This window comes from Petromyzon marinus, chromosome 79 (assembly GCF_048934315.1).
Source record: "Petromyzon marinus isolate PM22_M1 ecotype Great Lakes invasive population chromosome 79, UKy_Petmar_22M1.pri1.0, whole genome shotgun sequence".
NCBI classification, from domain to species: domain Eukaryota; kingdom Metazoa; phylum Chordata; class Hyperoartia; order Petromyzontiformes; family Petromyzontidae; genus Petromyzon; species Petromyzon marinus.
In genome coordinates, this window is record NC_133745.1 from 9,374,951 (window position 1) to 9,447,039 (window position 72,089).

General features: G+C 49.3%; 4 non-coding genes and 1 pseudogene across 4 annotated transcripts; all 5 read left to right on the forward strand.

Annotated features, from left to right (window-relative positions):
• Window positions 1–26,970: 26,970 nt before the first annotated feature.
• LOC142907559 (5S ribosomal RNA) lies at window positions 26,971–27,089 on the forward strand. Its single transcript, XR_012931085.1, has one exon. It is a non-coding gene; the product is annotated as a 5S ribosomal RNA (ribosomal RNA).
• Window positions 27,090–27,521: 432 nt separating this feature from the next.
• LOC142907547 (5S ribosomal RNA) lies at window positions 27,522–27,640 on the forward strand. Its single transcript, XR_012931073.1, has one exon. It is a non-coding gene; the product is annotated as a 5S ribosomal RNA (ribosomal RNA).
• Window positions 27,641–27,893: 253 nt separating this feature from the next.
• On the forward strand, window positions 27,894–28,012 carry LOC142907577 (5S ribosomal RNA). The gene has a single exon (XR_012931103.1). It is a non-coding gene; the product is annotated as a 5S ribosomal RNA (ribosomal RNA).
• A 186-nt stretch (window positions 28,013–28,198) lies between these two features.
• On the forward strand, window positions 28,199–28,317 carry LOC142907587 (5S ribosomal RNA; annotated as a pseudogene).
• Window positions 28,318–28,569: 252 nt separating this feature from the next.
• LOC142907534 (5S ribosomal RNA) lies at window positions 28,570–28,688 on the forward strand. The gene has a single exon (XR_012931065.1). It is a non-coding gene; the product is annotated as a 5S ribosomal RNA (ribosomal RNA).
• Window positions 28,689–72,089: the final 43,401 nt, after the last annotated feature.

Consider the following 72,089-nt stretch of genomic DNA (forward strand, 5'->3'; position numbering starts at 1 on the left):
TACACCATCCACGCTCACCCCTACAACATCCACGCTCACCCCTACACCATCCACGCTCACCACTACACCATCCACGCTTTCCCCTATACCATCCACACATCTACACCATCCATGCTCACTCATACAACATCCACTCTCACCCCTACACCATCCACGCTCACCTTTACAACATCCACTCTCACCCCTACACCATCCACGCTCACTCCTGCAATATCCACGCTCACCCCTACACCATCCACGCTCATCTCTCCAACATCCATACTCACCCCGACACCATCCACTCTCACCCCGACACTATCCACTCTCACCCTGACACCATCCACTCTCACCCCAACACCATCCACGCCACACCCAACCCCATCCACTCTCACCCCTGCAACATCCACGCTCACTCCTACACCATCCACGCTCACCTTTACAACCTCCACCCTCACCTTTACAACCTCCACGCTCACCCCCTACACCATCTACGCTCACTCCTGCAACATCCACGCTCACCCCTACAACATCCACGCTCACTCCTACACCATCCACGCTCACCCCTACACCATCCACGCTCACCCCTACACCATCCACGCTCACCCCTACAATAGCCACGCTCACCCCTACACCATGCACGCTCACCTCTACAACATCCACACTCACCCCTACACCATCCACCCTCACCCCGACAACATCCACGCTCACCCCTACAACATCCACCCTCACCCCAACACCATCCACGCTCACCGCTACAACATCCACCCTCACTCCTACACCATCTACGCTCACTTCTACAACATCCACGCTCACCCCTACACCATCCACCCTCACGCCTACAACATCCACGCTCACCCCTACAACATCCACGTTCACCCCTACAACGTCTACGCTCACGTCTACACTGTCCACGCTCACCTTTACAATGTCCACGCTCACTCCTACACCATCTACGCTCACTCCTACACCATCCATGCTCACCTTTACAACCTCCACGCTCACCCCCTACACCATCTACGCTCACTCCTACATCATCCACGCTCACTCCTCCAACATCCACGCTCACCCCTACACCATCCACGCTCACCCCTACAATAGCCACGCTCACCCCTACACCATGCACGCTCACTCCTGCAACATCCACGCTCACCCCTACAACATCCACGCTCACCCCTACACCATCCACGCTCACCCCTACACCATCCACGCTCACCCCTACACCATCCACGCTCACCCCTACAATAGCCACGCTCACCCCTACACCATGCACGCTCACCTCTACAACATCCACACTCACCCCTACACCATCCACCCTCACCCCGACAACATCCACGCTCACCCCTACAACATCCACCCTCACCCCAACACCATCCACGCTCACCGCTACAACATCCACCCTCACTCCTACACCATCTACGCTCACTTCTACAACATCCACGCTCACCCCTACACCATCCACCCTCACGCCTACAACATCCACGCTCACCCCTACAACATCCACGTTCACCCCTACAACGTCTACGCTCACGGCTACACTGTCCACGCTCACCTTTACAATGTCCACGCTCACTCCTACACCATCTACGCTCACTCCTACACCATCCATGCTCACCTTTACAACCTCCACGCTCACCCCCTACACCATCTACGCTCACTCCTACATCATCCACGCTCACTCCTCCAACATCCACGCTCACCCTTACACCATCCACACTCACCCCTTCAACATCCACGCTCTCATACAAAATCCACGCTCACTCCTGCAACATCCACGCTCACCCCTACCACATCCACGCTCACCCTCACCACATCCACTCTCACCCCTACACCATCCACGCTCACCCCTACAACATTCACGCTCACTCCTGCAACATCCACGCTCACCCCTGCAACATCAACGCTCACCCCGCCAACATCCACACTCACCCCAACACCATCCACGCCCACCCCAACCCCATTCACTCTCACCCCTACAACATCCACGCTCACTCCTACACCATCCATGCTCACCTTCACAACCTCCACGCTCACCCCTACACCATCCACGCTCACCCCTACAATAGCCACACTCACCCCTACACCATCCACGCTCACCTCTACAACATCCACACTCACCCCTACACCATACACCCTCACCCTGACAACATCCACGCTCACCCCTACAACATCCAGCATCACCCCAACACCATCCACGCTCACCGCTACAACATGCACCCTCACTCCTACACCATCTACGCTCACTTCTGCAACATCCACGCTCACCCCTACACCATCCACCCTCACCCCGACAACATCCACGCTCACCCCTACAACATCCACGTTCACCCCTACAACGTCCACGCTCACCGCTACACCGTCCACGCTCACCTTTATAATGTCCACGCTCACTCCTACACCATCCACGCTCACCCCTACAACATCCACGCTCACCCCTACACCATCCACGCTCACCACTACACCATCCACGCTTTCCCCTATACCATCCACACATCTACACCATCCATGCTCACTCATACAACATCCACTCTCACCCCTACACCATCCACGCTCACCTTTACAACATCCACTCTCACCCCTACACCATCCACGCTCACTCCTGCAATATCCACGCTCATCCCTACACCATCCACGCTCACCTCTCCAACATCCATACTCACCCCGACACCATCCACTCTCACCCCGACACTATCCACTCTCACCCTGACACCATCCACTCTCACCCCAACACCATCCACGCCACACCCAACCCCATCCACTCTCACCCCTGCAACATCCACGCTCACTCCTACACCATCCACGCTCACCTCTACAACATCCACACTCACCCCTACACCATACACCCTCACCCTGACAACATCCACGCTCACCCCTACAACATCCAGCATCACCCCAACACCATCCACGCTCACCGCTACAACATGCACCCTCACTCCTACACCATCTACGCTCACTTCTGCAACATCCACGCTCACCCCTACACCATCCACCCTCACCCCGACAACATCCACGCTCACCCCTACAACATCCACGTTCACCCCTACAACGTCCACGCTCACCGCTACACCGTCCACGCTCACCTTTATAATGTCCACGCTCACTCCTACACCATCCACGCTCACCCCTACAACATCCACGCTCACCCCTACACCATCCACGCTCACCACTACACCATCCACGCTTTCCCCTATACCATCCACACATCTACACCATCCATGCTCACTCATACAACATCCACTCTCACCCCTACACCATCCACGCTCACCTTTACAACATCCACTCTCACCCCTACACCATCCACGCTCACTCCTGCAATATCCACGCTCATCCCTACACCATCCACGCTCACCTCTCCAACATCCATACTCACCCCGACACCATCCACTCTCACCCCGACACTATCCACTCTCACCCTGACACCATCCACTCTCACCCCAACACCATCCACGCCACACCCAACCCCATCCACTCTCACCCCTGCAACATCCACGCTCACTCCTACACCATCCACGCTCACCTTTACAACCTCCACCCTCACCTTTACAACCTCCACGCTCACCCCCTACACCATCTACGCTCACTCCTGCAACATCCACGCTCACCCCTACAACATCCACGCTCACCCCTACACCATCCACGCTCACCCCTACACCATCCACGCTCACCCCTACACCATCCACGCTCACCCCTACAATAGCCACGCTCACCCCTACACCATGCACGCTCACCTCTACAACATCCACACTCACCCCTACACCATCCACCCTCACCCCGACAACATCCACGCTCACCCCTACAACATCCACCCTCACCCCAACACCATCCACGCTCACCGCTACAACATCCACCCTCACTCCTACACCATCTACGCTCACTTCTACAACATCCACGCTCACCCCTACACCATCCACCCTCACGCCTACAACATCCACGCTCACCCCTACAACATCCACGTTCACCCCTACAACGTCTACGCTCACGGCTACACTGTCCACGCTCACCTTTACAATGTCCACGCTCACTCCTACACCATCCACGCTCACACCTACATCATCCACGCTCACCCCTACACCATCCACGCTCACTCCTACACCATCCACGCTCACCCCTACACTGTCCACGCTCACCCCTACCACATCCACGCTCACCCCCACCACATCCACTCTCACCCCTACACCATCCACGCTCACCACTACACCATCCATGCTTTCACCTATACCATCCACACTCACCTCTACACCGTCCATGCTCACTCATACAACATCCACTCTCACCCCAACACCATCCACGCTCACCTTTACAACATCCACTCTCACCCCTACACCATCCACGCTTACCCCTACAACATTCACGCTCACTCCTGCAACATCCACGCGCACCCCTGCAACATCAACACTCAATACTCGCCAACATCTACACTCACCCCAACACCATCCACGCCCACCCCAACCCCATTCACTCTCACTCCTACAACATCCACGCTCACTCCTACACCATCCATGCTCACCTTTAGAACCTCCACGCTCACCCCCTACACCATCTACGCTCACTCCTACACCATCCATTCTCACCTTTACAACCTCCACGCTCACCCCCTACACCATCTACGCTCACTCCTACATCATCCACGCTCACTCCTCCAACATCCACGCTCACCCTTACACCATCCACACTCACCCCTTCAACATCCACGCTCTCATACAAAATCCACGCTCACTCCTGCAACATCCACGCTCACCCCTACCACATCCACGCTCACCCCCACCACATCCACTCTCACCGCTACACCATCCACGCTCACCTTTACAACATCCACTCTCACCCCTACACCATCCACGCTCACCCCTACATCATCCACGCTCACTCCTGCAACATCCACGCTCACCCCTGCAACATCAACGCTCACCTCGCCAACATCCACACTCACCCGAACACCATCCACGCCCACCCCAACACCATCCACGCCCACCCCAACCCCATTCACTCTCACCCCTACAACATCCACGCTCACTCCTACACAATCCATGCTCACCTTTACAACCTCCACGCTCACCCCCTACACCATCTACGCTCACTCCTACATCATCCATGCTCACCTTTACACCATCCACGCTCACCCCTACATTATCCACGCTCACCCCTACCACATCCACGCTCACCCCCACCACATCCACTTTCACCCCTACACCATCCACGCTCACCACTACACCATCCATGCTTTCCCCTATACCATCCACACTCAACTCTACACCGTGCATGCTCACTCATACAACATCCACTCTCACCGCTACACCATCCACGCTCGCCTTTACAACATCCACTCTCACCCCTACACCATCCACGCTCACCCCTACAACATTCACGCTCACTCCTGCAACATCCACGCTCACCCCTGCAACATCAACGCTCACCCCGCCAACATCCACACTCACCCCAACACCATCCACGCCCACCCCAACCCCATTCACTCTCACCCCTACAACATCCACGCTCACTCCTACACCATCCATGCTCACCTTTACAACCTCCACGCTCACCCCCTACACCATCTACGCTCACGCCTACATCATCCATGCTCACCTTTACAACGTCCATGCTCACCCCTACACCATCCACGCTCACCCCTACACCATCCACGTTTTCTCCTACAACACTCACGCTCACTCCTGCAACATCCACGCTCACCCCTACACCATCCACGCTCACCCCTACAATAGTCACGCTCACCCCTACAATAGTCACGCTCACCTCTACACCATCCACGCTCACCCCTACAACATCCACGCTCACTCCTGCAACATCCACGCTCACCCCTACACTATCCACGCTCACCTCTCCAACATCCATACTCACCCCGACACCATCCACTCTCACCCCGACACCATCCACCCTCACCCCGACAACATCCACGCTCACCCCTACAACATCCACCCTCACCCCAACACCATCCACGCTCACCGCTACAACATCCACCCTCACTCCTACACCATCTACGCTCACTTCTACAACATCCACGCTCACCCCTACACCATCCACCCTCACGCCTACAACATCCACGCTCACCCCTACAACATCCACGTTCACCCCTACAACGTCTACGCTCACGGCTACACTGTCCACGCTCACCTTTACAATGTCCACGCTCACTCCTACACCATCCACGCTCACACCTACATCATCCACGCTCACCCCTACACCATCCACGCTCACTCCTACACCATCCACGCTCACCCCTACACTGTCCACGCTCACCCCTACCACATCCACGCTCACCCCCACCACATCCACTCTCACCCCTACACCATCCACGCTCACCACTACACCATCCATGCTTTCACCTATACCATCCACACTCACCTCTACACCGTCCATGCTCACTCATACAACATCCACTCTCACCCCAACACCATCCACGCTCACCTTTACAACATCCACTCTCACCCCTACACCATCCACGCTTACCCCTACAACATTCACGCTCACTCCTGCAACATCCACGCGCACCCCTGCAACATCAACACTCAATACTCGCCAACATCTACACTCACCCCAACACCATCCACGCCCACCCCAACCCCATTCACTCTCACTCCTACAACATCCACGCTCACTCCTACACCATCCATGCTCACCTTTAGAACCTCCACGCTCACCCCCTACACCATCTACGCTCACTCCTACACCATCCATTCTCACCTTTACAACCTCCACGCTCACCCCCTACACCATCTACGCTCACTCCTACATCATCCACGCTCACTCCTCCAACATCCACGCTCACCCTTACACCATCCACACTCACCCCTTCAACATCCACGCTCTCATACAAAATCCACGCTCACTCCTGCAACATCCACGCTCACCCCTACCACATCCACGCTCACCCCCACCACATCCACTCTCACCGCTACACCATCCACGCTCACCTTTACAACATCCACTCTCACCCCTACACCATCCACGCTCACCCCTACATCATCCACGCTCACTCCTGCAACATCCACGCTCACCCCTGCAACATCAACGCTCACCTCGCCAACATCCACACTCACCCGAACACCATCCACGCCCACCCCAACACCATCCACGCCCACCCCAACCCCATTCACTCTCACCCCTACAACATCCACGCTCACTCCTACACAATCCATGCTCACCTTTACAACCTCCACGCTCACCCCCTACACCATCTACGCTCACTCCTACATCATCCATGCTCACCTTTACACCATCCACGCTCACCCCTACATCATCCACGCTCACCCCTACCACATCCACGCTCACCCCCACCACATCCACTTTCACCCCTACACCATCCACGCTCACCACTACACCATCCATGCTTTCCCCTATACCATCCACACTCAACTCTACACCGTGCATGCTCACTCATACAACATCCACTCTCACCGCTACACCATCCACGCTCGCCTTTACAACATCCACTCTCACCCCTACACCATCCACGCTCACCCCTACAACATTCACGCTCACTCCTGCAACATCCACGCTCACCCCTGCAACATCAACGCTCACCCCGCCAACATCCACACTCACCCCAACACCATCCACGCCCACCCCAACCCCATTCACTCTCACCCCTACAACATCCACGCTCACTCCTACACCATCCATGCTCACCTTTACAACCTCCACGCTCACCCCCTACACCATCTACGCTCACGCCTACATCATCCATGCTCACCTTTACAACGTCCATGCTCACCCCTACACCATCCACGCTCACCCCTACACCATCCACGTTTTCTCCTACAACACTCACGCTCACTCCTGCAACATCCACGCTCACCCCTACACCATCCACGCTCACCCCTACAATAGTCACGCTCACCCCTACAATAGTCACGCTCACCTCTACACCATCCACGCTCACCCCTACAACATCCACGCTCACTCCTGCAACATCCACGCTCACCCCTACACTATGCACGCTCACCTCTCCAACATCCATACTCACCCCGACACCATCCACTCTCACCCCGACACCATCCACTCTCACCCCAACACCATCCACTCTCACCCCTACAACATCCACGCTCACTCCTACACCATCCACGCTCACCTTTACAACCTCCACGCTCACCTTTACAACCTCCACGCTCACCCCCTACACCATCTACGCTCACTCCTGCAACATCCACTCTCACCCCTACAACATCCACGCTCACCCCTACACCATCCACGCTCACCCCTGCACCATCCACGCTCACTCCTACACCATCCACGCTCACACCTTCACCATCCAAGCTCACCCCTGCACCATCCACGCTCACCCCTACAATAGCCACACTCACCCCTACACCATCCACGCTCACCTCTACAACATCCACACTCACCCCTACACCATCCACCCTCACCCCGACAACATCAACGCTCACCCCTACACCATCCACGCTCACCTCTCCAACATCCATACTCACCCCGACACCATCCACTCTCACCGCTACACCATCCACTCTCACCCCCCACACCATCCACGCCCACCCCAACCCCATCCACTCTCACCCCTACAACATCCACGCTCACTCCTACACCATCCACGCTCACCTTTACAACCTCCACGCTCACCTTTACAACCTCCACGCTCACCCCCTACACCATCTACGCTCACTCCTGCAACATCCACTCTCACCCCTACAACATCCACGCTCACTCCTACACCAGCCACACTCACACCTTCACCAGCCACGCTCACACCTTCACCATCCAAGCTCACCCCTACACCATGCACGCTCACCTCTACAACATCCACACTCACCCCTACACCATCCACCCTCACCCCGACAACATCCACGCTCACCCCTACAACATCCACCCTCACCCCAACACCATCCACGCTCACCGCTACAACATCCACCCTCACTCCTACACCATCTACGCTCACTTCTACAACATCCACGCTCACCCCTACACCATCCACCCTCACGCCTACAACATCCATGCTCACCCCTACAACATCCACGTTCACCCCTACAACGTCCACGCTCACCTCTACACTGTCCACGCTCACCTTTACAATGTCCACGCTCACTCCTACACCATCCACGCTCACACCTACACCATCCACGCTCACCCCTACACCATCCATGCTCACTCCTACACCATCCACGCTCACCCCTACACTGTCCACGCTCACCCCTACCACATCCACGCTCACCCCCACCACATCCACTCTCACCCCTACACCATCCACGCTCACCCCTACAACATTCACGCTCACTCCTGCAACATCCACGCGCACCCCTGCAACATCAACGCTCACCTCGCCACCATCTACACTCACCCCAATACCATCTACGCCCACCCCAACCCCATTCACTCTCACCCCTACAACATCCACGCTCACTCCTACACCATCCATGCTCACCTTTACAACCTCCACGCTCACCCCCTACACCATCTACGCTCACTCCTACATCATCCACGGTCACTCCTCCAACATCCACGCTCACCCTTACACCATCCACACTCACCCCTTCAACATCCACGCTCTCTCATACAAAATCCACGCTCACTCCTGCAACATCCACGCTCACCCCTACCACATCCACGCTCACCCCCACCACATCCACTCTCACCCCTACACCATCCACGCTCACCACTACACCATCCATGCTTTCCCCTATACCATCCACACTCACCTCTACACCGTGCATGCTCACTCATACAACATCCACTCTCACCGCTACACCATCCACTCTCACCTTTACAACATCCACTCTCACCCCTACACCATCCATGCTCACCCCTACAACATCCACGCTCACTCCTGCAACATCCACGCTCACCCCTGCAACATCAACGCTCACCTCGCGAACATCCACACTCACCCCAACACCATCCACGCCCACCCCAACACCATCCACGCCCACCCCAACCCCATTCACTCTCACCCCTACAACATCCACGCTCACTCCTACACCATCCATGCTCACCTTTACAACCTCCACGCTCACCCCCTACACCATCTACGCTCACTCCTACATCATCCATGCTCACCTTTACAACGTTCATGCTCACCCCTACATCATCAACGCTCACCCCTACACCATCCACGTTTTCTCCTACACCACTCACGCTCACTCCTGCAACATCCACGCTCACCGCTACACCATCCACATTCACCCCTTCAACATCCACGCTCTCTCATACAAAATCCACGCTCACTCCTGCAACATCCACGCTCACCCCTACACCATCCACGCTCACCCCCATAATAGTCACGCTCACCCCTACACCATTCACGCTCACCTCTACAACATCCACGCTCACCCCTACACCATCCACGCTCACCACTACACCATCCACGCTTTCCCCTATACCATCCACACATCTACACCTCCATGCTCACTCATACAACATCCACTCTCACCCCCACACCATCCAGGCTCACCTTTACAACATCCACTCTCACCCCTACATCATCCACGCTCACCCCTACAACATCCACGCTCACTCCTGCAACATCCACGCTCACCCCTACACCATCCACGCTCACCTCTGCAACATCCAGTCTCACCCCGACACCATCCACTCTCACCCCAACACCATCCACTCTCACCCCAACACCATCCACTCTCACCCCAACACCATCCACGCCACACCCAACCCCATCCACTCTCACCCCTACAACATCCACGCTCACTCCTACACCATCCACGCTCACCTTTACAACCTCCACGCTCACCTTTACAACCTCCACGCTCACCCCTGCAACATCTACGCTCACCTCGCCAACATCCACACTCACTCCTACAACATCCACGCTCACCTCTACACCATCCACGCTCACCCCTACACCATTCACTCTCACCCCTACAACATCCACGCTCACTCCTACACCATCCATGCTCACCTTTACAACCTCCACGCTCACCCCCTACACCATCTATGCTCACTCCTACATCATCCATGCTCACCTTTACAACGTTCATGCTCACCCCTACATCATCCACGCTCACCCCTACACCATCCACGTTTTCTCCTACACCACTCACGCTCACTCCTGCAACATCCACGCTCACCCCTACACCATCCACATTCACCCCTTCAACATCCACGCTCTCTCATACAAAATCCACGCTCACTCCTGCAACATCCACGCTCACCCCTACACCATCCACGCTCACCCCCACAATAGTCACGCTCACCCCTACACCATTCACGCTCACCTCTACAACATGTACGCTCAACCCTACACCATCCACGCTCACCACTACACCATCCACGCTTTCCCCTATACCATCCACACATCTACACCGTCCATGCTCACTCATACAACATCCACTCTCACCCCCACACCATCCAGGCTCACCTTTACAACATCCACTCTCACCCCTACACCATCCACGCTCACCCCTACAACATCCACGCTCACTCCTGCAACATCCACGCTCACCCCTACACCATCCACGCTCACCTCTGCAACATCCAGTCTCACCCCGACACCATCCACTCTCACCCCAACACCATCCACTCTCACCCCAACACCATCCACTCTCACCCCAACACCATCCACGCCACACCCAACCCCATCCACTCTCACCCCTACAACATCCACGCTCACTCCTACACCATCCACGCTCACCTTTACAACCTCCACGCTCACCTTTACAACCTCCACGCTCACCCCCTACACCATCTACGCTCACTCCTGCAACATCCACTCTCACCCCTACAACATCCACGCTCACCTCTACACCATCCACGCTCACCCCTACACCATCCACGCTCACTCCTACACCATCCACGCTCACACCTTCACCATCCAAGCTCACCCCTACACCATCCACGCTCACCGCGACACCATCCACTCTCACCCCCCACACCATCCACGCCCACCCCAACCCCATCCACTCTCACCCCTACAACATCCACGCTCACCCCTACAACATCCACGCTCACTCCTGCAACATCCACGCTCACCCCTGCAACATCAACGCTCACCTCGCCAACATCCACACTCACCCCAACACCATCCACGCCCACCCCAACACCATCCACGCCCACCCCAACCCCATTCACTCTCACCCCTACAACATCCACGCTCACTCCTACACCATCCATGCTCACCTTTACAACCTCCACGCTCACCCCCTACACCATCTACGCTCACTCCTACATCATCCATGCTCACCTTTACAACGTTCATGCTCACCCCTACATCATCCACGCTCACCCCTACACCATCCACGTTTTCTCCTACACCACTCACGCTCACTCCTGTAACATCCACGCTCACCCCTACACCATCCACATTCACCCCTTCAACATCCACGCTCTCTCATACAAAATCCACGCTCACTCCTGCAACATCCACGCTCACCCCTACACCATCCACGCTCACTCCTGCAATATCCACGCTCATCCCTACACCATCCACGCTCATCTCTCCAACATCCATACTCACCCCGACACCATCCACTCTCACCCCGACACTATCCACTCTCACCCTGACACCATCCACTCTCACCCCAACACCATCCACGCCACACCCAACCCCATCCACTCTCACCCCTGCAACATCCACGCTCACTCCTACACCATCCACGCTCACCTTTACAACCTCCACCCTCACCTTTACAACCTCCACGCTCACCCCCTACACCATCTACGCTCACTCCTGCAACATCCACGCTCACCCCTACAACATCCACGCTCACCCCTACACCATCCACGCTCACCCCTACACCATCCACGCTCACCCCTACACCATCCACGCTCACCCCTACAATAGCCACGCTCACCCCTACACCATGCACGCTCACCTCTACAACATCCACACTCACCCCTACACCATCCACCCTCACCCCGACAACATCCACGCTCACCCCTACAACATCCACCCTCACCCCAACACCATCCACGCTCACCGCTACAACATCCACCCTCACTCCTACACCATCTACGCTCACTTCTACAACATCCACGCTCACCCCTACACCATCCACCCTCACGCCTACAACATCCACGCTCACCCCTACAACATCCACGTTCACCCCTACAACGTCTACGCTCACGTCTACACTGTCCACGCTCACCTTTACAATGTCCACGCTCACTCCTACACCATCTACGCTCACTCCTACACCATCCATGCTCACCTTTACAACCTCCACGCTCACCCCCTACACCATCTACGCTCACTCCTACATCATCCACGCTCACTCCTCCAACATCCACGCTCACCCCTACACCATCCACGCTCACCCCTACAATAGCCACGCTCACCCCTACACCATGCACGCTCACTCCTGCAACATCCACGCTCACCCCTACAACATCCACGCTCACCCCTACACCATCCACGCTCACCCCTACACCATCCACGCTCACCCCTACACCATCCACGCTCACCCCTACAATAGCCACGCTCACCCCTACACCATGCACGCTCACCTCTACAACATCCACACTCACCCCTACACCATCCACCCTCACCCCGACAACATCCACGCTCACCCCTACAACATCCACCCTCACCCCAACACCATCCACGCTCACCGCTACAACATCCACCCTCACTCCTACACCATCTACGCTCACTTCTACAACATCCACGCTCACCCCTACACCATCCACCCTCACGCCTACAACATCCACGCTCACCCCTACAACATCCACGTTCACCCCTACAACGTCTACGCTCACGGCTACACTGTCCACGCTCACCTTTACAATGTCCACGCTCACTCCTACACCATCTACGCTCACTCCTACACCATCCATGCTCACCTTTACAACCTCCACGCTCACCCCCTACACCATCTACGCTCACTCCTACATCATCCACGCTCACTCCTCCAACATCCACGCTCACCCTTACACCATCCACACTCACCCCTTCAACATCCACGCTCTCATACAAAATCCACGCTCACTCCTGCAACATCCACGCTCACCCCTACCACATCCACGCTCACCCTCACCACATCCACTCTCACCCCTACACCATCCACGCTCACCCCTACAACATTCACGCTCACTCCTGCAACATCCACGCTCACCCCTGCAACATCAACGCTCACCCCGCCAACATCCACACTCACCCCAACACCATCCACGCCCACCCCAACCCCATTCACTCTCACCCCTACAACATCCACGCTCACTCCTACACCATCCATGCTCACCTTTACAACCTCCACGCTCACCCCTACACCATCCACGCTCACCCCTACAATAGCCACACTCACCCCTACACCATCCACGCTCACCTCTACAACATACACACTCACCCCTACACCATACACCCTCACCCTGACAACATCCACGCTCACCCCTACAACATCCAGCATCACCCCAACACCATCCACGCTCACCGCTACAACATGCACCCTCACTCCTACACCATCTACGCTCACTTCTGCAACATCCACGCTCACCCCTACACCATCCACCCTCACCCCGACAACATCCACGCTCACCCCTACAACATCCACGTTCACCCCTACAACGTCCACGCTCACCGCTACACCGTCCACGCTCACCTTTATAATGTCCACGCTCACTCCTACACCATCCACGCTCACCCCTACAACATCCACGCTCACCCCTACACCATCCACGCTCACCACTACACCATCCACGCTTTCCCCTATACCATCCACACATCTACACCATCCATGCTCACTCATACAACATCCACTCTCACCCCTACACCATCCACGCTCACCTTTACAACATCCACTCTCACCCCTACACCATCCACGCTCACTCCTGCAATATCCACGCTCATCCCTACACCATCCACGCTCACCTCTCCAACATCCATACTCACCCCGACAGCATCCACTCTCACCCCGACACTATCCACTCTCACCCTGACACCATCCACTCTCACCCCAACACCATCCACGCCACACCCAACCCCATCCACTCTCACCCCTGCAACATCCACGCTCACTCCTACACCATCCACGCTCACCTTTACAACCTCCACCCTCACCTTTACAACCTCCACGCTCACCCCCTACACCATCTACGCTCACTCCTGCAACATCCACGCTCACCCCTACAACATCCACGCTCACCCCTACACCATCCACGCTCACCCCTACACCATCCACGCTCACCCCTACACCATCCACGCTCACCCCTACAATAGCCACGCTCACCCCTACACCATGCACGCTCACCTCTACAACATCCACACTCACCCCTACACCATCCACCCTCACCCCGACAACATCCACGCTCACCCCTACAACATCCACCCTCACCCCAACACCATCCACGCTCACCGCTACAACATCCACCCTCACTCCTACACCATCTACGCTCACTTCTACAACATCCACGCTCACCCCTACACCATCCACCCTCACGCCTACAACATCCACGCTCACCCCTACAACATCCACGTTCACCCCTACAACGTCTACGCTCACGGCTACACTGTCCACGCTCACCTTTACAATGTCCACGCTCACTCCTACACCATCCACGCTCACACCTACATCATCCACGCTCACCCCTACACCATCCACGCTCACTCCTACACCATCCACGCTCACCCCTACACTGTCCACGCTCACCCCTACCACATCCACGCTCACCCCCACCACATCCACTCTCACCCCTACACCATCCACGCTCACCACTACACCATCCATGCTTTCACCTATACCATCCACACTCACCTCTACACCGTCCATGCTCACTCATACAACATCCACTCTCACCCCAACACCATCCACGCTCACCTTTACAACATCCACTCTCACCCCTACACCATCCACGCTTACCCCTACAACATTCACGCTCACTCCTGCAACATCCACGCGCACCCCTGCAACATCAACACTCAATACTCGCCAACATCTACACTCACCCCAACACCATCCACGCCCACCCCAACCCCATTCACTCTCACTCCTACAACATCCACGCTCACTCCTACACCATCCATGCTCACCTTTAGAACCTCCACGCTCACCCCCTACACCATCTACGCTCACTCCTACACCATCCATTCTCACCTTTACAACCTCCACGCTCACCCCCTACACCATCTACGCTCACTCCTACATCATCCACGCTCACTCCTCCAACATCCACGCTCACCCTTACACCATCCACACTCACCCCTTCAACATCCACGCTCTCATACAAAATCCACGCTCACTCCTGCAACATCCACGCTCACCCCTACCACATCCACGCTCACCCCCACCACATCCACTCTCACCGCTACACCATCCACGCTCACCTTTACAACATCCACTCTCACCCCTACACCATCCACGCTCACCCCTACATCATCCACGCTCACTCCTGCAACATCCACGCTCACCCCTGCAACATCAACGCTCACCTCGCCAACATCCACACTCACCCGAACACCATCCACGCCCACCCCAACACCATCCACGCCCACCCCAACCCCATTCACTCTCACCCCTACAACATCCACGCTCACTCCTACACAATCCATGCTCACCTTTACAACCTCCACGCTCACCCCCTACACCATCTACGCTCACTCCTACATCATCCATGCTCACCTTTACACCATCCACGCTCACCCCTACATCATCCACGCTCACCCCTACCACATCCACGCTCACCCCCACCACATCCACTTTCACCCCTACACCATCCACGCTCACCACTACACCATCCATGCTTTCCCCTATACCATCCACACTCAACTCTACACCGTGCATGCTCACTCATACAACATCCACTCTCACCGCTACACCATCCACGCTCGCCTTTACAACATCCACTCTCACCCCTACACCATCCACGCTCACCCCTACAACATTCACGCTCACTCCTGCAACATCCACGCTCACCCCTGCAACATCAACGCTCACCCCGCCAACATCCACACTCACCCCAACACCATCCACGCCCACCCCAACCCCATTCACTCTCACCCCTACAACATCCACGCTCACTCCTACACCATCCATGCTCACCTTTACAACCTCCACGCTCACCCCCTACACCATCTACGCTCACGCCTACATCATCCATGCTCACCTTTACAACGTCCATGCTCACCCCTACACCATCCACGCTCACCCCTACACCATCCACGTTTTCTCCTACAACACTCACGCTCACTCCTGCAACATCCACGCTCACCCCTACACCATCCACGCTCACCCCTACAATAGTCACGCTCACCCCTACAATAGTCACGCTCACCTCTACACCATCCACGCTCACCCCTACCACATCCACGCTCACTCCTGCAACATCCACGCTCACCCCTACACTATCCACGCTCACCTCTCCAACATCCATACTCACCCCGACACCATCCACTCTCACCCCGACACCATCCACTCTCACCCCAACACCATCCACTCTCACCCCAACACCTTCCAGGCCACACCCAACCCCATCCACTCTCACCCCTACAACATCCACGCTCACTCCTACACCATCCACGCTCACCTTTACAACCTCCACGCTCACCTTTACAACCTCCACGCTCACCCCCTACACCATCTACGCTCACTCCTGCAACATCCACTCTCACCCCTACAACATCCACGCTCACCCCTACACCATCCACGCTCACCCCTGCACCATCCACGCTCACTCCTACACCATCCACGCTCACACCTTCACCATCCAAGCTCACCCCTGCACCATCCACGCTCACCCCTACAATAGCCACACTCACCCCTACACCATCCACGCTCACCTCTACAACATCCACACTCACCCCTACACCATCCACCCTCACCCCGACAACATCAACGCTCACCCCTACACCATCCACGCTCACCTCTCCAACATCCATACTCACCCCGACACCATCCACTCTCACCGCTACACCATCCACTCTCACCCCCCACACCATCCACGCCCACCCCAACCCCATCCACTCTCACCCCTACAACATCCACGCTCACTCCTACACCATCCACGCTCACCTTTACAACCTCCACGCTCACCTTTACAACCTCCACGCTCACCCCCTACACCATCTACGCTCACTCCTGCAACATCCACTCTCACCCCTACAACATCCACGCTCACTCCTACACCAGCCACACTCACACCTTCACCAGCCACGCTCACACCTTCACCATCCAAGCTCACCCCTACACCATGCACGCTCACCTCTACAACATCCACACTCACCCCTACACCATCCACCCTCACCCCGACAACATCCACGCTCACCCCTACAACATCCACCCTCACCCCAACACCATCCACGCTCACCGCTACAACATCCACCCTCACTCCTACACCATCTACGCTCACTTCTACAACATCCACGCTCACCCCTACACCATCCACCCTCACGCCTACAACATCCATGCTCACCCCTACAACATCCACGTTCACCCCTACAACGTCCACGCTCACCTCTACACTGTCCACGCTCACCTTTACAATGTCCACGCTCACTCCTACACCATCCACGCTCACACCTACACCATCCACGCTCACCCCTACACCATCCATGCTCACTCCTACACCATCCACGCTCACCCCTACACTGTCCACGCTCACCCCTACCACATCCACGCTCACCCCCACCACATCCACTCTCACCCCTACACCATCCACGCTCACCCCTACAACATTCACGCTCACTCCTGCAACATCCACGCGCACCCCTGCAACATCAACGCTCACCTCGCCACCATCTACACTCACCCCAATACCATCTACGCCCACCCCAACCCCATTCACTCTCACCCCTACAACATCCACACTCACTCCTACACCATCCATGCTCACCTTTACAACCTCCACGCTCACCCCCTACACCATCTACGCTCACTCCTACATCATCCACGGTCACTCCTCCAACATCCACGCTCACCCTTACACCATCCACACTCACCCCTTCAACATCCACGCTCTCTCATACAAAATCCACGCTCACTCCTGCAACATCCACGCTCACCCCTACCACATCCACGCTCACCCCCACCACATCCACTCTCACCCCTACACCATCCACGCTCACCACTACACCATCCATGCTTTCCCCTATACCATCCACACTCACCTCTACACCGTGCATGCTCACTCATACAACATCCACTCTCACCGCTACACCATCCACTCTCACCTTTACAACATCCACTCTCACCCCTACACCATCCATGCTCACCCCTACAACATCCACGCTCACTCCTGCAACATCCACGCTCACCCCTGCAACATCAACGCTCACCTCGCCAACATCCACACTCACCCCAACACCATCCACGCCCACCCCAACACCATCCACGCCCACCCCAACCCCATTCACTCTCACCCCTACAACATCCACGCTCACTCCTACACCATCCATGCTCACCTTTACAACCTCCACGCTCACCCCCTACACCATCTACGCTCACTCCTACATCATCCATGCTCACCTTTACAACGTTCATGCTCACCCCTACATCATCCACGCTCACCCCTACACCATCCACGTTTTCTCCTACACCACTCACGCTCACTCCTGTAACATCCACGCTCACCCCTACACCATCCACATTCACCCCTTCAACATCCACGCTCTCTCATACAAAATCCACGCTCACTCCTGCAACATCCACGCTCACCCCTACACCATCCACGCTCACCCCCATAATAGTCACGCTCACCCCTACACCATTCACGCTCACCTCTACAACATCCACGCTCACCCCTACACCATCCACGCTCACCACTACACCATCCACGCTTTCCCCTATACCATCCACACATCTACACCGTCCATGCTCACTCATACAACATCCACTCTCACCCCCACACCATCCAGGCTCACCTTTACAACATCCACTCTCACCCCTACACCATCCACGCTCACCCCTACAACATCCACGCTCACTCCTGCAACATCCACGCTCACCCCTACACCATCCACGCTCACCTCTGCAACATCCAGTCTCACCCCGACACCATCCACTCTCACCCCAACACCATCCACTCTCACCCCAACACCATCCACGCCACACCCAACCCCATCCACTCTCACCTCTACACCATCCACGCTCACCCCTACACCATCCACGCTCACCCCTACACCATCCACGCTCACACCTTCACCATCCAAGCTCACCCCTACACCATCCACGCTCACCGCGACACCATCCACTCTCACCCCCCACACCATCCACGCCCACCCCAACCCCATCCACTCTCACCCCTACAACATCCACGCTCACTCCTACACCATCCACGCTCACCTTTACAACCTCCACGCTCACCTTTACAACCTCCACGCTCACCCCCTACACCATCTACGCTCACTCCTGCAACATCCACTCTCACCCCTACAACATCCACGCTCACTCCTACACCAGCCACACTCACACCTTCACCATCCAAGCTCACCCCTACACCATGCACGCTCACCCCTACACCATCCACGCTCACCCCTACACCATCCACGCTCACTCCTACACCAGCCACGCTCACACCTTCACCATCCAAGCTCACCCCTACACCATGCACGCTCACCTCTACAACATCCACACTCACCCTTACACCATCCACCCTCACCCCGACAACATCCACGCTCACCCCTACAACATCCACCCTCACCCCAACACCATCCACGCTCACCGCTACAACATCCACCCTCACTCCTACACCATCTACGCTCACTTCTACAACATCCACGCTCACCCCTACACCATCCACCCTCACGCCTACAACATCCACGCTCACCCCTACAACATCCACGTTCACCCCTACAACGTCCACGCTCACCGCTACACTGTCCACGCTCACCTTTACAATGTCCACGCTCACTCCTACACCATCCACGCTCACACCTACACCATCCACGCTCACCCCTACACCAACCACGCTCACTCCTACACCATCCACGCTCACCCCTACACTGTCCACGCTCACCCCTACCACATCCACGCTCACCCCCACCACATCCACTCTCACCCCTACACCATCCACGATCACCACTACACCATCCATGCTTTCCCCTATACCATCCACACTCACCTCTACACCGTCCATGCTCACTCATACAACATCCACTCTCACCCCAACACCATCCACGCTCACCTTTACAATATCCACTCTCACCCCTACACCATCCACGCTCACCCCTACAACATTCACGCTCACTCCTGCAACATCCACGCGCACCCCTGCAACATCAACGCTCACCTCGCCAACATCTACACTCACACCAACACCATCCACGCCCACCCCAACCCCATTCACTCTCACCCCTACAACATCCACGCTCACTCCTACACCATCCATGCTCACCTTTACAACCTCCACGCTCACCCCCTACACCATCTACGCTCACTCCTACACCATCCATGCTCACCTTTACAACCCTCATGCTCACCCCCTACACCATCTACGCTCACTCCCACATCATCCACGCTCACTCCTCCAACATCCACGCTCACCCTTACACTATTCACACTCACCCCTTCAACATCCACGCTCTCTCATACAAAATCCACGCTCACTCCTGCAACATCCACGCTCACCCCTACCACATCCACGCTCACCCCCACCACATCCACTCTCACCCCTACACCATCCACGCTCACCACTACACCATCCATGCTTTCCCCTATACCATCCACACTCACCTCTACACCGTGCATGCTCACTCATACAACATCCACTCTCACCGCTACACCATCCACGCTCACCTTTACAACATCCACTCTCACCCCTACACCATCCACGCTCACCCCTACAACATCCACGCTCACTCCTGCAACATCCACGCTCACCCCTGCAACATCAACGCTCACCTCGCCAACATCCACACTCACCCCAACACCATCCACGCCCACCCCAACACCATCCACGCCCACCCCAACCCCATTCACTCTCACCCCTACACAATCCACGCTCACTCCTACACCATCCATGCTCACCTTTACAACCTCCACGCTCACCCCTTACACCATCTACGCTTACTCCTACATCATCCATGCTCACCTTTACAACGTCCATGCTCACCCCTACATCATCCACGCTCACCCCTACACCATCCACGTTTTCTCCTACAACACTCACGCTCACTCCTGCAACATCCACGCTCACCCCTACACCATCCACACTCACCCCTTCAACATCCACGCTCTCTCATACAAAATCCACGCTCACTCCTGCAACATCCACGCTCACCCCTACACCATCCATGCTCACCCCTACAATAGTCACGCTCACCCCTACACCATTCACGCTCACCTCTACAACATCCACGCTCACCCCTACACCATCCACGCTCACCACTACACCATCCACGCTTTCCCCTATACCATCCACACATCTACACCGTCCATGCTCACTCATACAACATCCACTCTCACCCCCACACCATCCACGCTCACCTTTACAACATCCTCTCTCACCCCTACACCATCCACGCTCACCCCTACAACATCCACGCTCACTCCTGCAACATCCACGCTCACCCCTACACCATCCACGCTCACCTCTCCAACATCCACTCTCACCCCGACACCATCCACTCTCACCCCAACACCATCCACTCTCACCCCAACACAATCCACTCTCACCCCAACACCATCCACGCCCCACCCAACCCCATCCACTCTCACCCCTACAACATCCACGCTCACTCCTACACCATCCACGCTCACCTTTACAACCTCCACGCTCACCTTTACAACCTCCACGCTCACCCCCTACACCATCTACGCTCACTCCTGCAACATCCACTCTCACCCCTACAACATCCACGCTCACCCCTATACCATCGACGCTCACCCCTACACCATCCACGCTCACTCCTACACAATGCACGCTCACCTCTACAACATCCACACTCACCCCTACACGATCCACCCTCACCCCGACAACATCCACGCTCACCCCTACAACATCCACCCTCACCCCAACACCATCCACGCTCACCGCTACAACATCCACCCTCACTCCTACACCATCTACGCTCACTTCTACAACATCCACGCTCACCCCTACACCATCCACCCTCACCCCTACAACATCCACGCTCACCCCTACAACATCCACGTTCACCTCTACAACGTCCACGCTCACCGCTACACTGTCTACGCTCACCTTTACAATGTCCACGCTCACTACTACACCATCCACGCTCACACCTACACCATCCACGCTCACCCCTATACCATCCACGCTCACCCCTACACCATCCACGCTCACCACTACACCATCCATGCTTTCCCCTATACTATCCACACTCACCTCTACACCGTCCATGCTCACTCATACAACATCCACTCTCACCCCAACACCATCCACGCTCACCATTACAACATCCACTCTCACCCCTACACCATCCACGCTCACCCCTACAACATCCACGCTCACTCCTGCAACATCCAGGCTCACCCCTGCAACATCAACGCTCACCTCGCCAACATCCACACTCACCCCAACACCATCCACGCCCACCCCAACACCATCCACGCCCACCCCAACCCCATTCACTCTCACCCCTACAACATCCACGCTCACTCCTACACCATCCATGCTCACCATTACAACCTCCACGCTCACCCCCTACACCATCTACGCTCACTCCTACATCATCCATGCTCACCTTTACAACGTCCATGCTCACCCCTACATCATCCACGCTCACCCCTACAACATCCACGCTCACTCCTGCAACATCCACGCGCACCCCTGCAACATCCACGCTCACCTCGCCAACATCTACACTCACCCCAACACCATCCACGCCCACCCCAACCCCATTCACTCTCACCCCTACAACATCCACGCTCACTCCTACACCATCCATGCTCACCTTTACAACCTCCACACTCACCCCCTACACCATCTACGCTCACTCCTACACCATCCATGCTCACCTTTACAACCTCCACGCTCACCCCCTACACCATCTACGCTCACTCCTACATCATCCACGCTCACTCCTCCAACATCCACGCTCACCCCTACACCATCCACACTCGCCCCTTCAACATCCACGCTCTCTCATACAAAATCCACCTCACTCCTGCAACATCCACGCTCACCCCTACAATAGCCACGCTCACCCCTACACCATCCACGCTCACCTCTACAACATCCACGCTCACCCCTACACCATCCACGCTCACCACTACACCATCCACGCTTTCCCCTATACCATCCACACTCACATCTACACTGTCCATGCTCACTCATACAACATCCACTCTCACCCCTACACCATCCACACTCACCCCTTCAACATCCACGCTCTCTCATGCAATATCCACGCTCACTCCTGCAACATCCACGCTCACCCCTACAATAGCCACGCTCACCCCTACACCATCCACGCTCACCTCTACAACATCCACGCTCACCCCTACACCATCCACGCTCACCACTACACCATCCACGCTTTCCCCTATACCATCCACACTCACATCTACACCGTCCATGCTCACTCATACAACATCCACTCTCACCCCTACACCATCCACGCTCACCTTTACAACATCCACTCTCACCCCTACACCATCGAAGCTCACCCCTACAACATCCACGCTCACTCCTGCAACATCCACGCTCACCCCTACACCATCCACGCTCACCTCTCCAACATCCATACTCACCCCGACACCATCCACTCTCACCCCGACACCATCCACTCTCACCCCAACACTATCCACGCCACACCCAACCCCATCCACTCTCACCCCTACAACACCCACGCTCACTCCTACACCATCCACGCTCACCTTTACAACCTCCACGCTCACCCCCTACACCATCTACGCTCACTCTTGCAACATCCACTCTCACCCCTACAACATCCACGCTCACCCCTATACCATCCACGCTCACCCCTACACCATCCACGCTCACTCCTACACCAGCCACGCTCACCTCTCCAACATCCACACTCACCCCAACACCATCCACGCCCACCCCAACCCCATTCACTCTCACCCCTACAACATCCACGCTCACTCCTACACCATCCATGCTCACCTTTACAACCCCCACGCTCACCCCCTACACCATCCACGCTCACCCCTACAATAGCCACGCTCACCCTTACACCATCCACGCTCACCTCTACAACATCCACGCTCACCCCTACACCATCCACGCTCACCACTACGCCATCCACGCTCACCACTACACCATCCACGCTCACCCCTACACCATCCACGCTCACCAATACACCATCCACGCTCACCCCTACAATAGCCACGCTCACCCTTACACCATCCACGCTCACCTCTACAACATCCACGCTCACCCCTACACCATCCACGCTCACCACTACGCCATCCACGCTCACCACTACACCATCCACGTTTACGCCTACAACACCCACGCTCACTCCGGCAACATCCACGCTCACCCCTACACCATCCACACTCACCCCTACAACATCCACGCTCACCCCTACAATAGCCACGCTCACCCTTACACCATCCACGCTCACCTCTACAACATCCACGCTCACCCCTACACCATCCACGCTCACCACTACGCCATCCACGCTTTCCCCTATACCATCCACACTCACATCTACAATGTCCATGCTCACTCATATAACATCCACTCTCACCCCTACACCATCCACGCTCACCCCTACAACATCCACGCTCACTCCTGCAACATTCACGCTCACTCCTACACCATCCACGCTCACCTCTCCAACATCCATACTCACCCCGACACCATCCACTCTCACCGCGACACCATCCACTCTCACCCCTACAACATCCACGCTCACTCCTACACCATCCACGCTCACCTTTACAACCTCCACGCTCACCTTTACAACCTCCACGCTCACCCCCTACACCATCTACGCTCACTCCTGCAACATCCACTCTCACCCCTACAACATCCACGCTCACCCCTACACCAGCCACGCTCACCCCTACACCATCCACGCTCACTCGTACACCAGCCACGATCACCTCTCCAACATCCATACTCACCCCGACACCATCCACTCTCACCGCGACACCATCCACTCTCACCCCCCACTCCATCCACGCCCCCTACTTGGGTGTCTGTATATACATCTGGGGTTATGTGTTTCCTCTCTCTCGTAAATTTAGCTCTTCTGTACCTGATGATGGCTGCTTGTGTTGCAACCGAAACGTCGTACGCTATTGTTATTTTATTATTTTTTATTTATACGTGACTTTACCGAAAAAAACAAAGAGTAATTCTTGCAGTCACGAAAGCTTCGAATCAAGTCTGAACCACCTCTAAGGGAGGTATTAGGTCTGTGTCTTTGTGTTGTCTCTGCTTGTGCATCTGCCTTTGTGTCTTGGCTTGGATTTGTGTCTCTGTGCTGTCTCTGCCTGTGTGTGGGCCTTGGTGTTTCCGAGTGTGTGCTGCCGTGCCTCCTTTGTTCCATGCATACCTCATGCTAATTTGTCCCATTGTCTCTCAGCCTCACCTTCTCTGCCTATTTAAGGCGACTTCACTGTGTGCGTGTCTGTGCTGGTTCACTCTACTTGGATGTCTATGTGTGTGTGTGCGCAGTCTGTATTTTAAATTTCATACTTAACTTGCAATTTAACAATCTTTGAAATAGCGTAATCAACCAGACTATGCGTTAATTGTGTTTTGACCGACCGTCTGTGTTGCTTTATATGGTTTCCAAATTATGCTAAACCCTGATTGTTTGGTATGCTTCTCTCTCTGTTGTACCCTGTTGTATCTGTATTAGTTCCCCCCTACTTGGGTGTCTGTATATACATCTGGGGTTTTGTGTTTCCTCTCTCTCGTAAATTTAGCTCTTCTGTACCTGATGATGGCTGCTTGTGTTGCAACCGAAACGTCGTATGCTATTGTTATTTTATTATTTTTTATTTATACGTGACTTTACCGAAAAAAACAAAGAGTAATTCTTGCAGTCACGAAAGCTTCGAATCAAGTCATCCAGACTGTTTGATGCCACTCTTTTGGGGATCAACCAGGAGCACAGAATAAAGGTTTTATGAGCGATGACCTCCAAAAGTATAGTTGAATGTTGATTGTTTTATACATCTGAATGTGCGACAGGTCTTTGCAAGCATGGCCTACGACCATATCACCCTGAATGCGCCCGATCTCGTCTGATCTCGGAAACTAAGCAGGGTCGAGTCTGGTTAGTACTTGGATTGGAGACTGCCTGGGAATACCAGGTGTTGTAGGCTCTTGTTTACTTGGATCTGGATGGCTCGCTTTTTACACTTCGACTCATCCAGTGAGTGCCCCTGCCAATTTCACGTCGATATGGTGTACTGCATTGGGATCAATATTTTCTTGTAAAATAATGTTTGATGCCACTCTTTCGGGGCTCAACCAGGAGCTCAGAAACAGGTCCCTGCAGGGTGGGCTGGTAGGACAAGTCTCTGCGCTGTCTATTACTGATTTTATACACCCAACAGCACGAGATTTCACTTCGTTAAAGTATTGAAAGGGGACGGACGGACGTACGGACACATTAATCTATTGCAGGCTGGTACACTCAGTTTACAACTTCGTTCCTACCAGTATAAAGATTTTTTGAGCGATGACCTCCAGAAGTTATGTTGAATGTTGACTGTTTTATACATCTGAATGTGCGACAGGTCTTTCCAAGCATGGCCTACAACCATATCACCCTGAATGCGCCCGATCTCGTCTGATCTCGGAAGCTAAGCACGGTCGAGTCTGGTTAGTACTTGGATGGGAGACTGCCTGGGAATACCAGGTGTTGTAGGCTTTTGTATATTTGGATCTGGATGGGTCGCTTTTTACACTTCCACTCATCCAGTGAGTGCATCTGCCAATTTCACGTCGATATGGTGTACTGCATTGGGATCAATATTTTCTCGTAAAATACTGTTTGATGCCACTCTTTCGGGGCTAAACCAGGAGCTCAGAATAAACGTTTTCCTGAGCGATGACCTCCAGTAGTATAGTTGAATGTTGATTGTTTTATACATATGAGTGTTCGACAGGTCTCTGCAAGCACGGCCTACGTCCATATCACCCTGAATGCGCCCGAACTCATCTGATCTCGGAAGCTAAGCAGAGTCGAGCCTGGTTAGTACTTGGATGCGAGACTGCCTGGGAATACCTGGTGTTGTAGGCTTTTGCATTGTTATATCTGGATGGGTCGCTTTTTACACTTCGACTCATCCAGACTGTTTGATGCCACTTATTCGGGGCTCAACCAGGAGCTCAGAATATACGTATTCATGAGCGATGATTTCCAGAAATATAGTTGAACTTTAATTGTTTTATACATCTGAATGTGTGACAGGTGTGTGCAAGCATGGCCTACGACCATATCACCCTGAATGCGCCCAATCTCGTCTGATCTCGGAAGCTAAGCAGGGTTGAGCATGGTGAGTACTTGGATGGCAGACTGCCTAGGAACACCAGGTGTTGTAGGATTTTGTATTTTTGGATCTGGATGGGTCGCTTTTTACACTTCGACTCATCCAGTGAGTGCACGTGCCAATTTCACGTCGATATGGTGTACTGCATTGGGATCAATATTTTATCGTAAAATAATGTTTGATGCCACTCTTTCGGGGCTCAACCAGGAGCTCAGAATAAAGGTTTTATGAGCGATGACCTCCAGAAGTATAGTTGAATGTTGATTGTTTTATACATCTGAATGTGCGACAGGTCTTTCCAAGCATGGCCTACGACCATATCACCCTGAATGCGCCCGATCTCGTCTGATCTCGGAAGCTAAGCAGAGTCGAGCCTGGTTAGTACTTGGATGGGAGACTGCCTGGGAATACCAGGTATTGTAGGCTTTTGCATTGTTGTATCTGGATGGGTCGCTTTTTACACTTCGTCTCATCCAGTGAGTGCACCTGCCAATTTCACGTCGATATGGTGTACTGCATTGGGATCAATATTTTATTGTAAAATACTGTTTGATGCCACTCATTCGGGGCTAAACCAGGAGCTCAGAATAAACGTTTTCATGAGCGATGACGCCGACGTGTTCAGTGAGCACGATTCGGATGTGGGCCGGACTGACCTTGTTAAGCACCAAATTGACACCGGTGCCGCCCGACCAATTAAACTCCCCGCATACCGAGTGGGCGCGCCTGAACGGGCCCAGATTAAAGAGGCCATCGTGGAAATGCTCCGAGATAACATAATCCTACCCTCAGCGAGCCCCTGGTCTGCCCCGGTGGTACTGGTGATGAAAAAGGATGGGTCGACCCGATTTTGTGTTGATTACCGAAAGTTGAACGCAGTCACCCTCGGCGATGCCTTCCCCATCCCCCGCATCGATGACACCTTTGACAGCCTCGCGGTGGCGTGGTATTTTTCCACCCTCGATCTAGCATCCGGGTACTGGCAGGTGGATATGGCGGAGGAGGATCGGCCAAAGACTGCATTTACCAAACCGATGGGACTGTTTGAGTTTCGGATACTCCCGTTCGGACTCACTAATGTGCCTGCGACGTTCCAGTGGTTGATGGAGCTGGTGATGCGGGGCTTGCAGTGGGAACAGTGCCTAATTTACCTGGTTGACGTGATAGTGTTCAGTATATCTCTGTCTGAGGACTGGTCCAGGTTATGAGAGGTGTTCCAGTGACTGCGAGCAGCCCATCTCAAACTCAAGCCACGTAAGTGTTATGTTGCGCAGCACGAGGTGGGGTACCTTGGACACCGAATCAGCGAGGCAGGGTTGCGCACCGATCCGGAGAAGGTACGCGCCATAGTGGAATGGCCATGGCCAAGGAACCTGACGGAGATCAGGTCATTCTTGGGGCACGCCACCTATTATCGTCGATTTGTAAAGGGATTCAGCGAGATTGCACGCCCCCTCACCCAACTCACTTCCCCTAAGAACCCTTATCAGTGGACGGAGGCCGCCTGACGGCCTTCACCACCCTCAAAGACCACCTCACCCATACCCCCACCCTGGCTTTCCCGGATTTTTCCACCGATTTGATTTTGGACACCGACGCCTGCAGCTATGAGCTGGGCACGGTGTTGTCACAGGTGCAGGATGGGATGGAACGGGCCATCGCATACGCCAGCTGGACCCTGAGCAGGGCCGAGCTGAACTATTGCGTGACCCGTCAGGAACTGTATGCCGTGATCTTCACATGTAAACAGTTCTGGCCGTATTTGTATGGCAGAAAATGTCGGGTGCGGAGTGACCATTATGCTCTGCAGCTCCATCTCACATTCAAGAAATCGCAGGGGCAGATGGCCCGATGGCTGGCGCAGCTGCAGGAATACAACCTGCAGATCGAGTACCGGGCTGGGCGGATGCACGAAAATGTGGACACCTTGTCGAGGCAGCCCATGGTGTGCGCCGAGACGAGAGCAGAGGAGGCCTGCCCATGCTTCATGGGGGACGCTGCCAACAGGCAACGCCCCCCCGGGAGCGCACTGAGACTAACCCCCCTCTCGCGAGAGAGAGTGCAGTATGCGCCGCGGAGACCCCTACAGAAGGAGCCGACGGACTGCCCCACCCTGACCGGGCGGATCCAAGAGGACGTCGGCTGCGCCTTCCCGGGCCTGGACGACGAGCAGTTGAGACAGACCCAGCAACGGGACCCGGATCTGGCGGCAGTGGAAGTGGCCCTGCGGGAGAAGAAGAGCACCCTACCAGGACCCTGGAGTGGTTTGTATGCCCGGTTGTGTGTGCAGAACGGGGTGGTAAGAGGGTGCATCTGTGTTCCCTCCCAGGTGCGACCCCAGCTGCTATGGCTGGTGCACGACCACCTGCTCGGGGGCCATGATGGGGAACGGCGCACTCGGGAGACCCTGCGTCGCCAATATCTCTGGCCCAAATTGGTGCAAGACGTGGCCGCCTGGGTACAGGACTACCGCGCGTGTCAGCAATGCGGGCCGAAACCGGCACAATATCAGGTACCCCTGAGGCCGTTCCGCGTCAGTCGGACAAACCAGCTGGTTGGGATCGACCTACAGGGGCCATTTCCGCGATCCCACCGGTGGAGTATTTCGCACGCTATCCCGTGGCGGTGGCCATCCCCGATAAGACGGCTCTTGTGGTGGTCTGGGCATTCGTGGAGCACTACGTACTTAAGCACGGGATCTCCGAATGGGTCATTACCGAGCAAGGTAGTGAGTTCGAGGCAGAGCTGTTTCAGGCGCTGTGCCGCGAGTTCGGAATCCAGAAGGACCGAACCACGGCGTAGCACCCCCAGGTGAACGGTATGGTGGAGCGTATGAACCAGACCTTAGCTGGGAAGCTCAAATGCATGGTGGCCGCAACTCAGCAGGACTGGGACGAACACCTCCCCTATGCCCTGTTCTCCTACGCCACCACAGTACACACGTCTACGGGACAGACCCTGTTCCTAATGATGTGTGGCCGTGAGTCTCGTCTACCTGCAGATCTGCTGTTCGGCGTTCCCCCACTGCAACGGGATGAGGGGAGCCGCCCCGTGGAGCACCTGATGGAGACTCTGCGAGGGGCCCGGGGCGGGGCCTACCCACAAGGAGAGGCCGCGCATCGGCACCAAGAGCAGGGCGCCCGACCCCTTATGGAGCCCCCCTTCTACTCGGCGGGCTCTAAGGTGTGGCTATACACCCCTCGTGTCGGGGCTGGACAGCTGGGGAAACTGACCACCTACTGGCGCGGACCCTGGACCGTGGGGCGGCAGATCTCCCCCTGGACGGTGCTGATTCACGGCGGAGACAGGGGCCGAGAGATGGTGGTCAACGTCCGCCAATTAAAACCATGGAAGGCAGCCCCAGCGAGGGAGAACCCCGCAGTTTGGGTACCCCGAAATCCCGGGGTCCCAACACCCTCCATGCTCGGCCCCGAGGGGTCACGGCCCAGGCCAGGGGGGGCGGGGACGATGGCACCTAAACCCTGCTGCCTCTGAGTTTGTTCCCCAGCCCACAGGTGCCGAGGGACGAGAGGAGCCATTGGAATGGAGGAAGAGACCGCCGCTAAAAGCCCAAAAGACGGAGCCACCACCCCCGAGGCCAGCCACGAGGGCCGGGCGAGTCCCGCCGACCCCGCGGCGCTACCTCGTGGGGGCAACCCAGGTGAGATGCTCCAGTCAACCCAGGACGGAGACTGGCACCTCGGCGGGCTATGTGGTGCCATAGCAGCGAAGCCGCTCCGTCGGGGCCATGCCTGCAACGCCACCACGGGAGAGCGTGCAGGCCGAAGCTGCTTCTCCCTCACCATCCCCAAAATGAGCACACACAACACACACACCCCCCACGTAGGACCTCGTGGGGAAGTCACCTGGCCTCCAGGTTTTCACCCAGGGGCCTTCTTCGTAGGGACATCCCTCACGGTTTCCTGGGGCCAGGGAATTGGCCGACTTCCCCCAGGTTGAATTACACCACAGAGCCGTGAATTGACGTGCAATTGCATGCTCACGATAAGGCTACTCAGTCACCGCGGTTAGGTCCACACGAGCACCAGGGGAAGCATCCGATTGGCCGGAAAAGTACGCTTGCACGCCGTGGCCAATGGCAATGGCCCAACGGCGGCCCCTGTTGATGGGTAGAGAGGGAAGCAGACGTCTGTGAAGGCACCGAGGTGGGCGCACCAATGGCGGTGGGGTATCGCGGGTTAGCCGGGCAGACCTTTGATGTAGAGAGGGATAAAATGGGAGAGGAGAGCGACGATGGGGGTTCGCGTTCTCCTCAAATGAGCGATCGGAGCAGTCAGCTTGCCGGCCACTGGGTCGTCCGTGGGACGAGTCTCAGCGAAGCCAGGCCCCGCTCCCCGCAAGAACCTCGTGCAGCCTCGTCTCTCCGCGACGGCCCACGCATCGCAGGCGGAACGTGAGTACGAAAGCGAGAGTGGGGAGTTTCACTCCAAGGGGACGAGGTAGATCAGCTTTAGACCATCGGGAGATAGGTTAAACCTGCCCTGCTGACTCGGACTGACTCGGGTAATAGTAGCCCACAGACACGCCAGGAATAAATCGTCAGTGATCAACAAACCTTGTTATGTGGTTTCTGCGAGTGTGGAACGGGCACATGGTGGTGTGAGTCCGCTCGTCGTGGTACGGGGATTTGCACGTGGGTAACTCTGTTGAGGCGGCCATTGTGTGCGGGCCCGACCGGGGTTCCTGCGTCGTACCCTGTGTTTGTGCGCGAGTGTGTATTTACCCACGTGTTTGCGCTCGCCCCTGCGCATAGCTCGTGATTAGCGTGTGTGTGTGGCGAGCGGCGGCGGACTCGTACAGGGGCACGGGAGGTTACTCATCCGCCCTTGTGTTTAATGTGTGCGTTAGGTAGACAGGCGGCGTACACGCACAATTATCCATACTGCCTTTGTTTAGCGTGTGCCCGCGGTGAGCGACGGTGGACTCGCCTGGGTACACGTGGGATTATCCCTACAGCCCTTTAAACAATCTCCATTGCCCGCCCTCGGTGGCAACGCGTGTGCGAAGGACGTCATTGCCCTCTGACCCCCTCTTCAGCGCGTGCGAGTGGTGCGTGGGGTTGTGTGAACGGATACGTCGCGTTTGAGTGGCTGAGAAGCGACATATTGATTCCAGGCAGCCATGCGCCAGCCCCGAGCTATGCCCCCCAAACAGAACCTGCGGACCCGAGGGGCTCCAGCGCGAGGAGAGGAGCTGGGGAGCGGCAGCCCTCTCCCCACGAGTGAGCAGTTGGATAGCGGCGACTCTCACATGAGCGAGGAGTCCGGAACCTGCAGCTCTCCCGAGATCAACCCTCCCCCGGAGGGGGAGCCAGGGGCCCACGTCCCTCACAATATCGCGTCCCTCCTGCGTTCTCTGCGGCTGTGCCGATCTGATTATAGAGTGCTTTGGGAAGGGTAATTGCCCGAAACGTGTTTTGATGTTGCGCGCCAGTTCCTCGTGAGAGTGGACCGGGCTCTTCTTCTCGTAGAATCGCAGCCGCGCGCTCTGCTCGGGAGTCGCGAGCGATGCGCGGTTGCGTGAGGCGCCGTCTGCTGCTACTGCAGCAGCTGCAGTAGCCGAGGAGGGCTCTGTCTCAACCGAGAAAGCGGTGATATAGAGGATGTGTCACCCATCCTCACACACTCGCACAACACAAACAGCACGCATACCTTCCGCACTCGACATCACGCATGCCTAACGCATCAAGGGTCGGAGGTCAGGGATCACCACGTCACGCACGCGGCACGCTCGGGCGGGGAAGAGAGATCGGGGTGTGAGCACGACGTGCACGAAACGCAATCTGATGAGTGAGTGGTTGACACTCGGATCGGATTGGTGCGGAGAGCGGATCGGGAAAGAGCGAGAAGTGGGAGAAAGGTAATTGGTGGAGAAGAGGTTTAAAAGTGGCTGAAAAACGTGGAACTGGGTTGGTTTGATGATGAGTGTTGCTGTAATGTACGAGCGGTGACAACGAAATAAATAAGTTGAAGTACACCAGCCCGAGTCTCCTTTTCAATGTGTCCTCGTCGTCCTCACCATGTCTGGACGTGGCAAGACCGGTGGTTAATCTCGAGCCAAGGCAAAGTCCCGTGCAGCACACTCGCACAAATATTTTCATAACCAAACGCTCTCAGCATTGAGCGTTTGGTTACAAAAACATGTTTTCTGTCGGTAGGTTTTCGCAGTGCATAGTTGTGTACCAAAACGATTTCAGAGTCATGGTTTCGAACAACCATGCAGTAAAATCTATTTCATTCGTGGTCTCAACAAAGAGCATATTCTGTACACGATATTTGAATGTTGCGATAATTTGCACCCGAATTATGGGGAAGTGAAATCCAAACAATGGATAGAGGTTTTACATCTGACACTTGTTATGACCTCGTTATTACATCTTAAAAAATGTGCAGTTTCAAAGATTAACATCTTATTTAGATGATGTATACTGAATGGTGCCAAAACAACCACTGCACGGTCTCTCGTGGTTTTAATCGAGTATCTTTTTTTGGAAGGGTATTTTCTTGAGAAAGGAGCAGCACTTAAGGACACCAAAGCAGCTCATAGCCACTTGACTTTGATGCGGCATTCTGCAATGATACAAACCACGAGCGTCGAGTTTGTTATGAACACGGCTCCAGCATCGAGCCCTTTGCAAGCTGACGACCCCAATCAACACGCTCTCTTAGCATCACGTCACGACTCCACTGACCAATGAGAGCGCGCTCTGCGCCAGAGATCTCTGATCTCCAGGTTCGCAGCGCGCTAACCGTTGCACCACCGCTCCCCACACTTTCACAAACAAAGACAAAGATCCCCCGTGTAGCCTTAACAGAATGTTGGGGCAGGTACTGTTAGCGACTACCTATGAAGAACGGCACGGTACACGAGGGCATAAGTGACCAACACCATCCCCGGCCGCATTTGTTTCCCTAGTGATGTTTACACAACGTGTTGATTTCAGGCTGAATTAGCGAGGCCAATAACCGATTCAGACAATCGTCACTTGTATTTGCCGTGAGCGGGAATCGAACTGATTGGCCGGCTTCGTGGCGAAGTGCGTTAATCACGACACTACCGCTCCCCACATTCACCAGCCCACACAAAGACACAGATCCCGCAGCACCTACCCCCCAACAGCCCTAACAGATTATTAGGGCAGGTGCTGTGAGCAAGCATCTGTGAAGGCCAGCACGGCTTGGCGAATGGGTTATTGTATGCTTGAGAACTTGAGAGGGTGGGTGGGTGGTTTGTGAGTTATTGATTGGATTTCTCCAGTATAAATACATATTCTAATTAATTTGTACGTCGGTATCTGAAATAAATATTCGGACAATGGAACATCTATTTACATTCGTATTCACGCGTGTTATACGAAGTGTATTTGTTGGGGTGTGTGTGTGCACCTTCTACCAAGAGTCTGTTCAGAAGGGTGCGCGAGGCGCGTGTGAGTGGTTCGTGTGCTGGGTTCCTCTCTGATTCGTGTACCAAGGAGCACGTGACTCGCCGTGACGTCACCTAAATCGCCAGTTGCCTCGCAACGAGTTGTCCGACGCGCCGTCACGAGGCCCTAACCGATGTCACGTGGTCCTAACTGCCATTTTGAGCAGAGGCGTTGAGCAGAGAGCTGCGTTCTTGCGATGCTCAAGATTTCCAAATGATGACCTCATACGAGAATATTGCACGAAAAGATATTGACATGGTGAGTGGAGCGAGTGTTGCTGTGTGTGTGTGTAGATTCCTGTGTGGGGAGTAGGCAGGGCTGTTGTGTCGCTAGAGGAGTAGCGCGAATTTATATTCCACGGTGGTTGGTATTTAGTGAAAAAGTCATGGGCCTCCTCTTTGTCTACTCAGACTCAAAACGATTACAGTATCTGATTCAACGTGTTAAAACATCACCTATGTAAAGAGCCCCCGTTGAAAACATCAGCATAGGGGAGACAAAGGTGGCCAGGCGTGGTGTGCCGTGCTGCTCTTCAGCACAGCACTGGTCCAAGGCTGCCAGGGGGATCTTCGTCTCTGTAGCTGTATATGAGGAGCATGCTTAGCGGCACGCTTCACGATTTTCTTCCTCCGCCTCCCCCCCGTTCCCTCCCTTTCGACTCCGGATTCTGAGAAGCCTGCGAAGTCCCCCTCCACAGCCGCTTGGGCCGAAGTGGTCGCAGACTACGAGGCGAACCAAGGTACTGAACATCTTTGAAAACGAGCTGTATAGTTCATCGTATTCCTCCAGTATGAATATAGATTGAGATTCTGATTCTGACTAGGGGCAGGTGCTCATAGCAAGTACCAATCAGCACCACCACTCACTTTCCTCAAATAGCTTTGACGTGCCCGTCCTTGATCGATAGTAAACAATAATTTAATACCGACGATGAGTACATCAATGTGCGTGTCTCTTTGGCCTGTGGCCACATCTGCCAGAAGCACTTATGTGTAAATTTGCCTCTTTGGTTTTCCTTCTAAAGAACGTGACGAGTTGCTATCTATTTAACAAGTAATTAAGTCATAAGGATAGTCTCGGTAACGATAAATAAGTAAATCAATGATAAACGAGCGCTAAGTAAACAAGTAAAGTCTTTATTATAGCGATGTCGGTGGGCAACAACAAACCCGGGTAGCCATGGCAACGGCCTCCCCGCTCCAACTGTCGCCAACGGTCCAGGCCTCGAGCCCCGCCCTCTGGTGACGTCACTGCCACGGCCTATGTGGCCCCGCCCCCGTCTTCTGCAGGCTCCGCCCCCATCGTAGAACACTACAATTATAATCTTAGCTCTTTCGGTAAAGTCACGTTGAAGGGAAACAATAAAATAATAAAATATATATAAAACAATAAAAATTCTCACGACGTTTCGACCGTTTGTGTTATGTTCCCTTCAATGTGACTTTACCGAAAGTGCTAAGAATATGAATTACTGCAGTCACGAAAGCTTTAAATCAAAATTTACACTACAATTACTTTGATATAAAATATAATTAGTATATAATTACAATAAAAACATTGATGACATGGCCGTCTAGATGCGTTGCCTAGCCAAGGTCACCCTCGCAATGATGTATTTGGGTCGTACATATTCCAAGGTCCGTGTGCTCCTCCCACAAGCTTTCCATGCAATTCTAAGGGTGCAGCCGACGTTTAAGTACAATGATCATAGAATGTTGACGTGGATGACTGAATGACGAATGTGAGTACTTGCATGATGATAATTAAGGGTACGGTCCAGGTACTGCCCAGTGCTGATGACATCCCCCTACTGTGCCCTAGGTCTCACTCATCCCCCAGAATCCTGTGAAGGAGCGGAGTCAACAGAGTACCACCACCTCCTCCACGACGCCTGCCTCCTGACAGCCGAGAATCCCCTGCTGGGATATGAACAGCTGTGCAGCTGCTGTTGCTGCCTGGGCCTGTGCGGGCCTCAGTTATCTCAGGTCGACCCTGCGCCAGTTCCTACAGTCGGGTTCTGGGAGGCGGCGGCTGTTAAGGACATCTGGCTCGAGATGGAAGCAGCCAAGAAGTCACCTCAACGACGCCGGCAGAAAAAAGCAGCTGGACCCAACAGCAGCAGCTGCTTGGCTCGTCCCACAAAGCGTCCCCGAGCTCCGGTGGGGGTGATGACGCGGGCCCAGAGGACTTGCCCCTCCTTCGTGGCCGAGGAGCAGGGCTACGAAGTGGGAGGCCACCTGAGAGTCAACCTCTCATATTATAATGACTTTTGCGGGAGGCCTTCACTCAGCAAGAAGAGGCGCTGCCACGGGGAGAAGATTTTCGTCTGAAAATCTTCTCCCCGCCTCCCCTCCATCCTGCCCGACCATCTCACCCCCCACCATCACTCTCCAAACCACCCTCCACCATCACCATCCACTCACCCCCCACCTTCACAGTAAGCCCCAACCCCCATCATCACTATTCGGTGTGCCCTCCACCATCACTATCCGCCCCAAACCCCACAATCACCATCCAACCAGCCCCGCAACATCACTATCCACCCATCCCCCACCATCACAATCTGCCCCATCCACCACCATCAACGAACGCCTCATCCCCACTATCCCCCCCACCACCATTACTATACACCCATCCCCCCACCATCACGATCTGCCCGACCAACTACAATCACTATTAGCCCCACCCCTTACCAATACAATCCGCCTCACCCTTCCCCATCACGATCCGCCTCACTCCTCACCATCACTATCCGCCCCCCCCCCCCCCTAACATCACTATTCACCACCCCTCACCATCACTATCCAACCCAGCCACTACCATCACAATCCGCCCGACCCCCTACCATCACTATCCGCCCCAAACCCCACAATCACTATCCAACAAACGCCGCAACATCACGATCCACCCAACCCCCCAACATCACAATCTGCCCCACCCACCGTCATTACTATACGCCCATCCCACCGCCATCACGATCTGCCCCACTCACCACAATCACTATTGACCCCACCCCTTACCATTCCTATCCGCCTCACCCTTCACCATCACTACCCTCCTCAATCTCCCCCATCACAATCCACCCACCCCTCACCATCACTATCCACCTGAACCTGCACCATCACGATCCGCCACACGCCCAAATATTACTATATGCCCATCCCCCCCACCATCACTATCTTCCCCACCCACAACAATCGCTTTTCGCCCCACCCCTTACCATCACTATCCAACCCATCCTCGACAAAGACCAAGAAGACGAATCCAAGATGGCCGCCTGAGGCGCGCGTGCGCTCCCGGGGCGTTCCCGGGCCGCACTCCGAGCAGGGGCTGGTGGGGCCGTTTGTGAGGGGCCGAGGGAGCCGACAGAAGGAGGTGATGGAGCCGAGGTGGCCGGGGGGGGGCCGACGGGGGCGGAGGGGGCGACGGAGCCGGGGGGGGGGGCGACGGAGCCGGGGGGGGCCGACGGAGCCAAGGGAGGGCCGATGGAGCTGGGGGAGGGGGGCGACGGAGCCGGAGGGGGGGGGCGACGCGCGAGCAGAGGGAGCCGACATTGACTTTCTCATACATCATACACTGACTCCCTCACACATCATGCACTGACTCGCTCATCATGCGCTTACTCACTCACACATCATACACTCGCACAACCACTGACCCATTCACTCATCATACACAGGTTCACTCATCGTGTGCTGGCTCACTAGCACATTATTCACTCACTCACACTGCCGCTGACTCACTCACACATCATACACTGACTCACTCATCATGCGCTGACTAACACATTGTGCGCTGACTCACACATCATACACTCACGCTGCTGCTGACTCACTCACACATCATACACTGACTCGCACATCATACACTGACTCACTCATCATGTGCTGACTAACACATCGTACGCTGACTCACACATCATACACTCACTCAACCTAATACGGACTCAACCATCATACAGTGACTCGCACATCATACACTCACTCACGCTGCTGCTGACTCACTCACACATCATACACTGGGAGTGTCGTGCTGCCAGTTATGGCTGCAGGTTTTTGTCGTCAGTGTTATGTATATCGTTTATTGTTAAATTTAAAATTACAGTTCCTAAGATTACTGTTGTTACATTGTTTTTTCTAGCTTTTTTTTGGTGATTTAAAAACATATGGTTAATCTAAATTGTCTTATAGTTCATATTCTTAGCTCTTTCGGTAAAGTCACGTTGAAGGGAAACAACAAAATAATAAAATATATATAAACAATCAAAATCAAAATTTGTCTTATAGTTGTTGTTGTTGGCTTGCACCACATTGTGATTTTTGCACACAGCGTTTTAATACGTTTTTTGTGTGTGTGGAATATGTCCTGGTTTATTCCAGGATGTTTCTGTTGCGCGTCGTCGCTTTGGGATGTTCTGTATTCATATTTTGTTGGTTGCGGTTGCACCCGACTTAAGAGCCGCATGGCTCACAGGGCTATACCTAAATAAATGAAACTTGAAACACCATCACTATCCGCATAACTCTCCACCATCACTATACTCCTCATCCTCAACCAACACGATCCTCCTCACCCCACACCATTACGATGTGCCCCACTCCCCACCACCCTCCACCCCACCACCCTCCACCCCACCACCCCACCACCCCACCACCCTCCACCCCACCACCCTCCACCCCACCACCCACCACCCCACCACCCACCACCACACCACCCTCCACCACACCACCCTCCACCCCTCCACCCCACCACCCTCCACCCCTCCACCCTCCACCCCACCACCCTCCACCACACCACCCTCCACCCCACCACCCACCACCACACCACCCTCCACCCCACCACCCTCCACCCCTCCACCCCACCACCCTCCACCCCTCCACCCTCCACCCCACCACCCTCCACCACACCACCCTCCACCCCGCCACACCACCCTCCACCCCACTTCGCCACACCACCCTCCACCCGACCCTGCCACACCACCCTCCACCCCACCCCGCCTCACCACCCTCCACCCCACCACACCACCCTCCACCCCCCGCCACACCTGTTGTATATGCCCCCCTTTCCATCTTAATATTAACAAGTAATTTTTCAATACATATAGATACATATTTCTATTGTTTCTTTTAATTTTAATAATGAATAAAAACACCAAACCAGGCCTCAGCATGGCATGTGGAGGTCATATTTACCTTGACCCACTAACACGATTTTGACGTTCAGAGCCCTCCCAGGGTCAGAGGGAGCAGATAGAGAGCAGAGCGCAGTGGATTGCAAAGGGCTGACGTAAACACAAAGCCAGGGTCACTGGGAGGTTGCGTTAGCCTAGATCTAGTTAAGTCAAAAAAGCTAATTGGTTCTGCATTACTATTAAAGTAACTTAAAGTCGGAATTTAACGACAGGGTAGGCTAAAGTTATTGATCTTCATACCCACTTCAATTGAACCCTGCCACAAGCTACGTCAATGTAACCATCACCCGTCTATTAATTTAATATGAAATGTATATACATATTTTAATAATTTCTATACGACTTGACCCGAAGCCTAACACTCAGGTTTTCCTAAGTCAACATGAATGCTCTAATCCACCCATACGCAAATAATAAGCCGGGTTAAAGTAAGAGTAGAGAGGAAAAGAAATGCAAGCGCACAGCAAAACTGCAACGTAAGCAAAGGGCGATGTTAAACCCAGGGTCGGAGAGAAAGGAAGATCCCGGCCGTCTTTGTATCCCCGCAGCGCGGGGTAGGAGTGTGTATACGCTCGGGGAAACACGAGTCAAACACCACAACGGGAAGCTGACCCAGACCTTGGACTAATACAGAATCATAACTGTGGAACTCTGAGGAAGTGAAATGTTAACTTAAAACTTTTTAACCATTTCTCTGTGCGTCGGTGAAAGTCGGAGGGAATATCAGCCCTCCCTCCAGGTTGTGCACCCAGACAGAGAAGCGCCTTCAAGACAATTGATAACATTTGATTGTTTTACTTGTGGGTTTTATGGTAGGAGTATGACAACGGAATATACCGTGGGTGATGCACAAGGACACACACTGACACACGTACGGACACACACACGGACGCAGATACATACGGACAAATCCTGACACAGCAAAAATCGAAAGAAACCCCGCCTTGTGGGCAGGATCCGAGTGAAGGGATTTTTGGGCATAAAAAGAGGAACTCGGAGGAGCAACTTACTAGAGTTCGACCGGGGGGGGGGGGGGGGTCGGCTCACCAGAGTTCGACCGGGGGGTCGACTCTCGGGAGACAGTTCGACTCGGAGGAGCAACTCGGAAGAGTTCGACCAGGGGGGTCGGAACTCGGGGACTTCGACTCGGAGGAGGTCGGAACGCGGGGAGTTCGACCAGCGAGTCGGTTCAGGAGCAGTTCCAATCGGGAACGAGAGCAACAGGTCGCCAGCCGGCGAGCTGCAGAGCAGGGGGCGGCGAGCAGAAGCCAAAGTGGCCGCGTCGCTACCCACTGACGTTGGCAAGACTCGCAGGGTAGTGAGGCGTCACCTAGTGCGATTTCCAAGAGCTGAAAGACAGAGCATTGCTGAAAGTTTAATTTACATTGAGTCCAGCTGCAGATCGACCGATGCACCAAGCAAGAGCTTCTGCAAACCAGAGCAAGAGTACGTGCGACTGGAGTCATCCAGCAGTGGAGAAAAACCTGCTGTTAGAGAACCAGTACGAGCGCGTGCGACCTGAGTCATCCAGCAGCGGAGAGAAACCTGCTTTCAGCAAACCAGCAGCGAGTACGTTCGAGTTCTCCACACAGAGAGAGAGAGGGAGCGTGTCGATGCAGATCATCCAACAGCGGAGATAAACTGCTGTCAGCGAACCAGCACGAGCGTGATCGCGCAGCTCATCCAGCAGTGGAGAGAGGTGTCCACTGAGTAGAACTGAGAGCGATCAAGCAACTCTCCCCCGTGGACAGAGGCTGGCTGCTGCGTGGAGGAGGGCGGCGATACGTATGATGCACTCCCACACACCTCACCGCTCTAAAGGGAGCGAGGCTACTTCTCCTACAAGCGATGCCAACTTCAGCGTATGGCAACACAAATAATTAATTCCAAACACTGACTATTCAAAACAATTCATATCACTCAAACCTACACGGGTCCTTAACCAGAAGCGAACACTCAAGTCCGTGAACCATCTGACTGTGGAAGCATCAACCGTGTGACAACAGTCCGTCGTTTATAAGTATATTCATAATTTCCCTCTTTAATATTTTGTTTTGGACTGTGCTTCTAATCGCATAAGTTACCAACCGATCCATCAATACTAATTAACCCTTGGCACCTTCGCCACGGAGCTACGCTCCCGGGGAGGAATCGTGCTAAACCGATTTTCTGATCATACAATCTTATTCACGAATTAAGTAATTAATTAATCTCCCGTGAGATAACATGTTCCGCCGCATACCCTCACACTAAGCCATTTCGGTAATCTTATAGTCTGTCCGGTGGATCTGTTGTTACATTTATGCCTTTGGAAATAATAACTGTTTGATTGTCTTTTTATATGAATACCGTTGCATGTTAATCAATCGCCTGTGATAATGTGCTGACCATTTCAAGCATAATGATCGTTCATATTATAATGTATAAGCTTTTGTGTAGCATAGTATTTGTATGTCCTGACTCTCTCTCTCACTAACAGCAATCGCTTTATGCGGGGTCCATGTGTTATCAAAGTGAAATCGTACAGTCGTTGATGATACTGTCTTGATACCGTGTGGATACTGTGTTGAAGTTCCGAGATTGAGAGTTCACATACATATTATAGTTAAGGTTTAATTAGAAAATAAATTGATTAATACAGAAGTGGTCGTGTGATTCTTTCCTGAAATTTTTGCATAAGATCTGTATCCTGCGACGAGATAGGAACTCGGGAACCTAAACTATAAACACACCAATACACACTCATTAAACTAAAGCGAACGATATGAACATGGGAACCTAAACTATAAAGACACCAATCCACACTCATTAAACTTTAAAGCGAATGATATGAACTTGGGACCTAAAATATGAACACTCGGAGAGTGTTAAAGCGAGAATCATTGTATTATACTGATCAATAATACGAAGTTAGACAACGAGGCCGAATTGACACTAGCGTAACTGCACACGATTGATTGCGTTATCCTGATTGATAACCCCACCTCGTCAACGAGGCGGGGCCTGATTATCATAAAGGCTATCATGAACACAACTACACCCACTCGTATAAATTAATACTATTACCTCTCTAATTAGCATAGTTATACGCATAATTACACGAATTAACATAATTTTGGATTAATAATGCAAATTTCGAATTTCATTTAATTTTAATTATTTTTCATCAATTTTCACACACCCACATATACAACAACATGTTGTTTGATTGGTTGCTCGTCCATTTTATATCCCATAGCTTAACCACTCATATCTTTGGATTCCTCTCGATGAGGCGAGCAGTACGAGTACCACCTTGATGGGTCTGCGACGTTTCCTTCCAGAGTTATTACCAAAAAACCACAAACTTCCCAGAATCCTCCCGGTTTGGGGTCAAAATGTTGTCGCTCATTAAATCCCATAAGAAACGTCGCATCGAATGAATGTGATTGAATTCTCCCCGTCTGGACGAGCGGGATTGAATGGTGCAACTGATTTTGCTGTGCTGTGTTAAAACAGATATTTGCATGACTGCTTTTGTTTTATTTTGTGAATAGCAAAAAGCATTCAACCCCATATTACATGTTGTTTTATTGGTCGCTCGTCCATTTCATATCGCATAGCTTAACCACTCATATCTTTGGATTCCACTCGATGAGGCGAGCAGTACGAGTACCACCTTGATGGGTCTGCGACGTTTCCTTCCAGAGTTGTTACCAAAAAACCACAAACATCCCAGAATCCTCTCGGTTTGGGGTCAAAATGTTGTCGCTCATTCAATCCCATAAGAAACGTCGCATCGAAAAAATGTGATTGAATTCTCCCCGTCTGGACGAGCAGAATTGAATGGTGCAACTGATTTTGCTGTGCTGTGTTAAATCAGATATTTGCATTACTGCTTTGGTTTTATTTTGTGAATAGCAAAAAGCATTCAACCCCATAATACATGTTGTTTTATTGGTCGCTCGTCCATTTCATATCCCATAGCTTAAGCACTCATATCTTTGGATTCCTCTCGATGAGGCGAGCAGTACGAGTACCACCTTGATGGGTCTGCGACGTTTCCTTCCAGAGTTATTACAAAAAAACCACAAACATCCCAGAATTCTCTCGGTTTGGGGTCAAAATGTTGTCGCTCATTAAATCCCATAAGAAACGTCGCATCGAATAAATATGATTGAATTCTCCCCGTCTGGACGAGCGGGATTGAATGGTGCAACTGATTTTGCTGTGCTGTGTTAAAACAGATATTTGCATGACTGCTTTTGTTTTATTTTGTGAATAGCAAAACGCATTCAACCCCATAATACATGTTGTTTTATTGGTCGCTCGTCCATTTCATATCCCATAGCTTAACCACTCATATCTTTGGATTCCACTCGATGAGGCGAGCAGTATGAGTACCACCTTGATGGGTCTGCGACGTTTCCTTCCAGAGTTGTTACCAAAAAACCACAAACATCCCAAAATCCTCTCGGTTTGGGGTCAAAATGTTGTCGCTCATTCAATCCCATAAGAAACGTCGCATCGAAAAAATGTGATTGAATTCTCCCCGTCTGGACGAGCAGAATTGAATGGTGCAACTGATTTTGCTGTGCTGTGTTAAATCAGATATTTGCATTACTGCTTTGGTTTTATTTTGTGAATAGCAAAAAGCATTCAACCCCATAATACATGTTGTTTTATTGGTCGCTCGTCCATTTCATATCCCATAGCTTAAGCACTCATATCTTTGGATTCCTCTCGATGAGTCGAGCAGTACGAGTACCACCTTGATGGGTCTGCGACGTTTCCTTCCAGAGTTATTACAAAAACACCACAAACATCCCAGAATCCTCTCGGTTTGGGGTCAAAATGTTGTCGCTCATTAAATCCCATAAGAAACGTCGCATCGAATAAATGTGATTGAATTCTCCCCGTCTGGACGAGCGGAATTGAATGGTGTAACTGATTTTTGCTGTGCTGTGTTAAAACAGATATTTGCATGACTGCATTTGTTTTATTTTGTGAATAGCAAAAAGCATTCAACCCCATAATAAAAGTTGTTTTATTGGTCGCTCGTCCATTTCATATCCCATAGCTTAAGCACTCATATCTTTGGATTCCTCTCGATGAGGCGAGCAGTACGAGTACCACCTTGATGGGTCTGCGACGTTTCCTTCCAGAGTTATTACAAAAAAAAACCACAAACATCCCAGAATCCTCTCGGTTTGGGGTCAAAATGTTGTCGTTCATTAAATCCCATAAGAAACGTCGCATCGAAAAAATGTGATTGAATTCTCCCCGTCTGGACGAGCAGAATTGAATGGTGCAACTGATTTTGCTGTGCTGTGTTAAATCAGATATTTGCATTACCGCTTTGGTTTTATTTTGTGAATAGCAAAAAGCATTCAACCCCATAATACATGTTGTTTTATTGGTCGCTCGTCCATTTCATATCCCATAGCTTAAGCACTCATATCTTTGGATTCCACTCGATGAGGCGAGCAGTACGAGTACCACCTTGATGGGTCAGCGACGTTTCCTTCCAGAGTTATTACAAAAAAACCACAAACATCCCAGAATCCTCTCGGTTTGGGGTCAAAATGTTGTCGTTCATTAAATCCCATAAGAAACGTCGCATCGAAAAAATGTGATTGAATTCTCCCCGTCTGGACGAGCAGAATTGAATGGTGCAACTGATTTTGCTGTGCTGTGTTAAATCAGATATTTGCATTACCGCTTTGGTTTTATTTTGTGAATAGCAAAAAGCATTCAACCCCATAATACATGTTGTTTTATTGGTCGCTCGTCCATTTCATATCCCATAGCTTAAGCACTCATATCTTTGGATTCCACTCGATGAGGCGAGCAGTACGAGTACCACCTTGATGGGTCAGCGACGTTTCCTTCCAGAGTTATTACAAAAAAACCACAAACATCCCAGAATCCTCCCGGTTTGGGGTCAAAATGTTGTCGCTCATTTAATCCCATAAGAAACGTCGCATCGAATAAATGTGATTGAATTCTCCCCGTCTGGACGAGCGGGATTGAATGGTGCAACTGATTTAGCTGTGCTGTGTTAAAACAGATATTTGCATGACTGCTTTTGTTTTATTTTGTGAATAGCAAAACGCATTCAACCCCATAATACATGTTGTTTTATTGGTCGCTCGTCCATTTCATATCGCATAGCTTAACCACTCATATCTTTGGATTCCACTCGATGAGGCGAGCAGTACGAGTACCACCTTGATGGGTCTGCGACGTTTCCTTCCAGAGTTGTTACCAAAAAACCACAAACATCCCAGAATCCTCTCGGTTTGGGGTCAAAATGTTGTCGCTCATTCAATCCCATAAGAAACGTCGCATCGAAAAAATGTGATTGAATTCTCCCCGTCTGGACGAGCAGAATTGAATGGTGCAACTGATTTTGCTGTGCTGTGTTAAATCAGATATTTGCATTACTGCTTTGGTTTTATTTTGTGAATAGCAAAAAGCATTCAACCCCATAAAACATGTTGTTTTATTGGTCGCTCGTCCATTTCATATCCCATTGCTTAAGCACTCATATCTTTGGATTCCTCTCGATGAGGCGAGCAGTACGAGTACCACCTTGATGGGTCTGCGACGTTTCCTTCCAGAGTTGTTACCAAAAAACCACAAACATCCCAAAATCCTCTCGGTTTGGGGTCAAAATGTTGTCGCTCATTCAATCCCATAAGAAACGTCGCATCGAAAAAATGTGATTGAATTCTCCCCGTCTGGACGAGCAGAATTGAATGGTGCAACTGATTTTGCTGTGCTGTGTTAAATCAGATATTTGCATTACCGCTTTGGTTTTATTTTGTGAATAGCAAAAAGCATTCAACCCCATAATACATGTTGTTTTATTGGTCGCTCGTCCATTTCATATCCCATAGCTTAAGCACTCATATCTTTGGATTCCACTCGATGAGGCGAGCAGTACGAGTACCACCTTGATGGGTCAGCGACGTTTCCTTCCAGAGTTATTACAAAAGAACCACAAACATCCCAGAATCCTCTCGGTTTGGGGTCAAAATGTTGTCGTTCATTAAATCCCATAAGAAACGTCGCATCGAAAAAATGTGATTGAATTCTCCCCGTCTGGACGAGCAGAATTGAATGGTGCAACTGATTTTGCTGTGCTGTGTTAAATCAGATATTTGCATTACCGCTTTGGTTTTATTTTGTGAATAGCAAAAAGCATTCAACCCCATAATACATGTTGTTTTATTGGTCGCTCGTCCATTTCATATCCCATAGCTTAAGCACTCATATCTTTGGATTCCACTCGATGAGGCGAGCAGTACGAGTACCACCTTGATGGGTCAGCGACGTTTCCTTCCAGAGTATTTACAAAAAAACCACAAACATCCCAGAATCCTCCCGGTTTGGGGTCAAAATGTTGTCGCTCATTTAATCCCATAAGAAACGTCGCATCGAATAAATGTGATTGAATTCTCCCCGTCTGGACGAGCGGGATTGAATGGTGCAACTGATTTAGCTGTGCTGTGTTAAAACAGATATTTGCATGACTGCTTTTGTTTTATTTTGTGAATAGCAAAACGCATTCAACCCCATAATACATGTTGTTTTATTGGTCGCTCGTCCATTTCATATCGCATAGCTTAACCACTCATATCTTTGGATTCCACTCGATGAGGCGAGCAGTACGAGTACCACCTTGATGGGTCTGCGACGTTTCCTTCCAGAGTTGTTACCAAAAAACCACAAACATCCCAGAATCCTCTCGGTTTGGGGTCAAAATGTTGTCGCTCATTCAATCCCATAAGAAACGTCGCATCGAAAAAATGTGATTGAATTCTCCCCGTCTGGACGAGCAGAATTGAATGGTGCAACTGATTTTGCTGTGCTGTGTTAAATCAGATATTTGCATTACTGCTTTGGTTTTATTTTGTGAATAGCAAAAAGCATTCAACCCCATAAAACATGTTGTTTTATTGGTCGCTCGTCCATTTCATATCCCATAGCTTAAGCACTCATATCTTTGGATTCCTCTCGATGAGGCGAGCAGTACGAGTACCACCTTGATGGGTCTGCGACGTTTCCTTCCAGAGTTGTTACCAAAAAACCACAAACATCCCAAAATCCTCTCGGTTTGGGGTCAAAATGTTGTCGCTCATTCAATCCCATAAGAAACGTCGCATCGAAAAAATGTGATTGAATTCTCCCCGTCTGGACGAGCAGAATTGAATGGTGCAACTGATTTTGCTGTGCTGTGTTAAATCAGATATTTGCATTACTGCTTTGGTTTTATTTTGTGAATAGCAAAAAGCATTCAACCCCATAATACATGTTGTTTTATTGGTCGCTCGTCCGTTTCATATCCCATAGCTTAAGCACTCATATCTTTGGATTCCTCTCGATGAGTCGAGCAGTACGAGTACCACCTTGATGGGTCTGCGACGTTTCCTTCCAGAGTTATTACAAAAACACCACAAACATCCCAGAATCCTCTCGGTTTGGGGTCAAAATGTTGTCGCTCATTAAATCCCATAAGAAACGTCGCATCGAATAAATGTGATTGAATTCTCCCCGTCTGGACGAGCGGAATTGAATGGTGTAACTGATTTTTGCTGTGCTGTGTTAAAACAGATATTTGCATGACTGCATTTGTTTTATTTTGTGAATAGCAAAAAGCATTCAACCCCATAATAAAAGTTGTTTTATTGGTCGCTCGTCCATTTCATATCCCATAGCTTAAGCACTCATATCTTTGGATTCCTCTCGATGAGGCGAGCAGTACGAGTACCACCTTGATGGGTCTGCGACGTTTCCTTCCAGAGTTATTACAAAAACACCACAAACATCCCAGAATCCTCTCGGTTTGGGGTCAAAATGTTGTCGCTCATTAAATCCCATAAGAAACGTCGCATCGAATAAATGTGATTGAATTCTCCCCGTCTGGACGAGCGGAATTGAATGGTGTAACTGATTTTTGCTGTGCTGTGTTAAAACAGATATTTGCATGACTGCATTTGTTTTATTTTGTGAATAGCAAAAAGCATTCAACCCCATAATAAAAGTTGTTTTATTGGTCGCTCGTCCATTTCATATCCCATAGCTTAAGCACTCATATCTTTGGATTCCTCTCGATGAGGCGAGCAGTACGAGTACCACCTTGATGGGTCTGCGACGTTTCCTTCCAGAGTTATTACAAAAAAACCACAAACATCCCAGAATCCTCTCGGTTTGGGGTCAAAATGTTGTCGCTCATTAAATCCCATAAGAAACGTCGCATCGAATAAATGTGATTGAATTCTCCCCGTCTGGACGAGCGGGATTGAATGGTGCAACTGATTTTGCTGTGCTGTGTTAAAGCAGATATTTGCATGACTGCTTTTGTTTTATTTTGTGAATAGCAAAACGCATTCAACCCCATAATACATGTTGTTTTATTGGTCGCTCGTCCATTTCATATCCCATAGCTTAACCACTCATATCTTTGGATTCCACTCGATGAGGCGAGCAGTATGGGTACCACCTTGATGGGTCTGCGACGTTTCCTTCCAGAGTTGTTACCAAAAAACCACAAACATCCCAAAATCCTCTCGGTTTGGGGTCAAAATGTTGTCGCTCATTCAATCCCATAAGAAACGTCGCATCGAAAAAATGTGATTGAATTCTCCCCGTCTGGACGAGCGGAATTGAATGGTGCAACTGATTTTGCTGTGCTGTGTTAAATCAGATATTTGCATTACTGCTTTGGTTTTATTTTGTGAATAGCAAAAAGCATTCAACCCCATAATACATGTTGTTTTATTGGTCGCTCGTCCATTTCATATCCCATAGCTTAAGCACTCATATCTTTGGATTCCTCTCGATGAGTCGAGCAGTACGAGTACCACCTTGATGGGTCTGCGACGTTTCCTTCCAGAGTTATTACAAAAACACCACAAACATCCCAGAATCCTCTCGGTTTGGGGTCAAAATGTTGTCGCTCATTAAATCCCATAAGAAACGTCGCATCGAATAAATGTGATTGAATTCTCCCCGTCTGGACGAGCGGGATTGAATGGTGCAACTGATTTTGCTGTGCTGTGTTAAAGCAGATATTTGCATGACTGCATTTGTTTTATTTTGTGAATAGCAAAAAGCATTCAACCCCATAATAAAAGTTGTTTTATTGGTCGCTCGTCCATTTCATATCGCATAGCTTAACCACTCATATCTTTGGATTCCTCTCGATGAGGCGAGCAGTACGAGTACCACCTTGATGGGTCTACGACGTTTCCTTCCAGAGTTATTACAAAAACACCACAAACATCCCAGAATCCTCTCGGTTTGGGGTCAAAATGTTGTCGTTCATTAAATCCCATAAGAAACGTCGCATCGAAAAAATGTGATTGAATTCTCCCCGTCTGGACGAGCAGAATTGAATGGTGCAACTGATTTTGCTGTGCTGTGTTAAATCAGATATTTGCATTACCGCTTTGGTTTTATTTTGTGAATAGCAAAAAGCATTCAACCCCATAATACATGTTGTTTTATTGGTCGCTCGTCCATTTCATATCCCATAGCTTAAGCACTCATATCTTTGGATTCCACTCGATGAGGCGAGCAGTACGAGTACCACCTTGATGGGTCTGCGACGTTTCCTTCCAGAGTTGTTACCAAAAAACCACAAACATCCCAGAATCCTCTCGGTTTGGGGTCAAAATGTTGTCGCTCATTCAATCCCATAAGAAACGTCGCATCGAAAAAATGTGATTGAATTCTCCCCGTCTGGACGAGCAGAATTGAATGGTGCAACTGATTTTGCTGTGCTGTGTTAAATCAGATATTTGCATTACTGCTTTGGTTTTATTTTGTGAATAGCAAAAAGCATTCAACCCCATAAAACATGTTGTTTTATTGGTCGCTCGTCCATTTCATATCCCATAGCTTAAGCACTCATATCTTTGGATTCCTCTCGATGAGGCGAGCAGTACGAGTACCACCTTGATGGGTCTGCGACGTTTCCTTCCAGAGTTGTTACCAAAAAACCACAAACATCCCAAAATCCTCTCGGTTTGGGGTCAAAATGTTGTCGCTCATTCAATCCCATCAGAAACGTCGCATCGAAAAAATGTGATTGAATTCTCCCCGTCTGGACGAGCAGAATTGAATGGTGCAACTGATTTTGCTGTGCTGTGTTAAATCAGATATTTGCATTACTGCTTTGGTTTTATTTTGTGAATAGCAAAAAGCATTCAACCCGATAATACATGTTGTTTTTTTGGTCGCTCGTCCGTTTCATATCCCATAGCTTAAGCACTCATATCTTTGGATTCCTCTCGATGAGTCGAGCAGTACGAGTACTACCTTGATGGGTCTGCGACGTTTCCTTCCAGAGTTATTACAAAAACACCACAAACATCCCAGAATCCTCTCGGTTTGGGGTCAAAATGTTGTCGCTCATTAAATCCCATAAGAAACGTCGCATCGAATAAATGTGATTGAATTCTCCCCGTCTGGACGAGCGGAATTGAATGGTGTAACTGATTTTTGCTGTGCTGTGTTAAAACAGATATTTGCATGACTGCATTTGTTTTATTTTGTGAATAGCAAAAAGCATTCAACCCCATAATAAAAGTTGTTTTATTGGTCGCTCGTCCATTTCATATCCCATAGCTTAAGCACTCATATCTTTGGATTCCTCTCGATGAGGCGAGCAGTACGAGTACCACCTTGATGGGTCTGCGACGTTTCCTTCCAGAGTTATTACAAAAACACCACAAACATCCCAGAATCCTCTCGGTTTGGGGTCAAAATGTTGTCGCTCATTAAATCCCATAAGAAACGTCGCATCGAATAAATGTGATTGAATTCTCCCCGTCTGGACGAGCGGAATTGAATGGTGTAACTGATTTTTGCTGTGCTGTGTTAAAACAGATATTTGCATGACTGCATTTGTTTTATTTTGTGAATAGCAAAAAGCATTCAACCCCATAATAAAAGTTGTTTTATTGGTCGCTCGTCCATTTCATATCCCATAGCTTAAGCACTCATATCTTTGGATTCCTCTCGATGAGGCGAGCAGTACGAGTACCACCTTGATGGGTCTGCGACGTTTCCTTCCAGAGTTATTACAAAAAAACCACAAACATCCCAGAATCCTCTCGGTTTGGGGTCAAAATGTTGTCGCTCATTAAATCCCATAAGAAACGTCGCATCGAATAAATGTGATTGAATTCTCCCCGTCTGGACGAGCGGGATTGAATGGTGCAACTGATTTTGCTGTGCTGTGTTAAAGCAGATATTTGCATGACTGCTTTTGTTTTATTTTGTGAATAGCAAAAAGCATTCAACCCCATAAAACATGTTGTTTTATTGGTCGCTCGTCCATTTCATATCCCATAGCTTAAGCACTCATATCTTTGGATTCCTCTCGATGAGGCGAGCAGTACGAGTACCACCTTGATGGGTCTGCGACGTTTCCTTCCAGAGTTATTACAAAAACACCACAAACATCCCAGAATCCTCTCGGTTTGGGGTCAAAATGTTGTCGCTCATTAAATCCCATAAGAAACGTCGCATCGAATAAATGTGATTGAATTCTCCCCGTCTGGACGAGCGGAATTGAATGGTGTAACTGATTTTTGCTGTGATGTGTTAAAACAGATATTTGCATGACTGCATTTGTTTTATTTTGTGAATAGCAAAAAGCATTCAACCCCATAATAAAAGTTGTTTTATTGGTCGCTCGTCCATTTCATATCCCATAGCTTAAGCACTCATATCTTTGGATTCCTCTCGATGAGGCGAGCAGTACGAGTACCACCTTGATGGGTCTGCGACGTTTCCTTCCAGAGTTATTACAAAAAAACCACAAACATCCCAGAATCCTCTCGGTTTGGGGTCAAAATGTTGTCGCTCATTAAATCCCATAAGAAACGTCGCATCGAATAAATGTGATTGAATTCTCCCCGTCTGGACGAGCGGGATTGAATGGTGCAACTGATTTTGCTGTGCTGTGTTAAAGCAGATATTTGCATGACTGCTTTTGTTTTATTTTGTGAATAGCAAAACACATTCAACCCCATAATACATGTTGTTTTATTGGTCGCTCGTCCATTTCATATCGCATAGCTTAACCACTCATATCTTTGGATTCCACTCGATGAGGCGAGCAGTACGAGTACCACCTTGATGGGTCTGCGACGTTTCCTTCCAGAGTTATTACAAAAAAACCACAAACATCCCAGAATCCTCTCGGTTTGGGGTCAAAATGTTGTCGTTCATTAAATCCCATAAGAAACGTCGCATCGAAAAAATGTGATTGAATTCTCCCCGTCTGGACGAGCAGAATTGAATGGTGCAACTGATTTTGCTGTGCTGTGTTAAATCAGATATTTGCATTACCGCTTTGGTTTTATTTTGTGAATAGCAAAAAGCATTCAACCCCATAAAACATGTTGTTTTATTGGTCGCTCGTCCATTTCATATCGCATAGCTTAACCACTCATATCTTTGGATTCCACTCGATGAGGCGAGCAGTACGAGTACCACCTTGATGGGTCTGCGACGTTTCCTTCCAGAGTTATTACAAAAAAACCACAAACATCCCAGAATCCTCCCGGTTTGGGGTCAAAATGTTGTCGCTCATTAAATCCCATAAGAAACGTCGCATCGAATAAATGTGATTGAATTCTCCCCGTCTGGACGAGCGGGATTGAATGGTGCAACTGATTTTGCTGTGCTGTGTTAAAACAGATATTTGCATGACTGCTTTTGTTTTATTTTGTGAATAGCAAAACGCATTCAACCCCATAATACATGTTGTTTTATTGGTCGCTCGTCCATTTCATATCGCATAGCTTAACCACTCATATCTTTGGATTCCACTCGATGAGGCGAGCAGTACGAGTACCACCTTGATGGGTCTGCGACGTTTCCTTCCAGAGTTGTTACCAAAAAACCACAAACATCCCAGAATCCTCTCGGTTTGGGGTCAAAATGTTGTCGCTCATTCAATCCCATAAAAAACGTCGCATCGAAAAAATGTGATTGAATTCTCCCCGTCTCGACGAGCAGAATTGAATGGTGCAACTGATTTTGCTGTGCTGTGTTAAATCAGATATTTGCATTACTGCTTTGGTTTTATTTTGTGAATAGCAAAAAGCATTCAACCCCATAATACATGTTGTTTTATTGGTCGCTCGTCCATTTCATATCCCATAGCTTAAGCACTCATATCTTTGGATTCCACTCGATGAGGCGAGCAGTACGAGTACCACCTTGATGGGTCTGCGACGTTTCCTTCCAGAGTTATTACAAAAAAACCACAAACATCCCAGAATCCTCCCGGTTTGGGGTCAAAATGTTGTCGCTCATTAAATCCCATAAGAAACGTCGCATCGAATAAATGTGATTGAATTCTCCCCGTCTGGACGAGCGGGATTGAATGGTGCAACTGATTTTGCTGTGCTGTGTTAAAACAGATATTTGCATGACTGCTTTTGTTTTATTTTGTGAATAGCAAAACGCATTCAACCCCATAATACATGTTGTTTTATTGGTCGCTCGTCCATTTCATATCGCATAGCTTAACCACTCATATCTTTGGATTCCACTCGATGAGGCGAGCAGTACGAGTACCATCGTGATGGGTCTGCGACGTTTCCTTCCAGAGTTGTTACCAAAAAAACACAAACATCCCAGAATCCTCTCGGTTTGGGGTCAAAATGTTGTCGCTCATTCAATCCCATAAGAAACGTCACATCGAAAAAATGTGATTGAATTCTCCCCGTCTGGACGAGCAGAATTGAATGGTGCAACTGATTTTGCTGTGCTGTGTTAAATCAGATATTTGCATTACTGCTTTGGTTTTATTTTGTGAATAGCAAAAAGCATTCAACCCCATAAAACATGTTGTTTTATTGGTCGCTCGTCCATTTCATATCCCATAGCTTAAGCACTCATATCTTTGGATTCCTCTCGATGAGGCGAGCAGTACGAGTACCACCTTGATGGGTCTGCGACGTTTCCTTCTAGAGTTATTACAAAAACACCACAAACATCCCAGAATCCTCTCGGTTTGGGGTCAAAATGTTGTCGCTCATTAAATCCCATAAGAAACGTCGCATCGAATAAATGTGATTGAATTCTCCCCGTCTGGACGAGCGGAATTGAACGGTGTAACTGATTTTTGCTGTGCTGTGTTAAAACAGATATTTGCATGACTGCATTTGTTTTATTTTGTGAATAGCAAAAAGCATTCAACCCCATAATAAAAGTTGTTTTATTGGTCGCTCGTCCATTTCATATCCCATAGCTTAACCACTCATATCTTTGGATTCCTCTCGATGAGGCGAGCAGTACGAGTACCACCTTGATGGGTCTGCGACGTTTCCTTCCAGAGTTATTACAAAAAAACCACAAACATCCCAGAATCCTCTCGGTTTGGGGTCAAAATGTTGTCGCTCATTCAATCCCATAAGAAACGTCGCATCGAAAAAATGTGATTGAATTCTCCCCGTCTGGACGAGCAGAATTGAATGGTGCAACTGATTTTGCTGTGCTGTGTTAAATCAGATATTTGCATTACTGCTTTGGTTTTATTTTGTGAATAGCAAAAAGCATTCAACCCCATAATACATGTTGTTTTATTGGTCGCTCGTCCATTTCATATCCCATAGCTTAAGCACTCATATCTTTGGATTCCACTCGATGAGGCGAGCAGTACGAGTACCACCTTGATGGGTCTGCGACGTTTCCTTCCAGAGTTATTACAAAAAAACCACAAACATCCCAGAATCCTCCCGGTTTGGGGTCAAAATGTTGTCGCTCATTAAATCCCATAAGAAACGTCGCATCGAATAAATGTGATTGAATTCTCCCCGTCTGGACGAGCGGGATTGAATGGTGCAACTGATTTTGCTGTGCTGTGTTAAAACAGATATTTGCATGACTGCTTTTGTTTTATTTTGTGAATAGCAAAACGCATTCAACCCCATAATACATGTTGTTTTATTGGTCGCTCGTCCATTTCATATCGCATAGCTTAACCACTCATATCTTTGGATTCCACTCGATGAGGCGAGCAGTACGAGTACCACCTTGATGGGTCTGCGACGTTTCCTTCCAGAGTTGTTACCAAAAAACCACAAACATCCCAGAATCCTCTCGGTTTGGGGTCAAAATGTTGTCGCTCATTCAATCCCATAAGAAACGTCGCATCGAAAAAATGTGATTGAATTCTCCCCGTCTGGACGAGCAGAATTGAATGGTGCAACTGATTTTGCTGTGCTGTGTTAAATCAGATATTTGCATTACTGCTTTGGTTTTATTTTGTGAATAGCAAAAAGCATTCAACCCCATAAAACATGTTGTTTTATTGGTCGCTCGTCCATTTCATATCCCATAGCTTAAGCACTCATATCTTTGGATTCCTCTCGATGAGGCGAGCAGTACGAGTACCACCTTGATGGGTCTGCGACGTTTCCTTCCAGAGTTATTACAAAAACACCACAAACATCCCAGAATCCACTCGGTTTGGGGTCAAAATGTTGTCGCTCATTAAATCCCATAAGAAACGTCGCATCGAATAAATGTGATTGAATTCTCCCCGTCTGGACGAGCGGAATTGAACGGTGTAACTGATTTTTGCTGTGCTGTGTTAAAACAGATATTTGCATGACTGCATTTGTTTTATTTCGTGAATAGCAAAAAGCATTCAACCCCATAATAAAAGTTGTTTTATTGGTCGCTCGTCCATTTCATATCCCATAGCTTAACCACTCATATCTTTGGATTCCTCTCGATGAGGCGAGCAGTACGAGTACCACCTTGATGGGTCTGCGACGTTTCCTTCCAGAGTTATTACAAAAAAACCACAAACATCCCAGAATCCTCTCGGTTTGGGGTCAAAATGTTGTCGCTCATTAAATCCCATAAGAAACGTCGCATCGAATAAATGTGATTGAATTCTCCCCGTCTGGACGAGCGGGATTGAATGGTGCAACTGATTTTGCTGTGCTGTGTTAAAACAGATATTTGCATGACTGCTTTTGTTTTATTTTGTGAATAGCAAAACGCATTCAACCCCATAATACATGTTGTTTTATTGGTCGCTCGTCCATTTCATATCGCATAGCTTAACCACTCATATCTTTGGATTCCACTCGATGAGGCGAGCAGTACGAGTACCACCTTGATGGGTCTGCGACGTTTCCTTCCAGAGTTGTTACCAAAAAACCACAAACATCCCAGAATCCTCTCGGTTTGGGGTCAAAATGTTGTCGCTCATTCAATCCCATAAGAAACGTCGCATCGAAAAAATGTGATTGAATTCTCCCCGTCTGGACGAGCAGAATTGAACGGTGTAACTGATTTTTGCTGTGCTGTGTTAAAACAGATATTTGCATGACTGCATTTGTTTTATTTCGTGAATAGCAAAAAGCATTCAACCCCATAATAAAAGTTGTTTTATTGGTCGCTCGTCCATTTCATATCCCATAGCTTAACCACTCATATCTTTGGATTCCTCTCGATGAGGCGAGCAGTACGAGTACCACCTTGATGGGTCTGCGACGTTTCCTTCCAGAGTTATTACAAAAAAACCACAAACATCCCAGAATCCTCTCGGTTTGGGGTCAAAATGTTGTCGCTCATTCAATCCCATAAGAAACGTCGCATCGAAAAAATGTGATTGAATTCTCCCCGTCTGGACGAGCAGAATTGAATGGTGCAACTGATTTTGCTGTGCTGTGTTAAATCAGATATTTGCATTACTGCTTTGGTTTTATTCTGTGAATAGCAAAAAGCATTCAACCCCATAATACATGTTGTTTTATTGGTCGCTCGTCCATTTCATATCCCATAGCTTAAGCACTCATATCTTTGGATTCCACTCGATGAGGCGAGCAGTACGAGTACCACCTTGATGGGTCTGCGACGTTTCCTTCCAGAGTTATTACAAAAAAACCACAAACATCCCAGAATCCTCCCGGTTTGGGGTCAAAATATTGTCGCTCATTCAATCCCATAAGAAACGTCGCATCGAAAAAATGTGATTGAATTCTCCCCGTCTGGACGAGCAGAATTGAATGGTGCAACTGATTTTGCTGTGCTGTGTTAAATCAGATATTTGCATTACTGCTTTGGTTTTATTTTGTGAATAGCAAAAAGCATTCAACCCCATAATACATGTTGTTTTATTGGTCGCTCGTCCATTTCATATCCCATAGCTTAAGCACTCATATCTTTGGATTCCACTCGATGAGGCGAGCAGTACGAGTACCACCTTGATGGGTCTGCGACGTTTCCTTCCAGAGTTATTACAAAAAAACCACAAACATCCCAGAATCCTCCCGGTTTGGGGTCAAAATGTTGTCGCTCATTAAATCCCATAAGAAACGTCGCATCGAATAAATGTGATTGAATTCTCCCCGTCTGGACGAGCGGGATTGAATGGTGCAACTGATTTTGCTGTGCTGTGTTAAAACAGATATTTGCATGACTGCTTTTGTTTTATTTTGTGAATAGCAAAACGCATTCAACCCCATAATACATGTTGTTTTATTGGTCGCTCGTCCATTTCATATCGCATAGCTTAACCACTCATATCTTTGGATTCCACTCGATGAGGCGAGCAGTACGAGTACCATCGTGATGGGTCTGCGACGTTTCCTTCCAGAGTTGTTACCAAAAAACCACAAACATCCCAGAATCCTCTCGGTTTGGGGTCAAAATGTTGTCGCTCATTCAATCCCATAAGAAACGTCGCATCGCAAAAATGTGATTGAATTCTCCCCGTCTGGACGAGCAGAATTGAATGGTGCAACTGATTTTGCTGTGCTGTGTTAAATCAGATATTTGCATTACTGCTTTGGTTTTATTTTGTGAATAGCAAAAAGCATTCAACCCCATAAAACATGTTGTTTTATTGGTCGCTCGTCCATTTCATATCCCATAGCTTAAGCACTCATATCTTTGGATTCCTCTCGATGAGGCGAGCAGTACGAGTACCACCTTGATGGGTCTGCGACGTTTCCTTCTAGAGTTATTACAAAAACACCACAAACATCCCAGAATCCTCTCGGTTTGGGGTCAAAATGTTGTCGCTCATTAAATCCCATAAGAAACGTCGCATCGAATAAATGTGATTGAATTCTCCCCGTCTGGACGAGCGGAATTGAACGGTGTAACTGATTTTTGCTGTGCTGTGTTAAAACAGATATTTGCATGACTGCATTTGTTTTATTTTGTGAATAGCAAAAAGCATTCAACCCCATAATAAAAGTTGTTTTATTGGTCGCTCGTCCATTTCATATCCCATAGCTTAACCACTCATATCTTTGGATTCCTCTCGATGAGGCGAGCAGTACGAGTACCACCTTGATGGGTCTGCGACGTTTCCTTCCAGAGTTATTACAAAAAAACCACAAACATCCCAGAATCCTCTCGGTTTGGGGTCAAAATGTTGTCGCTCATTCAATCCCATAAGAAACGTCGCATCGAAAAAATGTGATTGAATTCTCCCCGTCTGGACGAGCAGAATTGAATGGTGCAACTGATTTTGCTGTGCTGTGTTAAATCAGATATTTGCATTACTGCTTTGGTTTTATTTTGTGAATAGCAAAAAGCATTCAACCCCATAATACATGTTGTTTTATTGGTCGCTCGTCCATTTCATATCCCATAGCTTAAGCACTCATATCTTTGGATTCCACTCGATGAGGCGAGCAGTACGAGTACCACCTTGATGGGTCTGCGACGTTTCCTTCCAGAGTTATTACAAAAAAACCACAAACATCCCAGAATCCTCCCGGTTTGGGGTCAAAATGTTGTCGCTCATTAAATCCCATAAGAAACGTCGCATCGAATAAATGTGATTGAATTCTCCCCGTCTGAACGAGCGGGATTGAATGGTGCAACTGATTTTGCTGTGCTGTGTTAAAACAGATATTTGCATGACTGCTTTTGTTTTATTTTGTGAATAGCAAAACGCATTCAACCCCATAATACATGTTGTTTTATTGGTCGCTCGTCCATTTCATATCGCATAGCTTAACCACTCATATCTTTGGATTCCACTCGATGAGGCGAGCAGTACGAGTACCACCTTGATGGGTCTGCGACGTTTCCTTCCAGAGTTGTTACCAAAAAACCACAAACATCCCAGAATCCTCTCGGTTTGGGGTCAAAATGTTGTCGCTCATTCAATCCCATAAGAAACGTCGCATCGAAAAAATGTGATTGAATTCTCCCCGTCTGGACGAGCAGAATTGAATGGTGCAACTGATTTTGCTGTGCTGTGTTAAATCAGATATTTGCATTACTGCTTTGGTTTTATTTTGTGAATAGCAAAAAGCATTCAACCCCATAAAACATGTTGTTTTATTGGTCGCTCGTCCATTTCATATCCCATAGCTTAAGCACTCATATCTTTGGATTCCTCTCGATGAGGCGAGCAGTACGAGTACCACCTTGATGGGTCTGCGACGTTTCCTTCCAGAGTTATTACAAAAACACCACAAACATCCCAGAATCCTCTCGGTTTGGGGTCAAAATGTTGTCGCTCATTAAATCCCATAAGAAACGTCGCATCGAATAAATGTGATTGAATTCTCCCCGTCTGGACGAGCGGAATTGAACGGTGTAACTGATTTTTGCTGTGCTGTGTTAAAACAGATATTTGCATGACTGCATTTGTTTTATTTTGTGAATAGCAAAAAGCATTCAACCCCATAATAAAAGTTGTTTTATTGGTCGCTCGTCCATTTCATATCCCATAGCTTAACCACTCATATCTTTGGATTCCTCTCGATGAGGCGAGCAGTACGAGTACCACCTTGATGGGTCTGCGACGTTTCCTTCCAGAGTTATTACAAAGAAACCACAAACATCCCAGAATCCTCTCGGTTTGGGGTCAAAATGTTGTCGCTCATTCAATCCCATAAGAAACGTCGCATCGAAAAAATGTGATTGAATTCTCCCCGTCTGGACGAGCAGAATTGAATGGTGCAACTGATTTTGCTGTGCTGTGTTAAATCAGATATTTGCATTACTGCTTTGGTTTTATTTTGTGAATAGCAAAAAGCATTCAACCCCATAATACATGTTGTTTTATTGGTCGCTCGTCCATTTCATATCGCATAGCTTAACCACTCATATCTTTGGATTCCACTCGATGAGGCGAGCAGTACGAGTACCACCTTGATGGGTCTGCGACGTTTCCTTCCAGAGTTGTTACCAAAAAACCACAAACATCCCAGAATCCTCTCGGTTTGGGGTCAAAATGTTGTCGCTCATTCAATCCCATAAGAAACGTCGCATCGAAAAAATGTGATTGAATTCTCCCCGTCTGGACGAGCAGAATTGAATGGTGCAACTGATTTTGCTGTGCTGTGTTAAATCAGATATTTGCATTACTGCTTTGGTTTTATTTTGTGAATAGCAAAAAGCATTCAACCCCATAATACATGTTGTTTTATTGGTCGCTCGTCCATTTCATATCCCATAGCTTAAGCACTCATATCTTTGGATTCCACTCGATGAGGCGAGCAGTACGAGTACCACCTTGATGGGTCTGCGACGTTTCCTTCCAGAGTTATTACAAAAAAACCACAAACATCCCAGAATCCTCCCGGTTTGGGGTCAAAATGTTGTCGCTCATTAAATCCCATAAGAAACGTCGCATCGAATAAATGTGATTGAATTCTCCCCGTCTGGACGAGCGGGATTGAATGGTGCAACTGATTTTGCTGTGCTGTGTTAAAACAGATATTTGCATGACTGCTTTTGTTTTATTTTGTGAATAGCAAAACGCATTCAACCCCATAATACATGTTGTTTTATTGGTCGCTCGTCCATTTCATATCGCATAGCTTAACCACTCATATCTTTGGATTCCACTCGATGAGGCGAGCAGTACGAGTACCATCGTGATGGGTCTGCGACGTTTCCTTCCAGAGTTGTTACCAAAAAACCACAAACATCCCAGAATCCTCTCGGTTTGGGGTCAAAATGTTGTCGCTCATTAAATCCCATAAGAAACGTCGCATCGAATAAATGTGATTGAATTCTCCCCGTCTGGACGAGCGGAATTGAACGGTGTAACTGATTTTTGCTGTGCTGTGTTAAAACAGATATTTGCATGACTGCATTTGTTTTATTTTGTGAATAGCAAAAAGCATTCAACCCCATAATAAAAGTTGTTTTATTGGTCGCTCGTCCATTTCATATCCCATAGCTTAACCACTCATATCTTTGGATTCCTCTCGATGAGGCGAGCAGTACGAGTACCACCTTGATGGGTCTGCGACGTTTCCTTCCAGAGTTATTACAAAAAAACCACAAACATCCCAGAATCCTCTCGGTTTGGGGTCAAAATGTTGTCGCTCATTCAATCCCATAAGAAACGTCGCATCGAAAAAATGTGATTGAATTCTCCCCGTCTGGACGAGCAGAATTGAATGGTGCAACTGATTTTGCTGTGCTGTGTTAAATCAGATATTTGCATTACTGCTTTGGTTTTATTTTGTGAATAGCAAAAAGCATTCAACCCCATAATACATGTTGTTTTATTGGTCGCTCGTCCATTTCATATCCCATAGCTTAAGCACTCATATCTTTGGATTCCACTCGATGAGGCGAGCAGTACGAGTACCACCTTGATGGGTCTGCGACGTTTCCTTCCAGAGTTATTACAAAAAAACCACAAACATCCCAGAATCCTCCCGGTTTGGGGTCAAAATGTTGTCGCTCATTAAATCCCATAAGAAACGTCGCATCGAATAAATGTGATTGAATTCTCCCCGTCTGGACGAGCGGGATTGAATGGTGCAACTGATTTTGCTGTGCTGTGTTAAAACAGATATTTGCATGACTGCTTTTGTTTTATTTTGTGAATAGCAAAACGCATTCAACCCCATAATACATGTTGTTTTATTGGTCGCTCGTCCATTTCATATCGCATAGCTTAACCACTCATATCTTTGGATTCCACTCGATGAGGCGAGCAGTACGAGTACCACCTTGATGGGTCTGCGACGTTTCCTTCCAGAGTTGTTACCAAAAAACCACAAACATCCCAGAATCCTCTCGGTTTGGGGTCAAAATGTTGTCGCTCATTCAATCCCATAAGAAACGTCGCATCGAAAAAATGTGATTGAATTCTCCCCGTCTGGAAGAGCAGAATTGAATGGTGCAACTGATTTTGCTGTGCTGTGTTAAATCAGATATTTGCATTACTGCTTTGGTTTTATTTTGTGAATAGCAAAAAGCATTCAACCCCATAATACATGTTGTTTTATTGGTCGCTCTCCATTTCATATCCCATAGCTTAAGCACTCATATCTTTGGATTCCACTCGATGAGGCGAGCAGTACGAGTACCACCTTGATGGGTCTGCGACGTTTCCTTCCAGAGTTATTACAAAAAAACCACAAACATCCCAGAATCCTCCCGGTTTGGGGTCAAAATGTTGTCGCTCATTCAATCCCATAAGAAACGTCGCATCGAAAAAATGTGATTGAATTCTCCCCGTCTGGACGAGCAGAATTGAATGGTGCAACTGATTTTGCTGTGCTGTGTTAAATCAGATATTTGCATTACTGCTTTTGTTTTATTTTGTGAATAGCAAAACGCATTCAACCCCATAATACATGTTGTTTTATTGGTCGCTCGTCCATTTCATATCGCATAGCTTAACCACTCATATCTTTGGATTCCACTCGATGAGGCGAGCAGTACGAGTACCACCTTGATGGGTCTGCGACGTTTCCTTCCAGAGTTGTTACCAAAAAACCACAAACATCCCAGAATCCTCTCGGTTTGGGGTCAAAATGTTGTCGCTCATTCAATCCCATAAGAAACGTCGCATCGAAAAAATGTGATTGAATTCTCCCCGTCTGGACGAGCAGAATTGAATGGTGCAACTGATTTTGCTGTGCTGTGTTAAATCAGATATTTGCATTACTGCTTTGGTTTTATTTTGTGAATAGCAAAAAGCATTCAACCCCATAATACATGTTGTTTTATTGGTCGCTCGTCCATTTCATATCCCATAGCTTAAGCACTCATATCTTTGGATTCCGCTCGATGAGGCGAGCAGTACGAGTACCACCTTGATGGGTCTGCGACGTTTCCTTCCAGAGTTATTACAAAAAAACCACAAACATCCCAGAATCCTCTCGGTTTGGGGTCAAAATGTTGTCGCTCATTAAATCCCATAAGAAACGTCGCATCGAATAAATATGATTGAATTCTCCCCGTCTGGACGAGCGGGATTGAATGGTGCAACTGATTTTGCTGTGCTGTGTTAAAACAGATATTTGCATGACTGCTTTTGTTTTATTTTGTGAATAGCAAAACGCATTCAACCCCATAATACATGTTGTTTTAATGGTCGCTCGTCCATTTCATATCCCATAGCTTAAGCACTCATATCTTTGGATTCCACTCGATGAGGCGAGCAGTACGAGTACCACCTTGATGGGTCTGCGACGTTTCCTTCCAGAGTTATTACAAAAAAACCACAAACATCCCAGAATCCTCCCGGTTTGGGGTCAAAATGTTGTCGCTCATTAAATCCCATAAGAAACGTCGCATCGAATAAATGTGATTGAATTCTCCCCGTCTGGACGAGCGGGATTGAATGGTGCAACTGATTTTGCTGTGCTGTGTTAAAACAGATATTTGCATGACTGCTTTTGTTTTATTTTGTGAATAGCAAAACGCATTCAACCCCATAATACATGTTGTTTTATTGGTCGCTCGTCCATTTCATATCGCATAGCTTAACCACTCATATCTTTGGATTCCACTCGATGAGGCGAGCAGTACGAGTACCACCTTGATGGGTCTGCGACGTTTCCTTCCAGAGTTGTTACCAAAAAACCACAAACATCCCAGAATCCTCTCGGTTTGGGGTCAAAATGTTGTCGCTCATTCAATCCCATAAGAAACGTCGCATCGAAAAAATGTGATTGAATTCTCCCCGTCTGGACGAGCAGAATTGAATGGTGCAACTGATTTTGCTGTGCTGTGTTAAATCAGATATTTGCATTACTGCTTTGGTTTTATTTTGTGAATAGCAAAAAGCATTCAACCCCATAATACATGTTGTTTTATTGGTCGCTCGTCCATTTCATATCCCATAGCTTAAGCACTCATATCTTTGGATTCCGCTCGATGAGGCGAGCAGTACGAGTACCACCTTGATGGGTCTGCGACGTTTCCTTCCAGAGTTATTACAAAAAAAACACAAACATCCCAGAATCCTCCCGGTTTGGGGTCAAAATGTTGTCGCTCATTAAATCCCATAAGAAACGTCGCATCGAATAAATATGATTGAATTCTCCCCGTCTGGACGAGCGGGATTGAATGGTGCAACTGATTTTGCTGTGCTGTGTTAAAACAGATATTTGCATGACTACTTTTGTTTTATTTTGTGAATAGCAAAACGCATTCAACCCCATAATACATGTTGTTTTAATGGTCGCTCGTCCATTTCATATCCCATAGCTTAAGCACTCATATCTTTGGATTCCACTCGATGAGGCGAGCAGTACGAGTACCACCTTGATGGGTCTGCGACGTTTCCTTCCAGAGTTATTACAAAAAAACCACAAACATCCCAGAATCCTCTCGGTTTGGGGTCAAAATGTTGTCGCTCATTCAATCCCATAAGAAACGTCGCATCGAATAAATATGATTGAATTCTCCCCGTCTGGACGAGCAGAATTGAATGGTGCAACTGATTTTGCTGTGCTGTGTTAAATCAGATATTTGCATTACTGCTTTGGTTTTATTTTGTGAATAGCAAAAAGCATTCAACCCCATAATACATGTTGTTTTATTGGTCGCTCGTCCATTTCATATCCCATAGCTTAACCACTCATATCTTTGGATTCCACTCGATGAGGCGAGCAGTACGAGTACCACCTTGATGGGTCTGCGACGTTTCCTTCCAGAGTTATTACAAAAAAACCACAAACATCCCAGAATCCTCCCGGTTTGGGGTCAAAATGTTGTCGCTCATTAAATCCCATAAGAAACGTCGCATCGAATAAATGTGATTGAATTCTCCCCGTCTGGACGAGCGGGATTGAATGGTGCAACTGATTTTGCTGTGCTGTGTTAAAACAGATATTTGCATGACTGCTTTTGTTTTATTTTGTGAATAGCAAAACGCATTCAACCCCATAATACATGTTGTTTTATTGGTCGCTCGTCCATTTCATATCGCATAGCTTAACCACTCATATCTTTGGATTCCACTCGATGAGGCGAGCAGTACGAGTACCACCTTGATGGGTCTGCGACGTTTGCTTCCAGAGTTGTTACCAAAAAACCACAAACATCCCAGAATCCTCTCGGTTTGGGGTCAAAATGTTGTCGCTCATTCAATCCCATAAGAAACGTCGCATCGAAAAAATGTGATTGAATTCTCCCCGTCTGGACGAGCAGAATTGAATGGTGCAACTGATTTTGCTGTGCTGTGTTAAATCAGATATTTGCATTACTGCTTTGGTTTTATTTTGTGAATAGCAAAAAGCATTCAACCCCATAATACATGTTGTTTTATTGGTCGCTCGTCCATTTCATATCCCACAGCTTAAGCACTCATATCTTTGGATTCCTCTCGATGAGGCGAGCAGTACGAGTACCACCTTGATGGGTCTGCGACGTTTCCTTCCAGAGTTGTTACCAAAAAACCACAAACATCCCAAAATCCTCTCGGTTTGGGGTCAAAATGTTGTCGCTCATTCAATCCCATAAGAAACGTCGCATCGAAAAAATGTGATTGAATTCTCCCCGTCTGGACGAGCAGAATTGAATGGTCCAACTGATTTTGCTGTGCTGTGTTAAATCAGATATTTGCATTACTGCTTTGGTTTTATTTTGTGAATAGCAAAAAGCATTCAACCCCATAAAACATGTTGTTTTATTGGTCGCTCGTCCATTTCATATCCCATAGCTTAAGCACTCATATCTTTGGATTCCTCTCGATGAGGCGAGCAGTACGAGTACCACCTTGATGGGTCTGCGACGTTTCCTTCCAGAGTTATTACAAAAACACCACAAACATCCCAGAATCCTCTCGGTTTGGGGTCAAAATGTTGTCGCTCATTAAATCCCATAAGAAACGTCGCATCGAATAAATGTGATTGAATTCTCCCCGTCTGGACGAGCGGAATTGAATGGTGTAACTGATTTTTGCTGTGCTGTGTTAAAACAGATATTTGCATGACTGCATTTGTTTTATTTTGTGAATAGCAAAAAGCATTCAACCCCATAATAAAAGTTGTTTTATTGGTCGCTCGTCCATTTCATATCCCATAGCTTAACCACTCATATCTTTGGATTCCTCTCGATGAGGCGAGCAGTACGAGTACCACCTTGATGGGTCTGCGACGTTTCGTTCCAGAGTTGTTACCAAAAAACCACAAACATCCCAAAATCCTCTCGGTTTGGGGTCAAAATGTTGTCGCTCATTCAATCCCATAAGAAACGTCGCATCGAAAAAATGTGATTGAATTCTCCCCGTCTGGACGAGCAGAATTGAATGGTGCAACTGATTTTGCTGTGCTGTGTTAAATCAGATATTTGCATTACTGCTTTGGTTTTATTTTGTGAATAGCAAAAAGCATTCAACCCCATAATACATGTTGTTTTATTGGTCGCTCGTCCATTTCATATCCCATAGCTTAAGCACTCATATCTTTGGATTCCTCTCGATGAGTCGAGCAGTACGAGTACCACCTTGATGGGTCTGCGACGTTTCCTTCCAGAGTTATTACAAAAACACCACAAACATCCCAGAATCCTCTCGGTTTGGGGTCAAAATGTTGTCGCTCATTAAATCCCATAAGAAACGTCGCATCGAATAAATGTGATTGAATTCTCCCCGTCTGGACGAGCGGAATTGAATGGTGTAACTGATTTTTGCTGTGCTGTGTTAAAACAGATATTTGCATGACTGCATTTGTTTTATTTTGTGAATAGCAAAAAGCATTCAACCCCATAATAAAAGTTGTTTTATTGGTCGCTCGTCCATTTCATATCCCATAGCTTAAGCACTCATATCTTTGGATTCCTCTCGATGAGGCGAGCAGTACGAGTACCACCTTGATGGGTCTGCGACGTTACCTTCCAGAGTTATTACAAAAAAACCACAAACATCCCAGAATCCTCTCGGTTTGGGGTCAAAATGTTGTCGCTCATTAAATCCCATAAGAAACGTCGCATCGAATAAATGTGATTGAATTCTCCCCGTCTGGACGAGCGGGATTGAATGGTGCAACTGATTTTGCTGTGCTGTGTTAAAGCAGATATTTGCATGACTGCTTTTGTTTTATTTTGTGAATAGCAAAAAGCATTCAACCACATAATACATGTTGTTTTATTGGTCGCTCGTCCATTTCATATCGCATAGCTTAACCACTCATAACTTTGGATTCCACTCGATGAGGCGAGCAGTACGAGTACCACCTTGATGGGTCTGCGACGTTTCCTTCCAGAGTTGTTACCAAAAAACCACAAACATCCCAGAATCCTCTCGGTTTGGGGTCAAAATGTTGTCGCTCATTCAATCCCATAAGAAACGTCGCATCGAAAAAATGTGATTGAATTCTCCCCGTCTGGACGAGCAGAATTGAATGGTGCAACTGATTTTGCTGTGCTGTGTTAAATCAGATATTTGCATTACTGCTTTGGTTTTATTTTGTGAATAGCAAAAAGCATTCAACCCCATAATACATGTTGTTTTATTGGTCGCTCGTCCATTTCATATCCCATAGCTTAAGCACTCATATCTTTGGATTCCTCTCTATGAGGCGAGCAGTACGAGTACCACCTTGATGGGTCTGGGACGTTTCCTTCCAGAGTTATTACAAAAAAACCACAAACATCCCAGAATCCTCTCGGTTTGGGGTCAAAATGTTGTCGCTCATTAAATCCCATAAGAAACGTCGCATCGAAAAAATGTGATTGAATTCTCCCCGTCTGGACGAGCAGAATTGAATGGTGCAACTGATTTTGCTGTGCTGTGTTAAAACAGATATTTGCATGACTGCTTTTGTTTTATTTTGTGAATAGCAAAACGCATTCAACCCCATAATACATGTTGTTTTATTGGTCGCTCGTCCATTTCATATCCCATAGCTTAACCACTCATATCTTTGGATTCCACTCGATGAGGCGAGCAGTATGAGTACTACCTTGATGGGTCTGCGACGTTTCCTTCCAGAGTTATTACAAAAACACCACAAACATCCCAAAATCCTCTCGGTTTGGGGTCAAAATGTTGTCGCTCATTCAATCCCATAAGAAACGTCGCATCGAAAAAATGTGATTGAATTCTCCCCGTCTGGACGAGCAGAATTGAATGGTGCAACTGATTTTGCTGTGCTGTGTTAAATCAGATATTTGCATTACTGATTTGGTTTTATTTTGTGAATAGCAAAAAGCATTCAACCCCATAATACATGTTGTTTTATTGGTCGCTCGTCCATTTCATATCCCATAGCTTAAGCACTCATATCTTTGGATTCCACTCGATGAGGCGAGCAGTACGAGTACCATCTTGATGGGTCTGCGACGTTTCCTTCCAGAGTTATTACAAAAAAACCACAAACATCCCAGAATCCTCCCGGTTTGGGGTCAAAATGTTGTCGCTCATTAAATCCCATAAGAAACGTCGCATCGAATAAATGTGATTGAATTCTCCCCGTCTGGACGAGCGGGATTGAATGGTGCAACTGATTTTGCTGTGCTGTGTTAAAACAGATATTTGCATGACTGCTTTTGTTTTATTTTGTGAATAGCAAAACGCATTCAACCCCATAATACATGTTGTTTTATTGGTCGCTCGTCCATTTCATATCGCATAGCTTAACCACTCATATCTTTGGATTCCACTCGATGAGGCGAGCAGTACGAGTACCACCTTGATGGGTCTGCGACGTTTGCTTCCAGAGTTGTTACCAAAAAACCACAAACATCCCAGAATCCTCTCGGTTTGGGGTCAAAATGTTGTCGCTCATTCAATCCCATAAGAAACGTCGCATCGAAAAAATGTGATTGAATTCTCCCCGTCTGGACGAGCAGAATTGAATGGTGCAACTGATTTTGCTGTGCTGTGTTAAATCAGATATTTGCATTACTGCTTTGGTTTTATTTTGTGAATAGCAAAAAGCATTCAACCCCATAATACATGTTGTTTTATTGGTCGCTCGTCCATTTCATATCCCACAGCTTAAGCACTCATATCTTTGGATTCCTCTCGATGAGGCGAGCAGTACGAGTACCACCTTGATGGGTCTGCGACGTTTCCTTCCAGAGTTATTACAAAAAAACCACAAACATCCCAGAATCCTCTCGGTTTGGGGTCAAAATGTTGTCGCTCATTAAATCCCATAAGAAACGTCGCATCGAATAAATATGATTGAATTCTCCCCGTCTGGACGAGCGGGATTGAATGGTGCAACTGATTTTGCTGTGCTGTGTTAAAACAGATATTTGCATGACTGCTTTTGTTTTATTTTGTGAATAGCAAAACGCATTCGACCCCATAATACATGTTGTTTTATTGGTCGCTCGTCCATTTCATATCCCATAGCTTAACCACTCATATCTTTGGATTCCACTCGATGAGGCGAGCAGTATGAGTCCTACCTTGATGGGTCTGCGACGTTTCCTTCCAGAGTTGTTACCAAAAAACCACAAACATCCCAAAATCCTCTCGGTTTGGGGTCAAAATGTTGTCGCTCATTCAATCCCATAAGAAACGTCGCATCGAAAAAATGTGATTGAATTCTCCCCGTCTGGACGAGCAGAATTGAATGGTCCAACTGATTTTGCTGTGCTGTGTTAAATCAGATATTTGCATTACTGCTTTGGTTTTATTTTGTGAATAGCAAAAAGCATTCAACCCCATAAAACATGTTGTTTTATTGGTCGCTCGTCCATTTCATATCCCATAGCTTAAGCCCTCATATCTTTGGATTCCTCTCGATGAGGCGAGCAGTACGAGTACCACCTTGATGGGTCTGCGACGTTTCCTTCCAGAGTTATTACAAAAACACCACAAACATCCCAGAATCCTCTCGGTTTGGGGTCAAAATGTTGTCGCTCATTAAATCCCATAAGAAACGTCGCATCGAATAAATGTGATTGAATTCTCCCCGTCTGGACGAGCGGAATTGAATGGTGTAACTGATTTTTGCTGTGCTGTGTTAAAACAGATATTTGCATGACT